Here is a 72,089-nt window from a genome sequence, read left to right as displayed (position 1 = left end):
GACATGGACTGAGGACCGGTTATTATCTTGAAGACATACTCAAGAACACTACCCCAACAAGAAGCACTTACTGCAGTAAAAATCTAGTCAGCGCTTTTGTTTGGGAAGTATTGGTGAACAATTCAGAGCATTAAACACAAGGGCAAATGTTTTGTAAGAGTCCACACCCGAAACAACCCCAAAGAGAAGCACTTATGGACTGCCCAAGCATCAGCGTCTCTATTTGAGGTGATTTCAAGGGAATATTTCGAAAAAATTTTCATTACATTTATCGAAAATGTATCCCTTTGAAAGTATTACATTAGTGGTCATGTAGATTGTGTCTGTACGACTGCCCCAACAAGAAGCACTTACTGTTTCTGAACATCAAGTCAATGCTCAGGTTGAGTCAATGAAACAGACGTGGACTGTGGATTGGGATTTTCTTGACAAAGTACTCAAAAACACTACCCCAACAAAAAGCACTTACTGCAGTAAAAATTAAGTCAGCGCTTTTGTTTGGGAAGTATTGGTGAACAATTCAGATTATTAAACACAAGGGCATAAGTTTTGTGAGAGTCCACACCCGAAACAACCCCAAAGAGAAGCACTTATGGACTGCCCAAGCATCAGCGTCTCTATTTGAGGTGATTTCAAGGTGACGTTTCCAAAAATTTTCAAATACAAGTATCGACATTTTGTCCCTTTGAAAGTTTTACATTAGTGGTCATGTAGATTGTGTCTGTACGACTGCCCCAACAAGAAGCACTTACTGTTTCTGAACATCAAGTCAATGCTCAGGTTGGGTCAATGAAACAGACGTGGACTGTGGGTTATTTTCTTGATGAGGTACTCAAGAACACTACACCAACAAAAAAGCACTTACTGCAGTAAAAATCAAGTCAGCGCTTTTGTTTGGGAAGTATTGGTGAACAATTCAGATTATTAAACACAATTGCATAAGTTGTAAGAGTCCAAACCCGAAACAACCCCAAAGAGAAGCACTTATGGACTGCCCAAGCATCAGCGTCTCTATTTGAGGTGATTTCAAGGGGAAGTTTCCAACAATTTTTTATTACAATTATCGACAATTTGTCACTTTGAAAGTATTACATGAGTGGTCATGTAGATTGTGTCTGTACGACTGCCCCAACAAGAAGCACTTACTGTTTCTGAACATCAAGTCAATGCTCAGGTTGGGTAAATGAAACAGACGCGGACTGAGGACCGGTTATTATCTTGATGACATACTCAAGAACACTACCCCAACAAAAAGCACTTACTGCAGTAAAAATCAAGTCAGCACTTTTGTTTGGGAAGTATTGGTGAACAATTCAGATTATTAAACACAAGGGCATACGTTTTGTGAGAGTCCACACCCGAAACAACCCCAAAGAGAAGCACTTATGGACTGCCCAAGCATCAGCGTCTCTGTTTGAGGTGATTTCAAGGTGATGTTTCCAACAATTTTCAATTACAAGTATCGACATTTTGTCACTTTGAAAGTTTTACATTAGTGGTCATGTAGAATATGTCTGTACGACTGCCCCAACAAGAAGCACTTACCGTTTCTGAACATCAAGTCAATGCTCAGGTTGGGTCAATGAAACAGACGTGGACTGTGGGTTATTTTCTTGATGAGGTACTCAAGAACACTACCCCAACAAGAAGCACTTACTGCAGTAAAAAACAAGTCAGCACTTTTGTTTGGGAAGTATTGGTGAACAATTCAGATTATTAAACACAAGGGCAAATGTTTTGTGAGATTCCACACCCGAAACAACCCCAAAGAGAAGCACTTATGAACTGCCCAAGCATCAGCGTCTCTGTTTGAGGTGATTTCAAGGTGACGTTTCCAACAATTTTCAATTACAAGTATCGACAATTTGTCACTTTGAAAGTATTACATTAGTGGTCATGTAGATTGTGTCTGTACGACTGCCCCAACAAGAAGCACTTACTGTTTCTGAACATCAAGTCAATGCTCAGGTTGGGTCAATGAAACAGACGTGGACTGAGGACTGGTTATTTTCTTGATGAGGTACTCAAGAACACTACCCCAACAAAAAGCACTTACTGCAGTAAAAATCTAGTCGGCGCCTTTGTTTGGGAAGTATTGGTCATGTAGAGCATTAAACACAAGGGCATATAACTTATGTGAGTCCACAACAGAAACTACCCCGAAGAGAAACACTTATGAACTACCAAAGTATCAGTGTCTCTAGGGGGCTTTTAATGTGATGTTCAAAACAAAGTTAATAGGAATTTATTAATTCAACAAGGTTACCCCAACAATTAGTACTTACTCTATACAAAGACAAGTCAGTGCTGATGTTTAGGTGGTCTGACTGGCAAACCATCACATTTTGCTTGTCTGAAATCAAGACGGATCAAAAATAATTTCAGGTATCAATACATTTTCTCTAAAGTTTTTCAGCAGTCAGTTGAAAAACATCAGTGTTCATGCAAAATATGCATGTACAAATACCCCAACAAGAAGCACTTACCGTTGCTGAACATCAAGTCGATGCTCAGGTTGGGTCAATGAAACAGACGAGGACTGGGAGTCGTCCATTTATTTCCCATAAGCGCATGGATGAGTCCTCCCTCTTACTTCTGTCTTGTGAGACGGCGAAGTGCTACCGAGTGGAACAAATCTCCTTTTAAATATGTTTTTTTCATTTAAACTTGACTCCACCTTCTTTGTCAAGTAGTTTCAATTGGTTTGGAATGGTCTAAAATTTTCTACATCCCCCTTCTCCATTTTTGGACAACAACCATCAATTCTATAGGTAATTCCCGGGTGTTAACGACCGATGAAAATGTGGTTGTTTTCCTATGAATAGACACATTTCCACCGAGCTGCTCTGGCTAGATTCGCATAAGCAGTATCATTTTGAAAGTATTACATTAGTGGTCATGTAGAAAATGTCTGTACCCCAACAAGAAGCACTTACTGTTTCTGAACAACAAGTCAATGCAGAGGTTGGGTCAATGAAACAGACGTGGACTGTGGATTGTAATTTTCTTGACAAAGTACTCAAAAACACTACCCCAACAAGAAGTACTTACTGCAGTAAAAAACAAGTCAGCGCCTTTGTTTGGGAAGTATTGGTGAACAATCCAGAGCATTAAACACAATCGCATAAGTTGTGAGAGTCCACACCCGAAACAACCCCAAAGAGAAGCACTTATGGACTGCCCAAGCATCAGCGTCTCTATTTGAGGTGATTTCAAGGGGATATTTCCAACAATTTTTTATTGTAATTATCGACAATTTGTCCCTTTGAAAGTATTACATTAGTGGTCAAGAACACTACCCCAACAAAAAGCACTTACTGCAGTAAAAAACAAGTCAGCGCTTTTGTTTGGGAAGTATTTGTGAACAATTCAGAGCATTAAACACGAGTGCAAATGTTTTGTGAGAGTCCACACCCGAAACAACCCCAAAGAGAAGCACTTATGAACTGCCCAATTATCAGCGTCTCTGTTTGAGGTGATTTCAAGGTGACGTTTCCAACAATTTTCAATTACAAGTATCAACAATTTGTCACTTTGAAGGTATTACATTATTGGTCATGTAGATTGTGTCTGTACGACTGCCCCAACAAGAAGCACTTACTGTTTCTGAACATCAAGTCAATGCTCAGGTTGGGTCAATGAAACAGACATGGACTGAGGACCGGTTATTTTCTTGATGATGTACTCAAGAACACTACCCCAACAAGAAGCACTTACTGCAGTAAAAATCTAGTCGGCGCCTTTGTTTGGGAAGTATTTGTGAACAATCCAGAGCATTAAACACAATGGCATAAGTTGTGGGAGTCCACACCCGAAACAACCCCAAAGAGAAGCACTTATGAACTGCCCAAGCATCAGCGTCTCTGTTTGAGGTGATTTCAAGGTGACGTTTCTAACAATTTTCAATTACAAGTATCAACAATTTGTCACTTTGAAGGTATTACATTATTGGTCAGGTAGATTGTGTCTGTACGACTGCCCCAACAAGAAGCACTTACTGTTTCTGAACATCAAGTCAATGCTCAGGTTGGGTCAATGAAACGGACGCGGACTGAGGACTGGTTATTTTCTTGATGAGGTACTCAACAACACTACCCCAACAAGAAGCACTTACTGCAGTAAAAATCTAGTCAGCGCTTTTGTTTGGGAAGTATTGGTGAACAATTCAGAGCATTAAACACAAGGGCAAATGTTTTGTGAGAGTCCACACCCGAAACAACCCCAAAGAGAAGCACTTATGGACTGCCCAAGCATCAGCGTCTCTATTTGAGGTGATTTCAAGGGGCTATTTCCAACAATTTTTTATTACAATTATCGACAATTTGTCACTTTGAAAGTATTACATTATTGGTCATGTAGATTGTGTCTGTACGACTGCCCCAACAAGAAGCACTTACTGTTTCTGAACATCAAGTCAATGCTCATGTCGGGTAAATGAAACAGACATGGACTGAGGACCGGTTATTATCTTGATGACATACTCAAGAACACTACCCCAACAAGAAGCACTTACTGCAATAAAAATCAAGTCAGCACTTTTGTTTGGGAAGTATTGGTGAACAATTGAGATTATTAAACACAAGGGCATGAGTTTTGTGAGAGTCCACACCCGAAACAACCCCAAAGAGAAGCACTTATGAACTGCCCAAGCATCAGCGTCTCTGTTTGAGGTGATTTCAAGGTGACGTTTCCAACAATTTTCAATTACAAGTATCGACATTTTGTCACTTTGAAAGTATTACATTAGTGGTCATGTAGATTGTGTCTGTACGACTGCCCCAACAAGAAGCACTTACTGTTTCTGAAAATAAAGTCAATGCTCAGGTTGGGTCAATGAAACAGACGTGGACTGAGGACTGGTTATTTTCTTGATGAGGTACTCAAGAACACTACCCCAACAAGAAGCACTTACTGCAGTAAAAAACAAGTCAGCGCCTTTGTTTGGGAAGTATTGGTGAACAATCCAGAGCATTAAACACAATCGCATAAGTTTTGAGAGTCCACACCCGAAACAACCCCAAAGAGAAGCACTTACGGACTGCCCAAGCATCAGCGTCTCTATTTGAGGTGATTTAAAGGGGATATTTCCAACAATTTTTTATTATAATTATCGACAATTTGTCCCTTTGAAAGTATTACATTAGTGGTCAAGAACACTACCCCAACAAGAAGCACTTACTGCAGTAAAAATCAAGTCAGCGCTTTTGTTTGGGAAGTATTGGTGAACAATTCAGAGCATTAAATGTTTTAAATGCATTAAATGCAAATGTTTTGTGAGAGTCCATACCCGAAACAACCCCAAAGAGAAGCACTTATGAACTGCCCAAGCATCAGCGTCTCTGTTTGAGGTGATTTCAAGGTGACGTTTCTAACAATTTTCAATTACAACTATCAACAATTTGTCACTTTGAAGGTATTACATTAGTGGTCATGTAGATTGTGTCTGTACGACTGCCCCAACAAGAAGCACTTACCGTTTCTGAACATCAAGTCAATGCTCAGGTTGGGTCAATGAAACAGACGTGGACTGAGGACCGGTTATTTTTTTGATGAGGTACTCAAGAACACTACCCCAACAAGAAGCACTTACTGCAGTAAAAAACAAGTCAGCACTTTTGTTTGGGAAGTATTGGTCATGGAGAGCATTAAACACAAGGGCATATAACTTATGTTAGTTCACAACAGAAACTACCCTGAAGAGAAACACTTATGAACTACCAAAGTATCAGTGTCTCTAGGGGGATTTTAATGTGATGTTCAAAACAAAGGAATTTATTAATTCAACAAGATTACCCCAACAATTAGTACTTACTCTATACAAAGACAAGTCAGTGCTGATGTATAGGTAGTCTGACTGGCAAACCATCACATTTTGCTTGTCTGAAATCAAGACAGATCAAAAATAATTTCAGGTATCAATACATTTTCTCTAAAGTTTTTCAGCAGTCAGTTGAAAAACATCAGTGTTCATGCAAAATATGCATGTACTAATACCCCAACAAGAAGAACTTACCGTTGCTGAACATCAAGTCAATGCTCAGGTTGAGTCAATGAAACAGACGAGGACTGGGAGTCGTCCATTTATTTCCCATAAGCGCATGGATGAGTCCTCCCTCTTACTTCTGTCTTGTGAGACGGCGAAGTGCTACCGAGTGGAACAAATCTCCTTTTAAATGTTTTTTTCATTTAAACTTGACTCCACCTTCTTTGTCGAGTAGTTTCAATTGGTTTGGAATGGTCTAAAATTTTCCTACATCCCCCTTTTCCATTTTTGGACAACAACCATAAATTCTATAGGTAATTCCCGGGTGTTAACGACCGATGAAAATGTCGTTGTTTTCCTATGAATAGACACATTTCCACCGAGCTGCTCTGGCCAGATTTACATAAGCAGTATCATTTTGAAAGTATTACATTAGTGGTCATGTAGAAAATGTCTGTACGACTACCAGAAGCACTTACTGTTTATGAACAACAAGTCAATGCACAGGTTGGGTCAATGAAACAGATGTGGACTGTGGATTTTGATTTTCTTGACTAAGTACTCAAAAACACTACCCCAACAAAAAGCACTTACTGCAGGAAAAATCAAGTCAGCGCTTTTGTTTGGGAAGTATTGGTGAACAATTCAGAGCATTAAACACAATGGCAAATGTTTTGTGAGAGTCCACACCCGAAACAACCCCAAAGAGAAGCACTTATGAACTGCCCAAGCATCAGCGTCTCTGTTTGAGGTGATTTCAAGGTGACGTTTCTAACAATTTTCAATTACAAGTATCAACAATTTGTCACTTTGAAGGTATTACATTAGTGGTCATGTAGATTGTGTCTGTACGACTGCCCCAACAAGAAGCACTTACTGTTTCTGAACATCAAGTCAATGCTCAGGTTGGGTCAATGAAACAGACGTGGACTGAGGACTGGTTATTTTCTTAAAGAGGTACTCAAGAACACTACCCCAACAAGAAGCACTTACTGCAGTAAAAATCTAGTCAGCGCTTTTGTTTGGGAAGTATTGGTGAACAATTCAGAGCATTAAACACAAGGGCAAATGTTTTGTGAGAGTCCACACCCGAAACAACCCCAAAGAGAAGCACTTATGGACTGCCCAAGCATCAGCGTCTCTGTTTGAGGTGATTTCAAGGTGACGTTTCCAACAATTTTCAATTACAAGTATCGACATTTTGTCCCTTTGAAAGTATTACATTAGTGGTCATGTAGATTGTGTCTGTACGACTGCCCCAACAAGAAGCACTTACTGTTTCTGAACATCAAGTCAATGCTCAGGTTGGGTCAATGAAACAGACGCGGACTGAGGACTGGTTATTTTCTTGATGAGGTACTCAAGAACACTACCCCAACAAGAAGCACTTACTGCAGTAAAAATCAAGTCAGGACTTTTGTTTGGGAAGTATTGGTGAACAATTGAGATTATTAAACACAAGGGCATAAGTTTTGTGAGAGTCCACACCCGAAACAACCCCAAAGAGAAGCACTTATGGACTGCCCAAGCATCAGCGTCTCTGTTTGAGGTGATTTCAAGGTGACGTTTCCAACAAGTATCGACATTTTGTCACTTTGAAAGTATTACATTAGTGGTCATGTAGATTGTGTCTGTACGACTGCCCCAACAAGAAGCACTTACTGTTTCTGAACATCAAGTCAATGCTCAGGTTGGATCAATGAAACAGACGTGGACTGTGGGTTATTTTCCTTATGAGGTACTCAAGAACACTACCCCAACAAGAAGCACTTACTGCAGTAAAAAACAAGTCAGCACTTTTGTTTGGGAAGTATTGGTGAACAATTCAGATTATTAAACACAATTGCATTAGTTGTAAGAGTCCACACCCGAAACAACCCCAAAGAGAAGCACTTATGGACTGCCCAAGCATCTGCGTCTCTATTTGAGGTGATTTCAAGGTGACGTTTCCAACCATTTTCAATTACAAGTATCGACATTTTGTCCCTTTGAAAGTATTACATTAGTGGTCATGTAGATTGTGTCTGTACGACTGCCCCAACAAGAAGCACTTACTGTTTCTGAACATCAAGTCAATGCTCAGGTTGGGTCAATGAAACGGACGCAGACTGGTTATTTTCTTGATGAGGTACTAAAGAACACTACCCCAATAAAAAGCACTTACTGCAGTAAAAATCAAGTCAGCACTTTTGTTTGGGAAGTATTGGTGAACAATTCAGATTATTAAACACAAGGGCATACGTTTTGTGAGAGTCCACACCCGAAACAACCCCAAAGAGAAGCACTTATGAACTGCCCAAGCATCAGCGTCTCTGTTTGAGGTGATTTCAAGGTGACTTTTCCAAAAATGTTCAATTACAAGTATCAACATTTTGTCCCTTTGAAAGTATTACAAGTATCGACAATTTGTCACTTTGAAAGTATTACATTAGTGGTCATGTAGATTGTGTCAGTACGACTGCCCCAACAAGAAGCACTTACTGTTCCTGAACATCAAGTCAATGCTCAGGTTGGGTCAATGAAACAGACGTGGACTGAGGACCGGTTATTTTCTTGATGAGGTACTCAAAAACCCTACCCCAACAAGAAGCACTTACTGCAGTAAAAATCTAGTCGGCGCCTTTGTTTGGGAAGTATTGGTCATGTAGAGCATTAAACACAAGGGCATATAACTTATGTGAGTTCACAAAAGAAACTACCCCGAAGAGAAACACTTATGAACTGCCCAATTATCAGCGTCTCTGTTTGAGGTGATTTCAAGGTGACGTTTCTAACAATTTTCAATTACAAGTATCGACAATTGGTCACTTTGAAGGTTGTGTCTGTACGACTGCCCCAACAAGAAGCACTTACTGTTTCTGAACATCAAGTCAATGCTCAGGTTGGGTCAATGAAACAGACGCGGACTGAGGACTGGTTATTTTCTTGATGAGGTACTCAAGATCACTACCCCAACAAGAAGCACTTACTGCAGTAAAAATCAAGTCAGCACTTTTGTTTGGGAAGTATTGGTGAACAATTCAGAGCATTAAACACAAGGGCAAATGTTTTGTGAGAGTCCACACCCGAAACAACCCCAAAGAGAAGCACTTATGAACTGCCCAAGCATCAGCGTCTCTGTTTGAGGTGATTTCAAGGTGACGTTTCCAACAATTTTCAATTACAAGTATCGACAATTTGTCACTTTGAAAGTTTTACATTAGTGGTCATGTAGATTGTGTCTGTACGACTGCCCCAACAAGAAGCACTTACCGTTGCTGAACATAAAGTCGATGCTCAGGTTGGGTCAATGAAACAGACAAGGACTGGGAGTCGTCCATTTATTTCCCATAAGCGCATGGATGAGTCCTCCCTCTTACTTCTGTCTTGTGAGACGGCGAAGTGCTACCGAGTGGAACAAATCTCCTTTTAAAAATGTTTTTTTCATTTAAACTTGACTCCACCTTCTTTCTCAAGTAGTTTCAATTGGTTTGGAATGGTCTAAAATTTTCTACATCCCCCTTCTCCATTTTTGGACAAAAACCATCAATTCTATAGGTAATTCCCGGGTGTTAACGACCGATGAAAATGTGGTTGTTTTCCTATGAATAGACACATCTCCACTGAGCTGCTCTGGCCAGAGTTGCATAAGCAGTATCATTTTGAAAGTATTACATCAGTGGTCATGTAGATTGTGTCTGTACGACTGCCCCAACAAGAAGCACTTACTGTTTCTGAACAACAAGTCAATGCACAGGTTGGGTCAATGAAACAGACGTGGACTGTGGATTGTGATTTTCTTGACAAAGTACCGGTACTCAAAAACACTACCCCAACAAGAAGCACTTACTGCAGTAAAAATCAAGTCAGCGCTTTTGTTTGGGAAGTATTGGTGAACAATTCAGATTATTAAATACAAATGCATAAATTGTAAGAGTCCACACCCGAAACAACCCCAAAGAGAAGCACTTATGGACTGCCCAAGCATCAGCGTCTCTATTTGAGGTGATTTCAAGGTGACGTTTCCAACAATTTTCAATTACAAGTATCGACAATTGGTCACTTTGAAAGTATTACATTAGTGGTCATGTAGATTGTGTCTGTACGACTGCCCCAACAAGAAGCACTTACTGTTCCTGAACATCAAGTCAATGCTCAGGTTGGGTCAATGAAACAGACGTGGACTGAGGACCGGTTATTTTCTTGATGAGGTACTCAAGAACACTACCCCAACAAGAATCACTTACTGCAGTAAAAATCAAGTCAGCGCTTTTGTGTGGGAAGTATTGGTGAACAATTCAGAGCATTAAACACAAGGGCAAATGTTTTGTGAGAGTCCACACCCGAAACAACCCCAAAGAGAAGCACTTATGGACTGCCCAAGCATCAGCTTCTCTGTTTGAGGTGATTTCAAGGTGACGTTTCCAACAATTTTCAATTACAAGTATCGACAATTTGTCACTTTGAAAGTATTACATTAGTGGTCATGTAGATTGTGTCTGTACGACTGCCCCAACAAGAAGCACTTACTGTTTCTGAACATCAAGTCAATGCTCAGGTTGGGTCAATGAAACAGACGTGGACTGACGACTGGTTATTTTCTTGATGAGGTACTCAAGAACACTACCCCAACAAGAAGCACTTACTGCAGTAAAAATCAAGTCAGCATTTTTTGGGAAGTATTAGTGAACAATTCAGAATATTAAACACAAGGGCATAAGTTTTGTGAGAGTCCACACCCAAAACAACCCCAAAGAGAAGCACTTATGAACTGCCCAAGCATCAGCGTCTCTGTTTGAGGTGATTTCAAGGTGACGTTTCCAACAATTTTCAATTACAAGTAGGGATGTCCGATAATGGCTTTTTGCCGATGTCCGATATTGTCCAACTCTTTAATTACAGATACCGATATCAACCGATACTGATATCAACCGATGTATGCAGTCGTGGAATTAACACATTATTATGCCTAATTTGGACAACCATGTATGGTGAAGATAAGGTACTTTTTAAAAATAATAATAAAATAAGATAACTAAATTAAAAACATTTTCTTGAATAAAAAAGAAAGTAAAACAATATAAAAACAGTTACATAGAAACTAGTAATTAATGAAAATGAGTCAAATTAACTGTTAAAGGTTAGTACTATTAGTGGACCAGCAGCACGCACAATCATGTGTGCTTACGGACTGTATCCCTTGCAGACTGTATTGATATACATTGATATACAATGTAGGAACCAGAATATTGATAACAGAAAGAAATGTGGGGAGGAAGGTTTTTTGGGTTGGTGCACTAATTGTAAGTGTATCTTGTGATTTTTATATTGATTTAATTAAAAAAAACAAAAAAACGATACAGATGATAAAAAAACGATACCGATAATTTCCGATATTACATTTTAACGCATTTATCGGCCGATAATATCAGCAGGCCGATATTATCGGACATCCCTAATTACAAGTATCGACATTTTGATACTTTGACATTATTACATTAGTGGTCATGTAGATTGTGTCTGTACGACTGCCCCAACAAGAAGCACTTACTGTTTCTGAATATAAAGTCAATGCTCAGGTTGGGTCAGTGAAACAGACGTGGACTGAGGACCGGTTATTATCTTGAAGACATACTCAAGAACACTACCCCAACAAGAAGCACTTACTGCAGTAAAAATCTAGTCAGCGCTTTTGTTTGGGAAGTATTGGTGAACAATTCAGAGCATTAAACACAAGGGCAAATGTTTTGTGGGAGTCCACACTCGAAACAACCCCAAAGAGAAGCACTTATGAACTGCCCAAGCATCAGCGTCTCTATTTGAGGTGATTTCAAGGGAATATTTCGAAAAAATGTTCATTACATTTATCGAAAATGTATCCCTTTGAAAGTATTACATTAGTGGTCATGTAGATTGTGTCTGTACGACTGCCCCAACAAGAAGCACTTACTGTTTCTGAACATCAAGTCAATGCTCAGGTTGGGTCAATGAAACAGACGTGGACTGTGGGTTATTTTCTTGATGAGGTACTCAAGAACACTACCCCAACAAGAAGCACTTACTGCAAAATCAATTCAGCGCTTTTGTTTGGGAAGTATTGGTGAACAATTCAGAGCATTAAACACAAGGGCAAATGTTTTGTGAGAGTCCATACCCGAAACAACCCCAAAGAGAAGTGCTCATGTTTAGGTAGTCTGACTGGCAAACCATCACATTTTGCTTGTCTGAAATCAAGACGGATCAATAATAATTTCAGGTATCAATACATTTTCTCTAAAGTTTTTCAGCAGTCAGTTGAAAAACATCAGTGTTCATGCAAAATATGCATGTACAAATACCCCAACAAGAAGCACTTACCGTTGCTGAACATCAAGTCGATGCTCAGGTTGAGTCAATGAAACAGAGTCGTCCATTTATTTCCCATAAGCGCATGGATGAGTCCTCCCTCTTACTTCTGTCTTGTGAGACGGCGAAATGCTACAGAGTGGAACAAATCTCCTTTTAAATATGTTTTTTTCATTTAAACTTGACTCCACCTTCTTTGTCGAGTAGTTTCAATTGGTTTGGAATCGTCAAAAATGTTCTACATCCCCCTTCACCATTTTTGGACAACAACCATCAATTCTATAGGTAATTCCCAGGTGTTAACGACCGATGAAAATGTGGTTGTTTTCCTATGAATAGACACATTTCCACCGAGCTGCTCTGGCCAGATTTGCATAAGCAGTATCATTTTGAAAGTATTACATTAGTGGTCATGTAGATTGTGTCTGTACGACTACCCCAACAAGAAGCACTTACTGTTTATGAACAACAAGTCAATGCACAGGTTGGGTCAATGAAACAGACGTGGACTGTGGATTGTTTTTTTCTTGATGTTTCCAACAATTTTCAATTACAAGTATCGACACTTACAATGAAACAGACGTGGACTGAGGACCGGTTATTATCTTGATGACATACTCAAGAACACTACCCCAACAAGAAGCACTTACTGCACATTACCCCTTTACTGGCTTCCCTTCACTGGCTCCCAGTTACTTTTAGAGTTCATTTCAGAATTGTACTTATTGTTTTTAAATGCTTACACCAAGAAGCCCCGCCCTATCTTAATGAGCTACTGCAGCCTTATTGTCCCAGCAGGACTCTGAAGTCTTCAGACCAGCTCCTCCTGGCTGTCCCAAAAACTAGGCTAAAAACCAGAGGAGATGGAGCCTTCTCAGTGGCAGGGCCCAGACTGTGGAACAACTTTCCACTATCTATTAGATCCTCCCAGTCTCTGAGACAATTTGAATCTAGGCTAAAAACATCCATCCATCCATCCATCTTTTTATCCTTTTTTATTTATTGCATTTTAGTATTTTAGGTGATATATTCTGCACTTATTTTAAGATATATTTTACTATTGTATTTTATTCATCCTACTGTGTTACCATGTAAATGTGACACTATGTGCCCCTTATGTCTTATGTCTGTACAGCACTTTGGCCAACTGAGGTTGTTTTTAAATGTGCGATATAAATAAATAAACTGAACTGAACTGAACACATCATTGAGTGGCATTTTTTTTTTTTTTTACACTGGGGCGGACCGGACAAGCTCTGCTTCTTCCCACTCATTTTGGACGGTTGATCACTTGAGCAAAAGCTGTGGTTGTAAAGTTTTGAGGTGTTCCAAATAAATACATTGAAAGTGAACATTAATAATAACATTTTAAAGTATTTTTTGGTTGTATGCCAATTTTGCGGAGCAGCTCTTCACAGCATCACCTCGCTAGTTAGTTTAACGTTAGCATCTTTCATGTTACATCATAACAATGTTGAATAAATGTGTTTGTTTTCCTTACAGACGGACTTGTTATTGGGAAACATATATACACATCATTTTTGGTAAATGTTTTTAGTTTATTAGTACATTAACCTCCAGTCTTCACACAGTGAGCGTAGAAATGAGTTTAACATTGGGGGGACATCAATTTCTATCCCAAAAATATTTTATGATGAATAAATGAGTACACAGTATCAGTATCAGTCTATGTTAAGGATTTTATGTAGCATTCCCATTTTCCACTTCTTAGTGAACTATTTTGAAATATCCACTGTCATGTTACTCTTTATAGTTAATTAATTAGTAAATTAATAAAATATTTACTGAGTCCTGCTGCTGTTTCACTTTTATTGTGGTGTAATTTTTCTACCTGTTAAGAGAAGTATTTGATCTTAAATATATATATAATCCTCCATATTGGCAGCCACAGTGATTAATTTATTCAGCAGAGCATTTAAACTTGGATCTGACAAAAACTAAAAACAAATTATGTCTTCCTCGCTGATAAAACATGATAGCAACATGCATCTGCTAGCTCATGATCACCCCCACTTCTCACAGTGTGGCGAGTTGGAGTACTACAAGAGGCACTCTAATACAGTGCTTAAAGGCCTACTGAAATGAATTTTTTTTATTTAAAAGGGAATAGCAGATCCATTCTATGTGTCATACTTGATCATTTCGCGATATTGCCATATTTTTGCTGAAAGGATTTAGTAGAGAAAATCGACGATAAAGTTTGCAACTTTTGCTCGCTGATAAAAAAAGACTTGCCTGTACCGGAAGTAGCGTGACATCACAGGAGCTAGTATTCCTCACAATTCCCCATTGTTTACAATAGAGCGAGAGAGATTCGGACCGAGAAAGCGACGATTACCCCATTAATTTGAGCGAGGATGAAAGATTCGTAGATGAGGAACGTTACAGTGAAGGACTTGAGAGGCAGTGATGGACATATCTTTTTTCGCTCTGACCGTAACTTAGGTACAAGCTGGCTCATTGGATTCCACACTCTCTCCTTTTTTTATTGTGGATCACAGATTTGTATTTTAAACCACCTCAGATACTATATACTCTTGAAAATGACAGTCGAGAACGCAAAATGGACATTCACAGTGACTGAACATGTAAATACACGATTAATAATATTCAGCTTTGCGAAGCTAAAAAAATAGAAGCTAACCTAGCTACGTAGCCAACGTGATAGCATCAGTCTCAAATGCAGATAGAAACTAAATTAAAAAAAAACCCTGACTGGATGGATAGACAGAAGATAAACAATACTATTAAACCATGAACATGTAAATACACCATTAATAATATTCAGCTTGGCGAAGCTAAACAAACAGAAGCTAACTTAGATGCGGCGGCGGGCGTTGTACACTTTTGACGACACCCCGGCCGCCATCAGAGTCGGCAAGAAACATATATTTCCCCAAAGTTACTACGTGACATGCACATATCGACACGCACGTACGGGCAAGCGATCAAATGTTTGGAAGCCAAAGCTGTACTCACCGTAGTGCGTCTGTTATCCTGCTCAAAACACAACACAACCTCCTGGTGTTGTTGTTGCTACAGCCAGCCGCTAATACACCGATCCCACCTACAACTTTCTTATTTGCAGTCTCCATTGTCCATTAAACAAATTGCAAAATATTCACCAACACAGATGTCCAGAATACTGTGGAATTTTGTCGAAGAAAACAGAGGTATTTGAATTGGGTCCAAACACTTCCCTTGACCTCGTGACGTCACACGCATACGTCATCATACCGCAACGTTTTCAAGCGGAAGTTTCCTGGCAAGTTTAAAATTGCACTTTATAAGTTAACCCGGCCGTATTGGCATGTGTTGCAATGTTAAGATTTCATCATTAATATATAAACTATCAGACTGCGTGGTCGGTAGTAGTGGCTTTCAGTAGGCCTTTAAATATGTATTTGTAGTCTTATTATCAAGGAATAATGAGGTCACACTTATATTAAAACATTAATGCTAAGGTTTCGTACAGTAGCGGACCGGTGACGTCTGATGATGATGATGATGATGATGATGATGATGATGATGATGATGATGAATATGTGCAAGTGAACAAATGGATCCACAAGGGACAACAACCCTTTCCACAGACTACACACACATCAGAAACATTAATCTCAGAAGCCTACAACAATATATTTGAAGAAGACTTTAGGATTAAAAGTGAAGATGTGTGGTGAAATAAGTACAAATGCAGCAACGAAAAAAAACAACTCCACTCGCGATGGCTCTAAAGTTCAGTGATGTGTTGCTAACTTCAGCATTTTTCTTCTTTGGTTGATGTTTTGCAGTAGTTAACATCCACGATGTAACAATGCTGCTAATCTACCAGAGTCCACATTTTGTTAACAATTTTATTAGTTCATATTTTTAAATTTGATTAAAAACATCAACAAAATTCAGTGGAAAGAATGTGTGATTTTATAAGACACACAAAAAAAATTAACATTTAGCAAATAAAATAAAATAATAGCTACAAAAATCATATTAAATAAATGCACGCGACTTAAAAAGTAATTACAGGACAACATATAACACTAGAAGATGAGAAGCACTACATACAACATAAAATATACATTCATATTAAACATGCTGTGTTTTTAAAGTACATTTAGCACAATCACTGTTTAAGTGTTTTTAAATCCCTGCAGCTTCCATGACTGTTACACACTTGTGTTGACTGACCTGCTGCTTAAACCTGAACGTTTTAACACACACAGTGCAATTAAACGGTTTCTCTCCAGTGTGTATTCTCATGTGTGTGGTCATGACATGCTTTCTGGAGAAACTCTTCTTACAAACAGAGCAAGTAAAAGGTTTCTCACCTGTGTGTGTTCTCATGTGTCTAATCATGTCATTCTTGCTGTTGAATCTTTTACCACAAGTTGAGCAAGTAAAAGGTTTCTCACCAGTATGTATTCTCATGTGTGTGGTCATGACATGCTTTTGGGAGAAACTCTTCTTACAAACAGAGCAATTAAAAGGTTTCTCGCCAGTATGTGTTCTCATGTGTCTTGTAAAATGACTCTTCTGTCTAAATGATTTTCCACAAACAGATTAAGTAAAAGGTTTCTCTCCAGTATGTGTTCTCATGTGTTCTGTAAAATGACTCTTCTGTCTAAATGATTTTCCACATTCAGAGCAGTCAAAGTGTTTGTTGTTAGTGTGATGTCTCGTATCACCTTTAGAGTCATTTTTACTCTCCAAAGGTTTTTGGATGTGGTCACTGTGATCAGAAGAGTCTGACATCATGTCGTCCATGTCTGACAGTGGAGCAAAGATGCTGTCTGGTTGTGAGTTTATATCTTCACAATGCTCTCCATCAGCTTCTGTGATGTGTTGAGTTACAAGCTCCGCCCCTCTGTTCTCCTCACTTTGACTGTGATGAAGCTGTAAGGACTGAGCTTCATCTTCATCATGAAGCTGCTCCCAGGGCTGCTCCTCTTCAATGTGGGAGGGGGCCTGTAGCTCCTTCTGTCCCACACTGGTGTGCCACTCCTCTTCATGACTCCCCGCTGACACCCGCTGGACGTCTGCAGAACATAGAACACAAATGAGGCGTTACTGTATTTTAGTTTGCAGCTCTTATGCCAACGATCCACATTATGTGAGGTTGGCCTAATCAAATATATGCATACAAACTATAATATCTAAATCATTTATAGCTCTTATTAGACATCTTACTGGAAGTCTTTTATGGTTGTGGACTTTTATTAACCAACAACAGGACAAACATGAAATATGGTGATGATTGAATAATAGTTAGTTAGTTAAATGGATATGCAGTCACGGGTGGCAGCTGTCGGGTCCTAGTCGTTGTTTGTTTACATGGACGCGTCCTCGCAAGACACAAAGTTGAATGATAAAATCCAACCTTACCCGAACAAAAACCATGCATGATTTATCCGTGAGAGTCTTGATACTATTTTACTTGACCCAGCCACACACAAATAAATTGTAGCCATCCATGCCTTTTTAAGCTTTCATCTCCTTTGTCGTGTAGAATGACATCTGGAACTCAAGATAGTTCCACATGTCTGGGAATGCGACCGACGGATAATCCTTGATATTACTCAACAAATCTTTAGGGATCTATTCCGTTTCAAAGTTAGATTTTTTTTTCGTATCTGCTTTTCGCAGGAAGATCCAGGCCAGGGGTGTCAAACTAATTTTAGATGGGGGGCCACATGCATAAAAATCTACTCCCAAGTGGGCCGGACTGGTAAAATCACGACAAGATAACTTAAAAATAAAGACAACTGCAGATTGTTTTCTTTGTTTAAAAATAGAACAAACACATTCTGAAATTGTCCAAATCACAATGTTTTTTTTACACTTATATGTTGCAGTTAATAGTATCCTATCTTTATTTGTCTTTTTTACACTTTCAGAATCAATTATGTGGTAATGTTCATCAGTCAACTCATTGGTGTTAATTTTCACTCTATCAAGATAAAAAAAATAATATTTTTAAGATTAAAGATTAAAGTACCAATGATTGTCACACACACACTAGATGTGGTGAAATTTGTCCTCTGCATTTGACCCATCTCCTTGGGGAGCAGTGGGCAGCAGCGGCGCCGCGCCCGGGAATCATTTTGGTGATTTAACCCCCAACTCCAACCCTTGATGCTGAGTGCCAAGCAGGGAGGTAATGGGTCCCATTTTTATAGTCTTTGGTATGACTCGGCTGGGATTTGAACTCCAACCTACCGTCTCAGGGCGGACACTCTAACCACTAGGCCACTGAGATGGATCAAAATCAAATTACAGGATGTCATTTATGTAGTTTGCTCATTTTCCCCGACTGGTACACTATATACATCATGTGTTTTTTTTACATATGTAGCATCATCTGCAAAGATGCAAAGAATTGCTATTGTGACATCTAGAGGACACATTTAGAACAGCAGTTTCTTTCATTCAAAAATGTTGACTCATTTTTGTACTTAGCAAACTCATCCCGTGGGCCGGATAAAACCTGTTGGAGGGCCTGATCCGGCCCGTGGACCGTATGTTTGACACCCCTGATCTAGGCCCTTTGTGTACTCAGAGATTTCGCGCACAGGTTGCTGCACAACAGCCATCTTGGCTTGGTTGACCACCACGTTTTTCACTTCCCGGAAGAAGTCACGTGACTGAATACAAATATATATTATTGAAGAGTTTCAAACAGGAGGGAACAAATCTGAGTATGTAACTGAGTTAAAATAGAAACTTCTCCCCTCATGTCATGTTTAAAATACACAAAATATAATTTTTCATTTTAAACAAAGCTCCAGATATACACATCAAAGCCATTCATACATTCTAACCTTGCAACTTGTTTCTATATCTAAATTCATGCAGAGGGTTTCAACAGAATGATTGTTATGTCAAATAGAAACTAGATAAATCACTCATTTTAAAAAGGTGTCATCTCTCAATTGTTCTGGACTGAAGTTTTCTTTTCTGACTGTTATAAAACACAAACAAATCTAAAAGAAACAATCTTGTTTCTACAGGATAATCATCATGAAGACAATGTCAAATAAACAAACCTGCTCTGTGTAGCACAACTTGAGGTTTGAAAACAGCATCCAGTAGTTCTTGTAGACGTTTGTTCTCCTCCTTTGTCCTAGAAAGTTCCTCCTCGTACTCTGCTATGGTTCTTTCCAACACTCCAAATATTTCTTCAGCAGTAACATTTAGTCGCTCCTCCATCAACTTTCTCACCTTTTGGAATTCGCACATTTCTTCCTGCGTGTTGCTAACTTCCGGCTTTATGTCTTGGCTCATGTTTTAAATGTAAGACGCGGACTGAAAAGCTGATTTTAAAAGTAAGTAAGTAAGTAATTAGTTGGAGTGCAAAAAGAGATGAGATAAGACGTTGTTACCATTTGCTGCCAACACCGAGTGATGGGTCGTTCGCGAACGATCCGGCTTTAAAAGATCCTGCTCTTTGAAGTAGCAGCTCTTTGATATCAAAGAACCTTTGACTAATTCTTCCTTTAGTTTAACGGCAGCTTGCAGCAATGACATGAAAGGTGCATACTGCCATCTGCTGCACAGGAGTATGTCACATGGGCTATATTCATGTACTTACACTGTAAAAACTAATACTGTATGGAATTAAAAGCAATGCCTTGTCCTTACTTCATTTTTGTGGAATTGTAACTCTATCAAAACAAATGCCAGTAATTTTGGGCTTATTTTTGTATTTAAATCACTCTTTCTGAGCTGCCCTAATTTAGAGAAATACAATTTTTATCACATTTAAATGTTGTCTCTAAATATTATATCTAAATGTTGAATCTAAACATAAATCTTAAATGTTGATCTATATGTTAAATCTAAACCTAAATCTTAAATCTTAACCTAAATCTAAAGTCTAAATCTGAGCACTAAATGTTCAAACTAAACCTAAATCTTAAATCTAAATTTAAATGTGAGTGCTAAACGTTAAATCTAAACCTACATCTTAAATCTAAATGTTAATCTAAACCTATGTCTTAAATAGAAATCTAAATCTAGATGTGAGCGCCAAATGTTAAAACTAAACCTAAATCTTAAATTCAAACCTACATGTTAAATCTAAATGTATATCTAAATGTGAGTGCTAAATCTTCAATATAAATGTAAATCTTAAATCTAAATCTATATCTAAATGTGAATGCTAAATATACAATCTAAATCTTAATTTCAAATCTAAATCTTGAATCTAAATCTATATCTAAATGTGAGTGCTAAATTTTCAATGTAAATCTATATTTAAATGTGAGCGCTAAATGTTTAATTTAAACCTATATCTGGAATCTAGACCTAAATCTTAAATCTAAATCTATATGTAAATGTGAGTGCTAAATCTTCAATCTAAATCTAAATGTTCAATCTAAATCTTAAATGTAAATCTATATCTAAATTTGAATGCTAAATCTTCAATCTAAATCTAAATTTTCAATCTAAATCTTAAATGTAAATCTATATCTAAATGTGAGTGCTAAATTTTAAATCTGATTCTAAATTTTGAATCTAAATCTTAAATCTATATCTAAACGTGAGTGCTAAATTTCAAATCTAAATCTAAATTTTAAATCTAAATCTTAAATGTAAATCTAAATCTAAATTTTAAATCTAAATCTTAAATGTAAATCTATATCTAAATGTGAATGCTAAATCTTCAATCTAATTCTAAATTTTCAATATAAATCTTAAATGTAAATCTATATCTAAATGTGAGTGCTAAATTTCAAATCTAAATCTAAATTTTATATCTAAATCTTAAATGTAAATCTAAATCTAAATTTTAAATCTAAATCTTAAATGTAAATCTATATCTAAATGTGAGTGCTAAATTTTCAATCTAAATGTATTTTTAAATGTGAGCGCTAAATGTTAAATCTAAGTCTTGAATCTAATTTTGAGCGTTAAATTTAAAACTACATTTTAAATCTAAAACTAAATCTTAAATGTAAATCTAAATGCAAATCTTAAATGTAAATATATATCTGGCCGAGTGTCAAGATGAATATACAAATAAAGCACACCTCTGGTGCCGCTGCTGCTGCTAATGCTGCTGCTGTATGAAGGACATTGAAATAGGAACATCCCCATGTAGGGGAAGTTATGCTTAATGGACATTTGCGTGCCAGACACATGTTGGTGCAAAGGCGTCGTCTCAGAGACTCTATAAAAAAGGTTGATGGTGCCGCACCCAGGAGTATGACAATACAAAGACGAGTATACACTGTGCCTTGTCCTAACTATATATGGCCCATTGATGGCAATCACAAATTAATTAGATGGAAATTAGTGCAAGCCACGTGTTACAACAGCGTGGCTTCATAGTAAAAGAGTGCGGGTACTAGACTGGCCTGCCTGTAGTCCAGCCCTGTCTCCCATTGAAAATGTGGGGCGCATTATGAAGTCTAAAATACCACAATGGAGACCCCCGGACTGTTGAACAACTTAAGCTGTACATCAAGCAAGAATGGGAAAGAATTCCACCTGAAAAGCTTCAAAAATGTGTCTCCTCAGTTCCCAAACGTTTACTGAGTGTTGTTAAAAGGAAAGGCCATGTAACACAGTGGTAAAAATGCCCCTGTGCCAACTTTTTTGCACTGTGTTGCTGCCATTAAATTCTAAGTTAATAATTATTTGCAAAAAAAAAAAAAAGGTTCTTAAATCAAACATGAAATATTTTGTCTTTGCAGTCTATTCAATTGAATATAAGTTGAAAAGAATTTGCAAATCATTGTATTCTGTTTTTATTTACGAATTACACAACGTGCCAACTTCACTGGTTTTGGGTTTTGTACATTGTGCAATGGATGGTTCCAGCAGAATGTTGACATTCTTACAGTGTGCCAGCAACAAAAGGGCAGAGACTGTCAGGGATCTCTTTAGTCCAGCAATCATTGAGCTTGGCTGGCCAATTCATATCAGAACTGATCATGGAGGGGAACATGTACAGATTTGGGAGGACATGAGAGCATGTAGAGGTGAAACTTCTGTGTTGACTGGAAGTTGTGTACATAATCAGCGAATCGAACCATTCAACCGGGACTTGAACAAAAACTGTTGTGATATGTTTGCACCTATTTTCTATGAGTTGGAGTCAATGGGAATCTTAGATGTCGACAATGAGTCTGATTTATTTTGTTTTCATTTTGTGTGCATTCCCAGGATCAACCACACGTTAGGTCAGTTCAAAGCTGCCTTTAACAATCATGCAATCTCTTCTGAAGGAAATAGAACTCCACTTCAGACTTTCACACTAGACACATCTTCTTTTATTAAACTATGCTGAAGCCGTAACTGAGGAAAGAACAGTGCACTCAGTCTCAACGCCTCTTGCGCCTTACTTATTTTGCCCTCTTAACCAACAGGAACTGCAAGAATTGGTTATTACTGTAAACCAGGGGTCACCAACCTTTTTGAAAGCAAGAGCTACTTCTTGGGTAGTGATTAATGCGAAGGGCTACCAGTTTGATACACACTTAAATAAATTGCCAGAAATAGCCAATTTGCTCAATTTACCTTTAACTCTATGTTATTATTAATAATTAATGATATTTACACTTAATTGAACGGTTTAAAAGAGGAGAAAACACACAAAAAATTACAATTACATTTTGAAACATAGTTTATCTTCAATTTCGACTCTTTAAAATTCAAAATTCAACCGAAAAAAAGAAGAGAAAAACTAGCTAATTCGAATCTTTTTGAAAAAATTAAAAAAATAATTTATGGTACATCATTAGTAATTTTTCCTGATTAAGATTAATTTTAGAATTTTGATGACATGTTTTAAATAGGTTAAAATCCAATCTGCACTTTGTTAGAATATATAACAAATTGGACCAAGCTATATTTATAACAAAGACAAATCATTATTTCTTCCAGAACAAACATTTTTTTAAAAATTCAAAAGACCTTGAAATAAGATTTAAATTTGATTCTACAGATTTTCTAGATTTGCCAGAATAAATTTTTTGAATTTTAATCATAATAAGTTTGAAGAAATATTTCACAAATATTCTTTGTCGAAAAAACAGAAGCTAAAATGAAGAATTCAATTAAAATGTATTTATTATTCTTTACAATAAAAACAATAAATTTACTTGAACATTGATTTAAATTGTCAGGAAAGAAGAGGAAGGAATTTAAAAGGTAAAAAGGTATATGTGTTTAAAAATCCTAAAATCATTTTTAAGGTTGTATTTTTTCTCTAAAATTGTCTTTCTGAAAGTTATAAGAAGCAAAGTAAAAAAATTAATGAATTTATTTAAACAAGTGAAGACCAAGTCTTTAAAATATTTTCTTGGATTTTCTAATTCTATTTGAGTTTTGTCTCTCTTAGAATTAAAAAATGTCGGGCAAAGCGAGACCAGCTTGCTAGTAAATAAATACAATTAAAAAAATAGAGGCAGCTCACTGGTAAGTGCTGCTATTTGAGCTATTTTTAGAACAGGCCAGCGGGCTACTCATCTGGTCCTTACGGGCTACCTGGTGCCCGCGGGCACCGCGTTGGTGACCCCTGCTGTAAACCCTCTCCAAAATGATGGCAACAAGGGAAAAACATTATGCCGCACAGTACAAGTTTGTATACTACAAAATTGTAAATGTCTTACCATAACCTCAGTACGTTTAATGGATCACAACCGGCCTGCGCAGATTGTATTTAAAGACATTTTGTCTCTCATTCGAGCAGACTTAAGCAATTCGTGCTCAAGACTAGGTAGTCTGAGAAGCTGTCCAATCTAGTCTTGAGCATGAACTGATGAAGTCTGCTCGGATGAGAGACGAAACGTCTTTAAACACAATCTGAGCAGTGCAGTTGCGATCCAGGGAAAATGTCCTGGATGCATGAACATATTCAGACATGTTTGTAACTCTTGAAATCATGCTAATAAAGGCAGTGAACAAGAACGTTGTAATGTCAAAAAGTAATGTTGTACATTTAACACATGCCGTTCTGTTAATACCGTCAGACAACACTGGCTTTAATGCACTGAACATGGACCCATTCATGAGAGCTACCAGACAATGGTAGTCAAAGTCATCATCATCTGCCAGATTCTTAGGCTTTACAAAAATCTGGAGCTCATTGGAGCATGTGTGAGCAATTGGAATGTGTTTTGTCTCATCATGGACAAAAGTTAGTTTAGGACTAGAAAGAAGTCCAACTGCAGGAACTCTGCTAGGATGTGTCCAGGATTCAGTGTCCGAATAAATGCCTGCTCTTCCTCAGTGAGGGTCCGAGCATGAAGACCTTCACCAACTTCTTTCTCTACAACAGGGGCGTCAAACGTACGGCCCGAGGGCCGGATAAGGCCTGCGAACAGGTTTTATCCGGCCCGCGGGATGAGTTTGCTAAGTATAAAAAAAATAACCTGAAATATTTTAATGGAAGAAACAGCTGTTCTAAATATGTCCACTGGATGTCGCAATAACAATTATTTGTATCTTTGTAGATTATGCTACGTACGTACAAAATAAATCACATGATGTTAGTACATCAGTCGAGGAAAATGAGCAAACTACATAAATAATATCCTGTAATTTCATTTTTATATAATTTTTTTATCTTGATAGATTGAAAATTAACACCAATGAGTTGACTGATGAACATTATCACATAATTGATTCTGAAAGTGTAAAAAAGGACAAATAAAGATAGAGTACTATTAACCGCAACATATAAGTGTAAAAAACAAAAAACAAAACGTTATGATTTGTACATTTTCAGAATGTGCTTGTTCTATTTTTAAACAAACAAAACAATCTCAAGTTGTCTTTATTTTTAAGTTATCCTGCCGTGATTTTACCAGTCCGGCCCACTTGGGAGTAGATTTTTCTCCATGTGGCCCCTGATCTAAAAAGAGTTGGACACCCCTGCTCTACGATGAAAAAGATCCAAAACACAGAAAATATAGACATTACAAATATATGTGCTAAACCAAATAATCTCTTAATATCGTCAAAATGTATCAGTTACAGACTAAAAAAAACCAAAAAAGTCTCATATATATTAGGGATGCACTGATCCACATTTGTTCACTTCCAATCTGGATACCTGAATTTGGATTTGACCAATATTGATAATATTTCAATACTAGATTTCAGTTTGCTTCATTATTTTACCATTATTGAGTTTAAATGAGGCTGTGATAAACTGTCCACAGGCAGTATCATGTACAGATGTATGTATCATACTTTTATGTCCCAAAAGGCAACGTGAGGTAAGTATGAAGTCAGAAAAACAGGAAAAATTTTAACAGAAAAAAAAAGTAATTTTACAAATATTCCACTATAAGGGTTTCAAATAGGCTGTAAAAGTGTCAATAATTACTAATTTCAAAACTGATTTCTCTTTACTTTACACTTCTATAACACAACCTCTTTCAAAATAATAAATACAAAGTGATGCTTTATCTGTTCTCTACAAATGAAGTATACTGGCGGTTAGAGACAAAATTGTATTGGTTTTCATTTGTACTGATTTTGTTTGGTCAGTAGGGGGTGCTGTGGGTACACTGATTATTTGGGCTAATAAAAAAAGGACCATGTGGTTTAGGCCCTGGATGAGTAACCCCTGGCTGCAGCCCGCAGATCGAGGAGGGGCTTATTTTCCCTCAATGTGGGCGGGACTCAACGTTGAGCCCGCGGGCTCCATCTGGTGGCGGAGATCCGACCCGCCCACATTGAGGGAAAATAAGCCCCTCCTCGATCTGCGGGCTGCAGCCAGGGGCACTTGGCTAAAAGAGCCCATGAAGAAGATGAAGAAGTAGAAAAAAGGAAAAAGACTATGGAAGATAATTACAGGATTATATATACATTTAAATCAAGTCAAGACATGAATGATATAAGTTTAATGACACTGGTTAAGGGGTTAAAGAAGGACATCGGAGAGGTGGAGATAGTGAAGGTGCTTAGGGACGGACGACTTTTGATTAAATGCAAAAATGGAGAGCAAAAAAGTTCAGCAATGCGGTTGCAAAAACTGTGCAATAAGATAGTTAAGGAAAAAATGGAAGTGGGAGAACGAAAGGGGGCAAGAGGAGTAGTGACAGGAATTCCAAGAGGTGAAAATTTAGAAGAATTGAAAAGACAAATAAAAGGGGGAACTGTCAAGATGTTGACAAGAATGATGGCATATAGAAATGGAGAAAAGACGGAGAGCGAATCAGTATTAGTACAGTTTGTCGAGGAAGTCCTCCTGCAAAGAATTATGATTGGGTTTTTAAGCTTTTATGTTAGAGCTTACGTCCCACCCCCAGTACGCTGCTTCAAGTGCCAACGCTATGGGCACATAGCCAGTGTGTGTCATGCTAAGTTGAGATGTGGAAGGTGTGGAGGGGAGCATGAATATGGACAATGTGGAGATAATGATCTGGTCAAGTGTTGTAACTGTGGTGGGAATCACACAGCAGCGTATGGGGGATGTGTCATTAGGAAACAGGGAACAGAAGTACAGCAAATCAGAGTAGAAAGAAATATTACATACGCAGAGGCAGTTAAAGTAAGACATCAAGAAAGTGCAGAACAAGATAGAAGTGAGAATAGTTCAGAACGAGACAGAAGTGGCAATAGTTCAAGTAATAAAAAAGAAGAGGCAGCAAATACAGGACTTTCTATGGACAAGCTAGTTGTGTTCCTGGCATATGTCATAAACTGTACAGAACAGGCAAGAAATAAAACTGAGAAGATCAAAATAATTGTCAAAGCAGCAGCAAAGTTCTTAAATTTAAAAGAACTATCTTGGGAACAGGTACAAGGTGAACTACAGAGAGTAGACGAGACAGAGTCATGTTACCACAATCCAACACCATGTTAATTGTTCAGTGGAATGCCAGAAGTTTAGTAGCAAACGGACAGGAACTAAAGGGATATATTAATAATATGAAAAATAAACCACATATAATATGTATTCAAGAAACCTGGCTGAAGCCAAAATTGAGCTTTATAATAAAAGGATACGTAACAATACGTAAAGATAGGAATGATGGGCAAGGAGGAGGATGTGCCATATTTATTAAAGAAGACATGCATTATACAATATTAAAAGAAAAACAAGAACTACAAATAGTAGGGGTAGAAGTATGGAATAATAAAGAAAGATACAAAGTGCTAAACTTCTGTAATCCGTGCAAGAAATTACAAATTCATCAACTAGAAAAAATAGTCGAGCACTGGAGTGGCAATATCCTTTGGTGTGGTGACTTTAATGCACATAGCACAATGTGGGGTGAAAGGGATGACTGGAATGGGGAAACATTGGAAGCATTTTTGGAGGAAAAAGAACTGGTGTGTGTGAATGATGGGTCGGGAACAAGATTAGATGTAGTTACGGGTAAAGAAACAGCAATAGATTTAACACTGGTGTCACAAGGGTTAGCAGGAAAGGTAGAGTGGGAAGTAAATAAAGACAGCACTATAGGAAGTGATCACTACCCAATCTTCATTCACATAAACATAAACCAAAGGACAGAAAGCACTAAAAAAGAAGGAAGATGGAAGTATAATCACGGTGATTGGGGACAATTTAGGGAAAGTACCAACATGACATTAAAGGAAGTGGATATAAATCAAGATATTGAACAACTGAATACAGATATTACAAAGTGCATAATAGAAGCAGCCAAAAAGAGCATACCAAGGAGTAGTATAGGGAAAAGAAGGAAGATAGTGCCGTGGTGGACACAAGCGTGCACAGACGCAATAAAAGAACGGAATAGAGCATTTAGAATATTGAGAAGAACACATAATTTCCAAGATATGATCCAATATAAAAGGCATCAACCTAAAGTAAGGTACGTTATTAAAAAGACAAAAAAACACTATTGGAGAACGTTTTGTGAATCATTAAATAGAACTACTCCTTTAGGCCAAGTGTGGGGAATGATCAAGAAAATGTCAGGGATCAGAAGTGAACATACAAATCATGTGATGAAAGATGGGACACGGTGTGTGGTAGAAAATAAAGAAAAAGCAGAACTTTTAGCAAAGACATTTGTTAAAGTGCACAGTAATGATAATTTGAGAAATGTAGAAAAACAAAAGAGAGAAGAAACAATTAGTTTAAATATTGGGGAAATGGTGGAAGACAATGATAATAGTTTAACCAACACTATAGATAGGACATTTTCTTTGAATGAAATGGTTCGAATATTGAAAAAGGTTAAAAATACAAGATCAGGAAACGACCAGGTGAGTTATCAGATGATCAAAAACTTAAGCAGCATTGGCAAAGAAGTGGTCTTGAAATTATATAATAGGATATATGAAGAAGGGAAATTACCAGCAGAGTGGAAAGAACCTGTAATAATTCCGATATGCAAACCAGGGAAAGACCCGGAAGAGGCAGGTAATTATAGGCCGATTGCATTGACCTCAAATTTGGGTAAAGTAATGGAAAAAATGATTAATGAAAGACTAGTATATTATTTAGAGTCAAAAGAAATAATAAAAAAACTACCAAAGTGGATTTCGCAAAGCAAGAAACACAAACGACCCAGCAGTGCAGCTGGAAGAGGAAATTAGAAAGGGACAAATAAATAAAGAAAGTATAATTGCAGTATTTTTTGATATAGAGAAAGCTTATGATATGTTGTGGAAACAGGGGTTGCTGATAAAACTAAATATAATTGTGATTAGAGGGAAAATGTATAGATGGATAAAAGACTTCTTAACAAGTAGAAAAATATTAGTAATGAATGAATACAGCAGAGTGTATGAAGTGGAAAATGGGACCCCGCAAGGGAGTATAATAAGTCCAGTATTATTTTCAATAATGATAAATGAAGTTTTTAGTGAAGTGGAAGGATTAGTGGATGTGGCACTGTTTGTGATGATGGAGTGATGTGGAAGAGAGGTAGAAATACTAATCATATAGAAAAGAAGATTCAAAAAGCGGTAAATAAAGTTCAAGAATGGGGAACGGCTTGGAGTTTAAGATTCTCTGTTGGAAAGACAAAAGTCATACATTTTACAAAGAGGAAAGTACAAAACAAGATCCAAATTAAACTCTATGGAGAAAATATAGAAGAGGTACAAGTATTTAAATATTTGGGTATATGGTTTGATAAAAATATTAACTGGTCAACCCACATCAGCAAAATAGTGGAGAAAAGTAAAAAGGTGTTAAATATAAAGAGGGCTTTGAGGGGTAAAGACTGGGGGGCTGATAGGCAGACATTGAAAGCAATATACATCAGTTTAATTAGATCTGTTATTGATTATGGATGCATTATTTATCAATCTGCTGCAAAAACATGACTTGGGAAAATAGACAGGATCCAATCACAGGCTTTAAGATTATGTTGTGGAGCTACTAAATCAACCCCAGTTGCAGCATTACAAGTAGAGATGAATGAAAAACCTTTAGATATGAGGAGAGATCAACTGTCAGTAGTTTATTGGGCAAACTTAAAAGGGTCCAAGCAAGGACATCCAACCCATCAAGTACTATTAAACTGCCAAGAAAAAGAGAAGAAAAAAAGGAATAGTTTTGGGTGGATAATAGGAGACAGATGTAATAAAGTTCAAATTGATAATATTAAAGTTAGCCCTACAGTACCAATCCCCGCAATACCACCGTGGATGTATGAAAACCCAAATGTAAACATGCAATTACTAAAGAATAGAAATTTAAATAGTTACCAGATAGAACAATGGATTGAGGAAACTTTTTTAGACAACATCATGGTGTACACAGATGCATCAAAAACTATAGGAGCAGCAGCTGTTATTCCACAAGGAAACATAGTATTAAATAAAATAATTAGTGATAAATTATCTGTTTTTACGGGAGAATTGGTAGCAATTTATATGGCAATTAATTGGATAGAAGAAAATAAAGCAAGAAAAGCAGTCGTGTGCTCGGACTCCAGCAGTGCATTGACTAGCATAAAAAACATAGCGTCAGAAACAAGACAAGATTTAGTTGATGAAATAGTTCAGGCAGTCTACAGAATAAATAAAGCGAGAGTTGTGGTAACATTTCTTTGGGTTCCTGCTCATGTAGGAGTTGAGGGGAACGAATTAGCTGATAAGTACGCAAAACAAGCAACCACTAAAACAGAAGTAAACATGGAGATTAAGCACAGTAAAGAAGAAGTGAAGAACATCATTAAGATAGAACACAATAAAAAGTGGCAGGATAATTGGAATAAGGAAACAAAAGGTAGAGAGTATTACAAAGTCCAGAGGAGAGTTGGTGTAATGAGAGGAGGCAATAGAAATAGGAAGGAAGAAGACATTATTACTAGAATGAGATTAGGACATACATGTCTAAATAGTTCATTGACATTGATGGGGAAACATGCTACAGGACTGTGTGATTCTTGCCAACAGATAGAAAATGTAAGACATGTTTTAATACATTGTAGAAAATATAATAGAGAAAGGGAAATACTGGGAAATAAGTTAGCGAAAGAGAATATTAGGTTAGCAGTGGAAGATATATTAGGATTGCACTCAGAACACACAGGTTATAAAGCAATACACAAATTATTTAAAAACACTGGGTTAAATAAAATAATTTAGAGTAGGAATCCACCTCGATCCACACTCCATTACAGTAGGTGGCGGTAATGCTCACCACAAGGTTGTTTGCCAACCGCCATAAAAATCACAAGAAGAAGAAGAAGAAGGGAAGACAATGGCGGTTCACTCCTTCTTCTCTGAGACAGTCCTTCTCTTAGCAGCAATTGATACAGACTAAGTTATGTTAGGTTTCTGAAACTTGTATCAAGCATGTTCCTACTGCGGTTCGAAATAGTGGTATAGTATTTATACCAGTGTGACGTCACGTAACATTATCAGGTAATGAGAAGGGACTTTTATTTTGAAGGCGAGTTGCTCCCTCCTCTAGTTTCCGGTAGTCTCCACGTGACAGTCAGACGCTCACTCGTTTACACACGAGACAGATTGACGTGTTTCAGCGCTCCAAGTTTGTTGTTTCTTCCCACGAAGTGTCTTGGAAACATTGTCTGTAAGTCCTGGCTCTGTTTTATGACTGACATGAAGACGTTGTGTGAATGTAGAAATAGTACTGATAGCTTGTTCTCCTCTTTTAGCTTGTTGCTACTTAGCATGTAGCTTCTCTGCTCGCCAGCTCACTGCTCTAAGGGAGGGTGCAATGTTTGTGTCTCTCCTCCTCACTATATCATCTATATTATCCCCTGTTTGCAACCATTCTGTGACGTTATGAGCTAGGCCAGGGTTTTTCAACCACTGTGCCGCGGCACTAGTGTGCCGTGGGAGATTATCTAATTTCACCTATTTGGGTTAAAAATATATTTTGCAAAGCAGTAATTATAATCTGCAAATGATGTGTTGTTGTTGAGTGTCGGTGCTGTCTAGAGCTTGGCAGAGTAACCGTGTAATACTCTTCCATATCAGTAGGTGGCAGCCAGTAGCTAATTGCTTTGTAGATGTCGGAAACAGCGGGAGGCAGTGTGCAGGTAAAAAGGTGTCTAATGCTTAAACCAAAAATAAACAAAAGGTGAGTGCCCCTAAGAAAAGGCATTGAAGCCTAGGGAAGGAAGTGCATAACGAAACTAAAACTGAACTGGCTACAAAGTAAACAAAAACAGAATGCTGGACGACAGCAAAGACTTACAGTGGAACAAAGACGGCGTCCACAAAGTACATCCGAACATGACATGACAATCAACAATGTCCCCACAGAGAAGGATAAAAACAACTGAAATATTCTTGACTGCTAAAACAAAGTAGATGCGGGAAATATCGCTCAAAGGAAGACATGAAACTGCTACAGGAAAATACCAAAAAAAGAGAAAAAGACACCAAAATAGGAGCGCAAGACAAGAACTAAAACACTACACATAGGAAAACAGCAATAAACTCCAAATAAGTCAGGGTGTGATGTGACATGTGGTGACAGTACACCTACTTTGAGACAAGAGCTATAGTGATGCATGCTTGGTTATGCTTTGAATTCATATCCAACACTTGCGACAACGACTTTTTACTGTCAGCTGAGTTTCGTTTTTTAATGATTTCTGCTGGTGGTGTGCATCCGCATTTTTTCAACGCAAAAAATGTGCCTTGGCTCAAAAAAGGTTGAAAAACACTGAACTAGGCAATATAAGAACTACACTACCCAGCATGCAACAGTAGTGACGAGCATGCGCGGTAGCCCGGAAAGGTTGTATGTCGCCATGCCTACATATGTAAATCTTATTCATGTGTGGATTTGAGTGTTACACGGGCTATGTGCGGCTATTTACATAAGTTAATGTTTACATGCTATTGTATGGGCTGTGTGTGTATGTGTGAAAACATGTTATGCCGCACACATTTATGGAAATGTGCTTACTTAGTAGTGTTTATTTCACATATATTTTGTGTCTCTTTATACAGTTTCACAGTTTTAGTGGGATGCGGAGGGGGTTGGGTTGCTATCAGCATCATACTTGCCAACCCTCCCGATTTTTCCGGTGCCCCTCCCGAAATTCTCCCTGGGCAACCATTCTCCCGATTTTCTCCCGATTTTCACCCGGACAACATTATTAAGGGCGTGCCGTGATGACACTGCCTTTAGTGTCCTCTACAAACTGTCCACTTTTACACCATACAATCAGCATGCCGGCCCAGTCACATGTTGTATGCAGCTTCTGCATACACACGAAAGTGACTGCAAAACATACTTGATCAACAGCCATACAGGTCTTCACTGACGGTATAAACAACTTTAAAACTGTTACAAATATGCGCCACACTGTAAACCCACACCAAACAAGAATGACAAACACATTTCGGGAGAACATCCGCACCGTAACACAACATAAACACAACAGAACAAATACCCAGAATCCCTTGCATCCCTAACTCTTCCGGGCTACAATATACACCCCCGCTACCACCAACCCCCCCCCCAATTTCCCGAATTATAAGGTCTCAAGGTTGGCAAGTATGATCAGCATACTTCAGTCATCAACAATTAAAACATCTGAGAAATGGACATTAAAACAGTGTAGGTCTCACTTCGTAGGATATGTACAGCGAGCGGTGAACATAGTGAGCTCAGAAAGTATAAGAACAAGCATATACATTTGATTATTTACAATCCGGGGAGGTGGGATGTGGTGGGGGGAGGAGGTTAGGCTAGGGGTGTAGCTGCCTGGAGGTGTTGTTTTAGTGCGGTTTTGAAGGAGGATAGAGATGCACTTTCTTTTACACCTGTTGGGAGTGCATTTCTTTCCGTTGTTGACAGGAAGGAAGCGTTCGAGTATTGCCGGGAAAAGAGGGGAGACGTACATTGGAGTTGTTGTGTGGTTGAATCGCATCTTGTACAATAAAGACAAGACAAACTAAAGAAGTTGTATGAGCCTACATTCCTGGATTACTACAGTATTGTGTGTGTGTAACCGCCATTCTCTGTGTTGATGTCCTCACTCTTTATTTTGATTTCCGAGGTATCTGAACATGTATTGTATGACTGCTAATGTTAAGGAAAGCAATGTCTACTGTTTACAACTTAAAGAGACTGCTGAAGTTTTAAAGGAGGAGTTATTTTGTCCGGTCTGAGTTGAAAATGTCCTATAAGCTAAACCGTTCTCCCTATGTGTGTTGTGTTTCATGTTTGAAGCCCAAAGTCATTCCAGTATTGATTTAAAACCAGAGTGGTTATGATTTACATTATTGCACTGATTTAATGGTGAATTGATTGTATTAAAAACAAATGCATATATCTCTAAAAACATAGTCTATTTAATAGACAGGATTGCACTTAAAAGAGTGATGTTTATGTGTCTAAATACATGATTTCTGTGAATATGTGGTTGTGATATGTTGCTCATTGATGTGTGGAAAGAAGAGTTAACCATTGTGCTTGAATTTAAACCAACAAATGGACATTGAAACTGAAACATTATTTCACTGGGGGAATGTTATTGATTTGTGTGCTCATTTTGAAAATTTGTAATAAATCACACCGAGATTCGGGGTAGAAAATGGCGGTTCACTCCTTCATTCATTTTTTCCGTTATTCTGTTTTCCAGGAGTTCACACAGGAGAGTGAAGACAGTGGAACCCGACAAAAATCATTTGTTTCTCCAGTTAATCACTTTTGAAACTCGTAACACACTCAATTGGAAAAATGTGCAAATTCCAAAAAGTGAGAATGCTGATGGAGCAGCGACTAAATGTTACTGTTAAAGAAATATTTGGAGTGTTGGAAAGAACCATAGCAGAGTACGAGGAGGAACTTTCTAAGACAAAGGAGGAGAACAAACGTCTACAAAAACTACTGGATGCTGTTTTCAAACCTCAAGTTGTGCTACACAGAGCAGGTTTGTTTACATCTTTTTACCTTATCATGTAACGTAAAAGTCCATTCAAAAAGATTACACCGAATCAACAGCTTGTGTATTGCTCACTCAATTATTGTACTACACTTTTGATTTGTGAATTTTATTTGACATTGTCTTAATGATGATAACCCTGTAGAAACAAGATTGTTTCTTTTAGATTTGTTTGTGTTTTATAACAGTCAGAAAAGAAAACTTCAGTCCAGAACAATTTTGAGATGACATCATTTTAAAATGAGTGATTTATCTATTTTCTATTTGTTATAAAAATCATTCTGTTGAAACCCTCTGCATGAATTTAGTTATAGAAACCCGTTGCAAGATTATAATGTATGAATGGCTTTGATGTGTATATCTTGAGCTCTGTTTAAAATGAAAAAGTATATTTTGTATATTTTAAACATGACATGAGAGAAGAAGATTCTACTTTAACTCCGTTACATACTCAGTTTTTTTTCCCTCCCACCTGCTATATATATATATATATATATATATATATATATATATATATATATATATATATATATATATATATATATATATGTATGTATATATATATATATGTATGTATATATATGTGTATGTATATATATGTGTATGTATATATATGTATATGTATATATATGTATATGTATATATATGTATATGTATGTATATGTATATATATGTATATATATATATATATATATGTGTATATATATATATATATATGTATATATATATGTATATATATATGTATATATATATATATGTATATATATATATATATGTATATATATATATATATATATATGTATATATATATATATGTATATATATATGTATATATATATGTATATATATATATATATATATATGTATATATATATATATATACATATATATATATATATATATATATACATATATATATATATATATATGTATATATATATTTGGCTGTTGTGCAGCAAGGTGTGTGCAAACTCTCTGAGTACAGAAAGGGCCTAGATCTTCCTGCGAAAAACAGATATGAGCATAAAATCTAACTGAAACGGAATATATCCCTAAAGATTTGTTGAGTAATATCAAGGATTATCCGTCGGTCGCGTTCCCAGACATGTGGAACTATCTTGAGTTCCAGACGTCATTCTACACGACAAAAGAGATCAATCAATCAATCAATGTTTATTTATATAGCCCTAAATCACAAGTGTCTCAAAGGGCTGCACAAACCACAACGATATCCTCAGTACAGATCCCACATAAGGGCAAGGAAAACTCACCCCAGTGGGACGTCGATGTGAATGACTATGAGAAACCTTGGCGAGGACCGCATATGCTGGTACACCCCCCCCCTCTAGGGGAGACCGAATGCAATGGATGTCGAGTGGGTCTGACATAATATTGTGAGAGTCCAGTCCATAGTGGATCCAACATAATAGTGAGAGTCCAGTCCATAGTGGGGCCAGCAGGAAACCTTTCCGAGCGGAGACGGGTCAGCAGCGCAGAGATGTTCCCAACCGATACACAGGCGAGTGGTCCACCCCGGGTCCCGACTCTGGACAGCCAGCACTTCATCCATGGCCACCGGACCTGTGTGTCCCCCCCTCCTCCACAAGGAAGAGGGGGGAGCAGAGGAGAAAAGAAAAGAAACGGCAGATCAACTGGTCTGAAAAAGGGGGGATATTTAAAGGCTAGAGTATACAAATGAGTTTTAAGATGGGACTTAAATACTTCTACTGAGGTAGCATCTCTAACTGTCACCGGGAGGGCATTCCAGAGTACTGGAGCCCGAATAGAAAACGCTCTGTAGCCCGCAGATTTTTTGGGGCTCTGGGAATCACTAATAAGCCGGAGTTATTTGAACGCAGATTTCTTGCCGGGACATATGGTACAATACAATCAGCAAGATAGGCTGGAGCTAAACCGTGTAGTATTTTATACGTAAGTAGTAAAACTTTAAAGTCACATCTTAAGTGCACAGGAAGCCAGTGCAGGTGAGCCAGTATAGGCGTAATATGATCAAACTTTCTTGTTCTTGTCAAAAGTCTAGCAGCCGCATTTTGTACCAACTGTAATCTTTTAATGCTAGACATAGGGAGACCCGAAAATAATACGTTACAGTAATCGAGACGAGACGTAACGATACATGAATAATAATCTCAGCGTTGCTAGTGGACAAAATGGAACGAATTTTAGCGATATTACGGAGATGAAAGAAGGCCGTTTTAGTAACACTCTCAATGTGTGACTCAAACGAGAGAGTTGGGTCGAAGATAATACCCAGATTCTTTACCTAGTCGCCTTGTGTAATTGTTTGGTTGTCAAATGTTAAGGTGGTATTATTAAATAAATGTCGATGTTGAGCAGGACCGATAATCAGCATTTCCGTTTTCTTAGCGTTGAGTTGCAAAAGGTTAGTGGACATCCACTGTTTAATTTCATTAAGACACGCCTCCAGCTGACTACAATCCGGCGTGTTGGTCAGCTTTAGAGGCATGTAGAGTTGGGTGTCATCAGCATAACAGTGAAAGCTAACACCGTATTTGCGTATGATGTCACCTAGCGGCAGCATGTAAATACTAAAGAGTGCAGGGCCAAGAACCGAACCCTGGGGAACTCTGCACGTTACCTTAACATAGTCCGAGGTCACATTGTTATGGGAGACGCACTGCATCCTGTCAGTAAGATAAGAGTTAAACCAAGACAAGGCTAAGTCTGACATACCAACACGTGTTTTAATACGCTCTAATAAAATATTATGATTGACGGTATCGAAAGCGGCGCTAAGATCAAGAAGCAGCAACATAGATGACGCATCAGAATCCATCGTTAGCAATAGATCATTAGTCATTTTTGCGAGGGCTGTCTCCGTAGAGTGATTTGCACTGAAACCGGATTGAAAAGGTTCACAGAGATTGTTAGTCACTAAGTGTTCATTTAGCTGCTGTGCAACAATTTTTTTCGAGGATTTTCGAAATAAACGGAAGGTGGGACACCGGCCGGTAGTTTACCATGAGGTCAGGATCGAGGTTAGGTCTTTTGAGCAGAGGATGAATAACCGCTTTTTTGAATGCTAGGGGAACAGTGCCAGAGGAAAGTGATAAGTTTATCACATTTAGCACTGATGGACCTAATAATACAAAAAGCTCCTTGATAAGTTTCCCAGGAAGTGTGTCAAGTAAACATTTTGTTTGTTTTATCCCACTTGCACGCCGTAATAATTCCTCTAATGTTATTTCATCAAAAAGAGAGAGACTATTTTGGAGGGCGGTATCCGTCGTATATACAGTCGTATCTGTGTTAATATAACCCAGTTGTAGCTGAGATGCGTTGTCTTTAATCTCTTTTCTAATGAGTTCAATTTTCTTATTAAAGAAATTCATAAAGTCATCTGCCAAGTAGGTGGAGCTATTGGGAGAAGTCCCTTGTTGGGTTAGCGATGCTACTGTGCTAATTAAAAATGTAGGGTCGTTTTTGTTGAGGCGGATGATATTTGAGTAATATTTAGCTTTAGCTGAGGTAAGCATGCGTTTATAAGTTATTAAACTATCACTCCATGCTTGATGGAAAACCTCAAGCTTAGTCACGCGCCATTTGCGTTCCAGCTTTCTACATGATAATTTATGAGCTCTAGTTTCTTCTGTAAACCATGGGGTGCGCCTTTTAGGGGCCCTTTTTTTGCTTTAGCGGTGCTATACTAATTAGCGAGGTGATGCTGTGAAGAGCTGCTCGGCAAAGTTGGCATACAACCAAAAAATACTTTAAAATGTTATTATTAATGTTCACTTTCAATGTCTCCTCTCTGAGCTGCCACCTTATCGTGGTAGAGGAGTTTGCGTGTCCCAATGATCCTAGGAGCTATGTTGTCCGGGGGCTTCCATGCCCCCTGGTAGGGTCTCCCAAGACAAACAGGTTCTAGGTGAGGGATCAGACAAAGAGCAGCTCGAAGATTTATATGGAATTACAAAACCGAGACTCAGATTTCCCTCGCCCGGACGCGGGTCACCGGGGCCCCCCTCTGGAGCCAGGCCCGGAGTTGGGGCACGATGGCAACCGCTTGGTGGCCGGGCCTGTCCCCATGGGGCCCTGCCGGGCACAGCCCGAAGAGGCAACGTGGGTCCCCCCTCCAATGGGCTCACCACTCATGGGAGGGGCCATAGAGGTCGGGTGCGTTGTGAGCTGGACGGCAGCCGAAGGCAGGGCACTTAGCGGTCCGATCCTCGGCTACATAAGCTAGCTCTTGGGACATGGAATGTCACCTCGCTGGGGGGGAAGGAGCCTGAGCTAGTGTGCGAGGTGGAGAAGTTCCTGCTGGATATAGTCGGACTCACTTCAACGCACAGCAAAAGCTCTGGAACCAGTTCTCTCGAGAGGGGCTGGACTCTCTTCCACACTGGCGGCGTTGCACATGTCGTGAGGGAGGTGCTGGACATCAAGTCTGAGTGGACCATGTTCCGTGCCTCTATTGTCGAGGCGGCTGATTGGAGCTGTGGCCGCAAGGTAGTTGGTGCCTGTCGTGGCGGTAATCCTAGAACCCGTTGGTGGACACCGGCGGTGAGGGATGCCGTCAAGCTGAAGAAAGAGTCCTATTGGGTTCTTTTGGCTCACAGGACTCCGGAGGCAGCGGACAGGTACCGACAGGCCAAGCGGTGTGCGGCTTCAGCGGTCATGGAGGCAAAAACTCAGACAAGGGAGGAGTTCGGGGAAGCCATGGAAAACGACTTCCGGACGGCTTCGAAGCGATTCTGGACCACCGTCCGCCGCCTCAGGAAGGGGAAGCAGTGCACCGTCAACACCGTGTATGGTGAGGATGGTGTTCTGCCGACCTCGACTGCGGATGTTGTGGATCGGTGGAGGGAATACTTCGAAGACCTCCTCAGTCCCACCAACACGTCTTCCTCTGAGGAAGCAGTGCCTGGGGAATCTGTGGTGGGCTCTCCTATTTCTGGGGCTGAGGTTGCTGAGGTAGTTAAAAATGGGGTGGATGAGATTTGCCCGGAGTTCTTAAGGCTCTGGATGCTGTTGGGCTGTCTTGGTTGGCAAGACTGTGCAGCATCGCGTGGACATCAGGGGCGGTGCCTCTGGATTGGCAGGCGGGGTGGTGGTTCCTCTCTTTAAGAAGGGGAACCGGAGGGTGTTTTCCAACTATCGTGGGATTTTTAAGATGCAGACGTTTGAGGTGGCACCGTGCAGTAAAAAAAAAGTATATTTATTGATAAACAAACAAAAAAAATTATGAAACGTACGTTTTTCAGTTTTCGGATACGATTGCAGGGCAATTTATTCCCATTCTCTAAATTTTATTCATCAATAAATACAATTGTGAAAACAGAAAAAGTACTTTAGAGTTTCAATGCATACAGAGATGACATGTGCCATTTTGTGTTTTTCACTACAGCATCTATTCAGACAGCAAGCAGCAGCAGCACATTTACTGCTGAGAGACAGACTCAACATGTAGATCCAGGTGAGTGTTTATTTGTAACAGACTCTAAAAACAATGATTTTTCAATTAAAAAGTATACAACATATATGTTCAACTGTAATACATCTAAATCAATATCAGACTAATTTTTCTCATAATCCTTTTTAAATACTCTCAAGACATCCTGGCCTATTCATCAGAAAGCGTTGTCTTATTTTGGCTGCATTAAAATGAGTGCCTAAATGTATTTTCTTACCAATAATATCATGCTGCAAGACAAAATAATGGATATTAATCGTACATATTGGCTTGCATGGGCAGCACGGTGGATATGGTTTAGTGCTGGTGCCTCACAAAAAGATGATCCTGGGTTTGGTACCGGTACCAAAATTATTTCGATACTTTTCTAAATAAAGGGGACCAAAAAATATTGCATTATTGGCTTTATTTTAACAAAAAATCTTATGGTACATTAAACATATGTCTCTTATTTCAAGTTTGTCCTTAAATAAAATAGAGAAAATACAAGACAACTTGTCTTTTATTAGTAAGTAAGCAAACAAAGGCTCCTAATTAGTCTGCTGATGTATGCAGTAACATATCGTGTCATCTTCCATTCTATTATTTTGTCAATATTATTAAGGACAAGTGGTAACAAATTAATTATTAATCTACTTGTTCATTTACTGTTAATATCTGCTTACTTTCTCGTTTAACATGTTCTGTCTACACTTCTGTTAAAATGTAATAATCACTTTTTCTTTTGTTTGGATGCTTTACATTTGCTTTGGATGATACCACAAATTTGGGTATCGATCCAATACCAAGTCGTTGTTCATATTCAAAGTCCTCAGGTGTCAAGGGACATATTTCCTGAGTTTATAAACATAATATGGATTTTTTTTTAAACGAAAGAAGATGTTGTGATGCCAAAAAATATCAACGTAATCACAGTAGTATCGACTTGATAGGCTATTGTACTTGGTATCATTACAGTGGATGTCAGGTGTAGATCCACCAATGGCGTTTGTTTACATTTTGACGCCGGTGAAGCATGTTTAGCTATTCTTCGTCCTGCAGTGATAATAATACTTGTAAGAAACTTACTTTATTTGTCGCCATGGAGGCGAGGATTAGTGAATTAGAAGTAGCTAAAACACTGCTGACAGCGGATGGACGTTAGCCGCTAGCTAGCTAGTCATGTCGTAAAGCACCTCTTCCTGAGGGCATTTCAGTGTTATAACTTCACCTTTATTGTTAGTTTTTAAGCCAAAAAGCATCAGTTCTCCCTTTTCTGTCTACACACTGTGTCTGCTTGTAAGTACTCCGTGATTGTGCGCTGCCGAACATGCTTGTCTGCTCATAAAACCAGCAATGTCACGACGTGACGACGACGGGGGAGCTGTGGGGTGCGGGACCGGTACTTTTCAGAGGCGGTATCGTATGGAATATGGTTAATTAGTATCGCGATACTGTACTAATAGCGGTATACCGTACAACCCTAGTCTACATATGTCTATTTTACATTCTACTCCATTGAATTAACAATCCCCTGGTGCTGCATTGCACTGTTTTTGTACTTGTTTTAATTGTCCTTGTTCATATGTTTATGTTTGTAAATGTTGAACTTTATAAATAAAGGTATATGGGGGGAAAAAAAAAAGTGTACATTTGGCGAATTCTTCAGATGCAGCACCTCCAGTCAGAGGGGGATGGCCTAAAGATATGCAAAAATGGGCTAATCACAAACAAACAAAGGAACTCATCACCCCCAGACGACACACCCACCACAGACATAAATCTGCAAACTGCACCAAAACATTTAGAACAGAAGAACTCTTTGGCAATCGAGGCGAAACGCAACAAACAGGAAAAAGAAGTCATCTAGCTGTTCAAAGTGGGGACCCGAGGTGGACCACTCCTCTGTGCATCAGTTGCCATGGGGACGTCTCTGCACTGCTGACTTGTCTCCACTCAAGATGATCCCCTGCTGGCCCCACTATGGACTGGACTCTCACATTATTAACTAGATCCACTCCACATCCATTGCACGGGTCGCCCAGGTCCGAGGTTTCTCATTGTGCCCATTGGGTTGAGTTTTTACTTGCCCTGATGTGGAATGTCGTTGTGGCTTGTGCAGCCCTTTGAGACACTCGTGATTAAGGGCTATATAAGTCAACTTTGATTGATTGATAGATCTTAATTCAACTTTTAAAATCAGCTTTAAGTCTGCGCGTTTGATTGTAAAGAAGAAAAAAAGCCGGAAGTTAGCAACACGCAGGTTTTGTTTTGTTTAAAAAATGTGTCCAGTCAGAAAGCTGAGAATGTTGATGGAACAACGACTAAATTCTGTCGTTGAAGAAATATTTGGACTGTTTGAAAGAACCATAGCAGAGTACGAGGAGGAACTTTCTCGGACGAAAGAGGAAAAAGACCGACAACAAGAACTATTAGATGCTGTTTTCAAACCTCAAGTTGTGCTACACAGAGCAGGTTTGTTTACATCTTTTTACCTCATCATGTAATTTAAAAGTAACTTTAAATATGTGCACTGAATTAACATTTTGCATTTTGTTTGGTAAATGCATAGATGGGGTCCAGTTGGTTATACTACAACTCTTGTTTTGAAAAAATGCTATTTTGCAGATTTTTAAGAAATATGTGTGGGATATCATACGTAGCATAACTTTTATAACGAGCTATGATTAAACATTTTACCAACTAAAAAACACATTGCACATATATGGTCTTCATTCTGCCAGTCTGTTATGGTACAAGTCTTATTTTGAAAATACAATATTTTGCTGAGTTTTGAGTAATTGTAGTTATTAATTTTTTAATAACGTCATGATAATACTTCATAACAACTCAAATAACACTAGTTGGTTGTTATTATCATATATAGCATATATTATAATTATTTAGGGAAAACTATGCAAAAAATGTTTTAGAAATATATTACTCATTCATTTTTAAAACCTTTATTATAAATATCATATCTAAAAACACACACACATAGATGGTACCTACCTTGATAATGTAGTTGTATAATTCCCGGTTGCTAGGGGATTGGTAGGCGGAAGTGACGTAGGTCCGCCCTCACCCATTAGATATATAACAACGGGCGGGTGGCGGGCGGGTGTGGTTTTGATAAAATGTTGTTTCGGGTGGATGGCGGGTGGATGACGACTTTTGTGATGCGGTTGCGGATGAAATAATTGCCTATCCGCGCATCTGTAATACCAACACATCCCCAAAAAAATCCCTCACTCATAAACAAATATAACGGTGTCGGAAAAGGAGTAGGAAGAAGCAGAACTTATTTATTCTACCCATTTTCATATCATAGCAGTTTAATCATTTGTTTTTCTCTGTTTTTTAACAGAACAGTGAACAAGTAAATACATTATTTTTACAATAAGTACGTAAATTACTTAGTCCGTCCTCTGCGCTGGATGGACGCTTTTCTGCTTGCTCTCGCTTCTGCTTGCATTTTTTGCTACTATCTGCTGCTATTTTCTTACACAAAGAGCAACAGCTCTTGGATACTTACCAAACCAGTGGGACTATATTTTCTTTTAGATAACAGAGGCATTTTTCAATATTTTTACGACGTCCTCAACACTACGCGAGGAGGCCTACCATTCAAGATAAGCCTGAGCCCGAGCCTGTGCTACAGTGCTAAAGGTAATCAGCATAAGATGCCTCCTTTCTCTACGGAAGATTACCACAAACTGCTAAAGAAGATTTTACTGTTGGAAATAAAAATGAATCGGTTGGAAGTGAATTTAGAAGTGAATGGACAATGTGGCTACAACACCACTCTAGCACTCCTGTCGACTGAAAACACTGGACAGCACCATGCTACAACCCAGCTAACTAGCAACAATGAAGCTACGAAGAAACGGGAGGTCCCTGTAGAGGGTAATAAATCTACCAGTGAAAATCCTCCCTGGAACACACTTGGTGCAAAGCCAAAGAGAAGACCACCTCCCTGCGACAAGGGAGAATGGATATCTGGCAGGACCCAGCGCCCCGATATCTCTGATCTGACCGGCTGGCCTGCGCTACCATCTTCAGCCAGGCATACTGCGTCATCAACTCCACTGCCACGTAGGACACAGCAGCGGACAGCTGAGAAGAGGAGAACTACCAATAAACCTCCCCAGCAAGCAAGTGTCCAACTAAAGAACAGGTTTGCCCCACTGTTGATGGACAATGGATCCCCCTCTGATTGCCTGAATAACCCACCATCACCACGCAGAAGGGTAAGACCTGCTAACTTTACACCACAGAGAAAGCTAACGAGAGCTCCTGAAAATCTGATTGTGGGGGACTTTTCTGTAAAAGATATGAAAAGCAATAATAACACCAAAGTACTCTGCTTTCCGAAGGATATGGTATCTGACATGGAAAAAAGAATCCTGGAAATTGTCGCTGCACACCCAAATGTGAAAAATATCATCCTGCACATTGGTTTTAATGACATTGTAAAACAACAATCAAGAGAGCTGAAAGAGCACTTCAATAAACTCTTTGAAACAGTCAGCGCTGTGAATGCTGACGTTTTTATCAGTGGTCCTCTACCCCCAATCAGGAGAGGAGCTGAGAGATTCAGTAGACTTTACTCGCTGAATGAGTGGCTATCAAGTGCACTTCTTGCTCGTTCAATGCATTTTATTGACAATTTTAGCTTTTTCTGGGACCGCAGGCATCTTTTTAAGGCAGACGGACTTTGCCTGAATAAGATGGGAGTAAAGCTATTCATGAACAACATGTTTCACTTCCTGCATCTTGCATCTATCATCACTGCCAAGGACAAGAGACAAGAGGAGCCACCGAGGAAGGAAGACACAACACAGCCTATCAGGAACGTCGAAGGAGGACCGCCACTGCAAAAGGAGAACGTCGACCATGAGATACACCAGAGCAAAGAGGAGAGGTGTCTATCCTCCTCTACCGCCCCTCCCTCCATTCTGAATGCATGTGAAGATCCCTCCCCCACATCCCCCAAGCCATCCACGTCTCCATCTTTCTCCCTCCCTCAAGTAGACCTTTCTCCCCCCTTCTCCCCCTTGGAGTTCCGGGAGCTACCCCCACTCACGCCCCACCCTACTCAGATTTTTACCCCCCTAGATCATCGCTCACCTCCACCACCCCCTCCACGAAGGCGTGCTCCACAACCCCCCAGCCATACTTCACCTTTCTCACGCCAACCCCTTACACGCCCTCAACGTCCACCTTCAGTAGTTCGTCCCAGCTCTGACGCTGCTCACTCCCCCTCCCCCTTACGGCAAACCCCGCCTCGCCCTGACAGCAGTCCTGAATATTTCTGATACAGAAAAGGGTTCAGCAGTAGACCACATTATCAGCTGGGCCCAAGGTTGCCTACATCAAATCATGGCACCTTCTACATCCCTGTTGTGACTACCAAGAGAGTAAACATTGGGAAACTTAGCCACCCTGCTAACCTAAACAATCTCATTCCTATTATCTCCAAATCAAAGCCAACATCGAAGCCTGTCAATAACACCATCAGGATGGGTCTGCTCAATGTCAGGTCTCTGAATAGCAAATCATTTTTAGTCAATGATTTTATTAGCACTTCTAAACTTGACTTTATGTTTTTAACTGAAACATGGCTGGAACAAAATAACAGTGCAAGCATTCTGATCGAGACAGCACCCCCCAACTATAACTTCATTGATATATGTAGATCGGGGAAAAGAGGTGGAGGGGTTGCTGCTATATTTAAAAACATGTTTCAGGGGAAACAGATGTCACTCGGTGAGTTTACATCATTTGAATACCTGTGTGCTGTGTTGAAATGCTCTCCCAAAATTCTCTTGTTAATTATCTACAGGCCACCTAAATATTCTGCAAATTTTTTTTGATGATTTTACTGAACTATTGTCTAGCATCTCCACTGACTTTGACTGCCTGGTTATAACTGGTGATTTTAATTTTCATATTGACGATTTAAATGACAAGGGCGCAAAAGAACTTTTTACTATTTTAGACACATTTGAACTGTCTCAACATGTGAAAGAGGCTACACATTATAAGGGACACACCCTGGACCTGATTATCACAAAAGGTCTCAATGTTTCTGATGTTCTTGTGATTGATCCTTCATTGTCTGATCATTTCTGTGTTTTCTTTAATATTTCTGTAATTCCGGACACACAAACAGAATCAAAGAATGTCAAAAAGCGGTACATAAATGAACATGCTAATGTCCTCTTTAAAAACGCCATCTCCTCACTACCACCTCTAAACCCATGTCATGCTGATGATCTTGTAAGCAACTTTAATTCCAAAATTGTGAATATCATAGATATCATTGCACCTGTTACAGTTAAAACGATTTCTGGCAAGCAAAAGGCACCCTGGAGAAAATCTGCTGCTGTAACAGCCCAGAGAAGAGAGTGCAGGAAGGCTGAACGAATCTGGCGGAATACAAAACTTCATATTCACCATGACATCTATAAAGAGAGCCTCCAGGCCTACAATTTAGTCTTAAAAAGTGCTAGAGAAACATTCTTCTCCAATATCATAAACAGCAACACAAATAAGGCCAAAACCCTATTCACAATCGTTGACAGACTGACTAAACCCCCAACACAAATACCAGCCGAACTCCATTCCACGCAGAAATGCAATGACTTTGCATTCTTTTATACTGATAAAATTGAAGGCATCAGACGCACCATCAATATCTCAAGTAAAAAAGTTGGATCACCACCCCATTTAGGCAAAAGTAACACAGCAATGATGGCAAGCTTTAATGCCATAGACTCTAAAACTCTAGTGGAAACGGTGACAGCTCTAAAGTCATCCACCTGCTGCCTTGATGTTTTACCTACCAACTTCTTTAAGAATGTTTTTGACTGCCTATCAACAGACATCTTGCAAATAGTTAATAATTCTATTAAATCGGGCAATTTCCCGAAGGCTTTCAAAACTGCAGTCATTAAACCTCTTCTAAAAAAGCAGAGCCTAGATGCCTCTGTTATCAACAACTACAGACCAATTTCAAATCTACCATTCATAAGTAAAATAATTGAGAAAGTTGTCCTCCAACAACTAAATCACTTCTTGGCTTCTACTGGCTGCCACAACAACTTCCAGTCAGGATTTCGACCTCTTCATAGCACAGAGACGGCCCTTCTTAAAGTTATAAATGACATCCGTCTAAACACAGACTCTGGCAAAACTTCAGTATTAATGCTTTTGGACCTCAGTGCTGCATTTGACACTGTCGACCACTCAATACTTTTGGACAGGTTGGAAAACTGGGTGGGGATCTCAGGCACAGTTTTAAGCTGGTTCAAGTCATATCTACAAGATAGGAACTATTTTGTTTCCATTGGTGACTTTGTATCAGAACCAACCAACGTAACGTGTGGAGTCCCCCAAGGTTCAATCTTGGGGCCGACTTTATTTAACATCTATATGCTCCCACTAGGACAAATCATGCAAAATAATAACATTGACCATCATTGCTATGCCGATGACACCCAAATCTATGTAGCGCTATCACCAAATGACTATCGCCCCATAGATCTTCTGTGCCAGTGCATTGAGCAAGTCAAACACTGGATGTGCCAAAATTTCCTACAACTAAATGAAGATAAAACTGAGATAATTGTTTTTGGTGCTAAAAAAGAAAGGTTTAAAGTCATCCAACACCTTCAATCACTGTCCCTGAAAACCTCAAATAAAGCCAGAAATCTTGGGGTTATTTTAGATTCTGATTTACATTTCGACAGTCACATCAAATCAGTAACAAAATCGGCCTACTATCACCTCAAAAATGTAAAAAGACTTAGAGGGCTCATGTCAGCTCAAGACTTAGAAAAACTTGTACATGCCTTTATTACCAGTAGGCTAGACTATTGTAATGGTCTCCTTGCAGGTCTTCCCAAAAAAACTGTCAGGCAGCTACAGCTTGTTCAGAACGCTGCTGCTAGAGTTCTAACAAAGACCAAAAAATGTGAGCACATTACACCAATTCTTAAATCCTTACATTGGCTCCCTGTACATCAGAGAATAGATTTCAAAATCCTCCTGCTCACATATAAATCACTACATGGTCTAGGGCCCAAGTATATCACTGATATGCTCCCACTATATACGCCCTCTAGATCACTAAGATCTTCTGAGACCAATCTGTTAGCGGTTCCAAGAGTAAACTCAAATCAAGGGAGATCATCATTCAGTCACTATGCAACACATAGCTGGAATAAACTTCCTGAAGATGTCAGACTCTCCCCAACTCTCACTACTTTTAAAACTAGACTGAAGACTTTTATGTTCACCTTAGCTTTCAGCTAAATCTTTTAATCTTTTAACTTTTAACGTCTGCACTGTTTTTATTTTTATTGTCTGCATTTTAATTTTGCTTTTATTTTCTTTCATTTCACTTTGTTGTCTGTGAAGCACTTTGAGTCTGCCTTGTGTATGAAAAGCGCTATACAAATAAAGTTGCCTTGCCTTGCCTTGCCTAAACAAATAATAAATACTTAAATATTAGACACGTGAACATCTACACAACAATAATAATAATAAAGAAAAGGTTGAAGATGTTTATCATAATTCTTATTCTTTGTACTTAGTGAACACTTGTAGCCTCCTGAAATGATTTTTTTTTATTTAAACGGGAATAGCAGATCCATTCTGTGTCATACTTGATCATTTCGCGATGTTGCCATATTTTTTAGTTAGTGAATGAAGCGCACATTTGTAGTTGTTTCCCCATATTTCTACACAATAACTCATATGTAACACTAGTGAGCAGTAAAGAATATGGAGTGATTATTGGTCTAGAACATATTTCTATTATGTTGTTAAACATTTTTTAATAATTTCAGAAAATTGTAGAAGTAAAGAAACAGGTCTGTAGTTTGTAAACTGGTCTTGAGTCTTATAAATTGGTACGACTTTTGCTATTTTCATTTTGTTCGGGAATTTGCCTGTTTGAAATGATAGGTTGCTGATATATGTTAAAGGTTCTGAAATCTCTTCTATAATCTCTTCAATGTAATGTAGTATTTAGTAGATAGATACCACACTGTCCTTTCAACCATTCCTAAAAGACTACAATTTAGCCTCCAACAAATAACAGGACTTAGAAATGTTCCGGTCTCAGATGCTGCTTTTGTGCCATTTTTTGCAACTGAATGGAATGCTAACGTGGGTGATTCCAGACTAACAATTGATTTTGGTCTGGTAGTGGTCGTTCCACTGCCATCGTTCTATCATACAATACCTCAATGCTGACGAGGCAAAATTCCATTCTAACGACTATTGTGCGCATTGACAGAATTTTTTTTTTCTCACTACAATAGATTGGCACCAGCTACTAGACTAGATCTGACAAATCTAAGGCTATGACGTGAATTGATAAAGCCTACTTGAATGAGAGGTGGAAGGTTTTCATAGGTATCGTTATAGACTACTGACATTCTGGTCTTGTGACAACCCTTGTAGAGTGTATCTTTTACAAAACAGGACCCCCACTACCCAGCTAGTGGTGCATATTTGACCACACTTTTTATTGACGACCATTTTACAACAACTCCTTTCTTTGCCAACATGTTCTCATTTGCAATGACAGCTATAGTGTGTTTTTTCTGTAAAACACACACACACACACACATTCTTGTATGTGTTACCTTCTTGAGACCTCTGAAAAAGGCCTACCTCTTTAGGACCACCCTTTCTAGATATACTAGGATTTGTATTTACAACATTAATAATACAGTCGTGGTCAAAAGTTTACATACACTTGTAAAGAACATAATGTCATGGCTGTCTTGAGTTTCCAATAATTTCTACAACTCTTATTTTTTTGTGATGGCGTGATTGGAGCACATACTTGTTGGTCACAAAAAACATTCATGAAGTTTGGTTCTTTTGGGAATTTATTATGGGTCTACTGAAAATGTGACCAAATGTGCTGGGTCAAAAGTATACATACAGCAATGTTAATATTTGCTTACATGTCCCTTGGCAAGTTTCACTGCAATAAGGCGCTTTTGGTAGCCATCCACAAGCTTCTGGTAAGTTTCTGGGTGCATTTCTGACCACTCCTCTTGACAAAATTGGTGCAGTTCAGTTAAATTTGTTGGTTTTCTGACATTGACTTGTTTCTTCAGCATTGTCCACACGTTTAAGTCAGGACTTTGGGAAGGCCATTCTAAAACCTTCATTCTAGCCTGATTTAGCCATTCCTTTACCACTTTTGACGCGTGTTTGGGGTCATTGTCCTGTTGGAACACCCAACTGCGTCCAAGACCCAACATCCGGGCTGATGATTTTAGGTTGTCTTGAAGAATTTGGAGGTAATCCTCCTTTTGCATTGTCCCATTTACTCTCTGTAAAGCACCAGTTCCATTGGCAGCAAAACAGGCCCAGAGCATAATTCTACCACCACCATGTTTGACGGTAAGTCTGGTGTTCCTGGTATTAAAGGCCTCACCTTTTCTCCTCCAAACATATTGCTGGGTATTGTGGCCAAACAGCTCAATTTTTGATTCATCTGACCACAGAACTTTCCTCCAGAAGGTCTTATCTTTGTCCATGTGATGTCAGATTAAACAAAAATTATTTATTTTTTTACTACATTTTCCAGATAGCTTGCTTATTTGGCCTACTTCACTTGTGAATAGTTTGAATACTGCAAACTAAAATACAGTAACACCTCATTTTTGTTTTATGTTCTGCAGACGTCCAGCAGGTGTCAGCAGAGAGTCAAGAAGAGATTCCCTCCAAGCAGCAGGAGTGGCACACCAGTGTGGGACAAAAGGAGCTCCAGCCCCCACACATTAAAAAGGAAGAGGAGGAACTGTGGGGGCAGCTTCAAATGTTGGTGGAGGCTAATGATGAAGATGGAGCTCAGTCCTTACAGCTTCATCACAGTCAAAGTGAGGAGAACAGAGGGGCGGAGCTTGTAACTCAACACATCACAGAAGCTGATGGAGAGCATTGTGAAGATATAAAGTCAGAACCAGACAGCATCGTTGCTCCACTGTCAGACATGGACCACATGATGTCAGACTCTTCTGATCACAGTGACAACATCCAAAAACCTTTGGAGAGTAAACATGACCCTAAAGGTGATACGAGACATCACACTAACAACAAACACTTTGCCTGCTCTGAATGTGGAAAATCATTGAGACAGAAGAGTCATTTTACAAGACATATGAGAATACATACTGGAGAGAAACCTTTTATTTGCTCTGTTTGTAAGAAGAGTTTCTCCAGAAAGCATCACATGATCACACACATGAAAACACACACTGGGGAGAAACCTTTTTCTTGCTCAGCTTGTGCTAAACGATTCAACACTAAGAATGAAATTATATTACACATGAGAATACATACTGGAGAGAAACCTTTTACTTGCTCTGTTTGTAAGAAGAGTTTCTCCAGAAAGCATCACATGATCACACACATGAGAACACACACAGGAGAGAAACCGTTTAGTTGCACTGTGTGTGTTAAAAGGTTCATGTATAAGCAGCTTGTCAGTCAACACAAGTGTGTAACAGTCATGGAAGCTGCAGGGATTTAAAAACACTTAAACAGTGATTGTGCTAAATGTACTTTTAAACACAGCATGTTTAATATGAATGTATATTTTATGTTGTATGTAATGCTTCTCATCTTCTAGTGTTGGCCTGCAGTTACTTTTTAAAGGCCTACTGAAACCCACTACTACCAACCATGCAGTCTGATAGTTTATATGTCAATGATGAAATCTTAACATTGCAACACATGCCAATACGGCCGGGTTAACTTATAAAGTGCAATTTTAAAATTCCCGCCACACTTCTGGTTGAAAAACTCCTTTGGATATGATTTATGCGCGTGACGTCACAAAAGCAACGGAAGTGTTTGGACCCCACCGGACCCGATAGAAAAGCCTCTTGTTTTCTTCGACAAAATTCCACAGTATTCTGGACATCTGTGTTGGTGAATCTTTTGCAATTTGTTTAATGAACAATGGAGGCTGCAAAGAAGAACGTTGTAGGTGGGATCGATCGGTGTCTTAGCGGCTAAGTACAATACTGTAATATCTGTGATATTTGCATTAGTGTACTGTGTCTTTAAGGGTTTGGGGGAACGCGCATGCGCGATGAGTTGGCGGAGAACTCGAGTGTGTGTGAGCTCGTGTATGTGTGTGCGTTACTTTTTGAACTACAACCAGTTACCGCTAGTTAATAAAGCGATTGAGCAATTTGTTTAATGGACAATGGAGACTGCAAATAAGAAAGTTGTAGGTGCGATCGGTGGAGTGGCGGACTACAGCAACACAAACACCAGGAGGTTGTGTTGTGTTTTGAGCAGGATAGCAGACGCACTACGGTGAGTACAGCTTTGACTTCCAAACATTTGATCGCTTGCCCGTACGTGCGTGTCGATATGTGCATGTGACGTACGTAACTTTGGGGAAATATATGTTTCTTGCCGACTCTGATGGCGGCCGGGGTGTCGTCAAAAGCGTACAACGCCCGCCGCCGCATCTAAGTTAGCTACGCAGCTAGGTTAGCTTCTGTTTTTTTAGCTTCGCCAAGCGGAATATTATTAATCGTGTATTTACATGTTCTTGGTTTAATAGTATTATTGATCTTCTGTCTATCCATCCAGTCAGGGTTTTTTTTTTTTTAGTTTCTCTCTACATTTGAGACTGCTATGCTATCGCGTTGGCTACGCAGCTAGGTTAGCTTCTGTTTTTTTAGCTTCGCCAAGCGGAATATTATTAATCGTGTATTTACATGTTCATGGTTTAATAGTATTCTTGATCTTCTGTCTATCCTTCCAGTCAGGGTTTTTTTAAAATTTAGTTTCTATCTGCATTTGAGACTGCTGCTATCACGTTGGCTACGTAGCTAGGTTAGCTTCTGTTTTTTTTAGCTTCGCAAAGCTGAATTATTAATCGTGTATTGACATGTTCAGTCACTGTGAATGTCCATTTCGCGTTCTCGACTCTCATTTTCAAGAGGATATAGTATCTGAGGTGGTTTAAAATACAAATCTGTGATCCACAATAGAAAAAGGAGAGAGTGTGGAATCCAATGAGCCAGCTTGTACCTAAGTTACGGTCAGAGTGAAAAAAGATACGTCCATCACTGCCTCTCAAGTCCTTCACTGTAACGTTCCTCATCTACGAATCTTTCATCCTCGCTCAAATTAATGGGGTAATCGTCACTTTCTCGGTCCGAATCTCTCTCGCTCCATTGTAAACAATGGGGAATTGTGAGCAGCACTACCGCTTGTGACGTCACGCTACTTCCAGTACAGGCAAGGCTTTTTTTTATCAGCGAGCAAAAGTTGCGAACTTTATCGTCGATTTTCTCTACTAAATCCTTTCAGCAAAAATATGGCAATATCGCGAAATGGTCAAGTATGACACATAGAATGGATCTGTTAAATAAAAAAAGTTCATTTCAGTAGGCCTTTAAGTTGTGTGCATTAATAAAATATTATATATGTGGCTAATGTTTTATTTAATTTTCTCATTGTTAAAGAGAGTAAATCTTAGTATTTTCATTTTTTTTGTGTCTCTTATAAAATCACAGATTTTTTCCATTGGATTTTGTTGATGTTATCCAATTAAAAGTCTGAATTAATAAAATTGTCAACAAAATGTGGACTCTGGTAGATTAGCAGCATTGTTACATCATGAATGTTAACTACTGCAAAACTTTAACCAAAGAAGAAAAAGGCTGAAGTTAGCAACACATCACGGAACTTTAGAGCCATCGCGAGTGGAGATGGTTGTTTTTATTAAAGATTAAGATTAAAGATTAAAGTACCAATGATTGTCACACACACACTAGATGTGGTGAAATTTGTCCTCTGCATTTGTCTCATCCCCTTGGGGAGCAGTGGGCAGCAGCGGCGCCGCGCCCGGGAATCATTTTGGTGATTTAACCCCCAACTCGCTGCATTTGTACTTATTTCACCACACATCTTCACTTTTAATCTTAAAGTCTTCTTCAAATATATTGTTGTAGGCTTCTAAGATTTGTGTTTCTGGTGTGTGTAGTCTGTGGAAAGGGTTGTTGTCCCTTGTGGATCCAATTGTTCACTTGCACATATACATCATCATCATCATCATCATCATCATCATCATCATCATCATCATCATCATCATCAGAGGTCACCGGTCCACTACTGGATGAAACTTTAGCATTAATATTTTAATATAAGTGAGACCTAATTATTCCTTGATAATAAGACTAAAAATACAGATTTAAGCACTGTATTAGAATGCCTCTTGTAGTACTCCAACTCGCCACACTGTGAGAAGTGGGGGCGATCGTGAGCTAGCAAATGCATGTTGCTATCATGTTTTATCAGCGAGGAAGACAGCATTTGTGTTTTGTTTTTGTCAGATCCAAGTTTTAATGCTCTGCTGAATAAATGAATCACTACGACAATATCCATCCATCCATCCATCTTCTTCCGCTTATCCGAGGTCGGGTCACGGGCGCAGCAGCCTAAGCAGGGAAGCCCAGACTTCCCTCTCCCCAGTCACTTCGTCCAGCTCTTCCCGAGGGATCCCGAGGCGTTCCCAGGCCAGCCGGGAGACATAGTCTTCCCAACGTGTCCTGGGTCTTCCCCGTGGCCTCTTACCGGTCGGACGTGCCCTAAACACCTCCCTAGGGAGGCGTTCGGGTGGCATCCTGACCAGATGCCCGAACCACCTCATCCGGCTCCTCTCGATGTGGAGGAGTAGCGGCTTTAGTTTGAGCTCCCCCCGGATGACAGAGCTTCTCACCCTATCTCTAAGGGAGAGACCCGCCACCTGGCGGAGGAAGCTCATTTCGGCCGCTTGTACCCGTGATCTTGTCCTTTCGGTCATAACCCAAAGCTCATGACCATAGGTGAGGATGGGAACGTACATCGACCGGTAAATTGAGAGCTTTGCCTTCCGGCTCAGCTCCTTCTTCACCACAACGGATCGATACAGCGGCCGCATTACTGAAGACGCCGCACCGATCCGCCTGTCGATCTCACGATCCACTCTTCCCTCACTCGTGAACAAGACTTTGAGGTACTTGAACTCCTCCACTTGGGTCAGGGTCTCCTCCCCAACCCGGAGATGGCACTCCACCCTTTTCCGGGCGAGAACCATGGAGTCGGACTTGGAGGTGCTGATTCTCATCCCAGTCGCTTCCCACTTGGCTGCGAACCAATCCAGTGAGAGCTGAAGATCCTGGCCAGATGAAGCCATCAGGACCACATCATCTATGGCCATTACAATTGATTAAATCACAATTATTGAAATTCAACGATTTGGTGCATTTGCAAACAGCTAAAATGATGTCTCAAGCAAACTATAACCTGCTACCCAATAATGTACAACACTTCTTCTCAACAAAAGAGGAGGAATATAACCTTACATACAAATCTAATTTAAAACATTTGTATGTTCATACAACACTTAAAACCTTTAGCATATCAGTATGTGGAATTAAATTATGGAATGGAATATCCAAATAAAGACAAAGACATCAAACAAAGCAGCAATATGATTCAGTTTAAAAGTGTTCACAAAGTACACAGAACAATAATTATGATGAACATCTTGAACCTTTTTTTATTTTTATTTTTTGTTGTTTTGTTTTTAGATACAATTGTTCATGTATTTAATATTTGTTTACTTACTATGGTATATTATTTAATTATTCACTGTTCTGTTACAGAGAACAAGGACAAGGGATAACATTGCTATGGTATGAAAAGGGGTAGGATTAAATAAGCTCAGCTTCTTCCTACTCCTTTCCGGGCGTGCTGTAATGAAACAACTGGACATATGTGATGCATTACATTGTATTAGTATTGTATGCATGTTCAAAATGAACTGAAACTGAACTGCACTAAACTGAACTGTTACTCTTTATAGTTAATTAATTAGTAAATTAATAACATATTTACTGAATACTGCTGCTGTTTCACTTTTTTGTGGTGTCATTTTTCTACCTGTTAAGAGAAGTATTTGAACTTAAATATATATATATATTCCTCCATATTGGCAGCCATAGTGATTCATTTATTCGGCAGAGCCTTAAAATTTGCATCTGACAAAAACTAAACACAAATGCTGTCCTCCTCGCTGATAAAACATGACAGCAACATGCATCTGCTAGCTCATGATCACCCCCACTTCTCACAGTGTGGCGAGTTGGAGTACTACAAGAGGCACTCTAATACAGTGCTTAAAGGCCTACTGAAAGCCACTACTACCGACCACGCAGTCTGATAGTTTATATATCAATGATGAAATCTTAACATTGCAACACATGCCAATACGGCCGGGTTAACTTATAAATTGCGATTTTAAATTTCCCGCCACACTTCCGGTTGAAAACGTCTAGATATGATGACGTATGCGCGTGACGTAAACGGTTGATAGAAGTATTGGTACCCAATTGAATACAATACAAAAAAGCTCTGTTTTCATCTCAAAATTCCACAGTATTCTGGACATCTGTGTTGGTGAATCTTTTGCAATTTGTTTAATGAACAATGGAGACTGCAAAGAAGAAAGTTGTAGGTGGGATCGGTGTATTAGCAGGGGACTACAGCAACACAGCCAGGAGGACAGAGATGGATAGCAGACGCGCTAGCCGGCTAACTCACCTTAACTTCCTCCGTCTCGCCGACCGCTTCTGTGATCGGGTGAAGTCCTTCATCGCACCGTCGATCGCTGGAACGCAGGTGAGCACGGGTGTTGATGAGCAGATGAGGGCTGGCTGGCGTAGGTGGATAGCTAATGTTTTTAGCATAGCTCTGTGAGGTCCGGTTGCTAAGTTAGCTTCAATGGTGTCGTTAGCAACAGCATTGTTAACCTTCGCCAGGCTGGAAAGCATTAACCGTGTATTTACATGTCCACGGTTTAATAGTATTGTTGATCTTCTGTCTATCCTTCCAGTCAGGGATTTATTTATTTTGTTTCTATATGCAGTTAAGCATGATGCTATCCCGCTAGCTCCGTAGCTAAAGTGTTTCGTCGATGTATTGTCGTGGAGATAAAAGTCACTGTGAATGTCCATTTCGCGTTCTGGACTCTCATTTTCAAGAGGATATAGTATCCGAGGTGGTTTGAAATACAAATCCGTGATCCACAATAGAAAAAGGAGAGAGTGTGGAATCCAATGAGCCAGCTTGTACCTAAGTTACGGTCAGAGCGAAAAAAGACATGTCTTGCACTGCATTCTAGTCCTTCACTCTAACGTTCCTCATCCACGAATCTTTCATCCTCGCTCAAATTAATGGGGTAATCGTCGCTTTCTTGGTCCGAATCGCTCCAGCTGCATTGAAAACAATAGGAAAATGTGAGGAGCCTGTCAACTGACTACGTCACGCTACTTCCAGTAGGGGCAAGGCTTTTTTTTAATCAGATACCAAAAGTTGCGATCTTTATCGTCGTTTTTCTCTACTAAATCCTTTCAGCAAAAATATGGCAATATCACGAAATGATCAAGTATGACACATAGAATGGATCTGCTATCCCCGTTTAAATAAAAAAAAAATCATTTCAGGAGGCCTTTAAATCTGTATTTGTAGTCTTATTATCAAGGAATAATGAGGTCACACGTATATTAAAACATTAATGCTAAGGTTTCGTCCAGTAGTGAACCGGTAACGTCTGATGATGATGATGATGATGATTATGATGTAGATGATGATGATGATGATGATGATCATATGTGCAAGTGAACAATTTCCACAGACTACACACATCAGAAACATCAATCTTAGAAGCCTACAACAATATATTTGAAGAATATTTTAGTATTAAAAGTAAAGATGTGTGGTGAAATAAGTACAAATGCAGCAATAAAAACAACCAACTCCACTCGCGATGGCTCTAAAGTTCAGTGATGTGTTGCTAACTTCAGCCTTTTTCTTCTTTGGTTGATGTTTTGCAGTAGTTAACATTCATGATGTAACAATGCTGCTAATCTACCAGAGTCCACATTTTGTTAACCATTTTATTAATTCATACTTTTAGTTGGATAATAACAATTTGATAATAACAATAACATGCAATGAAAAAAATGTGTGATTTTATAAGACACAAAAAAAACCCACATGAAAATAAGATGTCCTCTCTTTAATAATGATAAAATAAAATAAAATAGTAGCTACATATATAATATTCAATAAATGCACACAACTTAAAAAGTAATTACAGGCCAACATATAACACTAGAAGATGAGAAGCACTACATACAACATAAAATATACATTCATATTAAACATGCTGTGTTTTTAAAGTACATTTAGCACAATCACTGTTTAAGTGTTTTTAAATCCCTGCAGCTTCCATGACTGTTACACACTTGTGTTTACTGACATTCTGCCTAAACCTGAATGTTTTATCACACACAGTGCAACTAAATGGTTTCTCTCCAGTGTGTGTTCTCATGTGTGTGGTCATGACTTGCTTTCTGGAGAAACTCTTCTTACAAACAGAGCAAGTAAAAGGTTTCTCACCTGTGTGTGTTCTCATGTGTAACATCATTTCATACTTAGTTTTGAATCTTTTGGCACAAGTTGAGCAAGTAAAAGGTTTCTCGTCAGTATGTATTCTCATGTGTGTGGTCATGACATGCTTTCTAGAGAAACTCTTCTTACAAACAGAGCAAGTAAAAGGTTTCTCGCCAGTATGTGTTCTCATGTGTCTTGTAAAATGACTCTTCTGTCTAAATGATTTTCCACATTCAGAGCAGTCAAAGTGTTTGTTGTTAGTGTGATGTCTCGTATCACCTTTAGAGTCATGTTTACTCTCCAAAGGTTTTTGGATGTGGTCACTGTGATCAGAGGAGTCTGACATCATGTCGTCCATGTCTGACAGTGGAGCAAAGATGCTGTCTGGTTGTGAGTTTATATCTTCACAATGCTCTCCATCAGCTTCTGTGATGTGTTGAGTTACAAGCTCCGCCCCTCTGTTCTCCTCACTTTGACTGTGATGAAGCTGTAAGGACTGAGCTTCATCTTCATCATGAAGCTGCTCCCAGGGCTGCTCCTCTTTAATGTGGGAGGGGGCCTGTAGCTCCTTCTGTCCCACACTGGTGTGCCACTCCTCTTCATGACTCCCCGCTGACACCTGCTGGACGTCTGCAGAACATAGAACACAAATGAGGCGTTACTGTATTTTACTTTGCAGCTCTTATGCCAACGATCCACATTATGTGAGGTTGGCCTAATAAAATATATGCATAAAAACTATAATATCTAAATCATTTATAGCTCTTATTAGACATCTTACTGGAAGTATTTTATGGTTGTGGACTTTTATTAACCAACAACAGGACAAACATGAAATATGGTGATGATTGAATAATAGTTAGTTAGTTAAATGGATATGCAGTCACGGGTGGCAGCTGTCGGGTCCTAGTCGTTGTTTGTTTACATGGACGCGTCCTCGCAAGACACAAAGTTGAATGATAAAATCCAACCTTACCCGAACAAAAACCATGCATGATTTATCCGTGAGAGTCTTGATACTATTTTACTTGACCCAGCCACACACAAATAAATTGTAGCCATCCATGCCTTTTTAAGCTTTCATCTCCTTTGTCGTGTAGAATGACGTCTGGAACTCAAGATAGTTCCACATGTCTTGGAACGCGACCGACTTATAATCCTTGATAGTACTCAACAAATCTTTAGGGATCTATTCCGTTTCAAAGTTAGATTTTTTTCTCGTATCTGCTTTTCGCAGGAAGATCTAGGCCAGGGGTGTCAAACTAATTTTAGAAGGGGGGCCACATGCATAAAAATCTACTCCCAAGTGGGCCGGACTGGTAAAATCACGGCAGGATAACTTAAAAATAAAGACAACTGCAGATTGTTTTCTGTTTAAAAAAATAGAACAAACACATTCTGAAATTGTACAAATAATTACTGTTTTTTTTTTACACTTACATGTTGCAGTCAATAGTATTCTATCTTTATTTGTCTTTTTTACACTTTCAGAATCAATTATGTGGTAATGTTCATCAGTCAACTCATTGGTGTAAATTTCCAATCTATCAAGATAAAAAAATAATATCAAAATCAAATTACAGGATGTTATTTATGTAGTTTGCTCATTTTCCCCGACTGGTGCACTAACATCATGTTTTTTTTTGTTTTTTTTTTACATATGTAGCATCATCTACAAAGATACAAAATAATTGCTATTGTGACATCTAGAGGACACATTTAGAACAGCAGTTTCTTTCATTCAAAAATGACGACTCATTTTTGTACTTAGCAAACTCGTCCCGCGGGCCGGATAAAACCTGTTGGAGGGCCTGATCCGGCCCGTGGACCGTATGTTTGACAAACTTAAAGTACCAATGATAGGTGTGGTGAAATGTGTCCTCTGCATTTGACCCATCCCCTTGTTCACCCGCTGGGAGGTGAGGGGAGCAGTGGGCAGCAGCGGTGGCTGCGCCCGGGAATCATTTTGGTGATTTAACCAACAATTCCATCCCTTGATGCTGAGTGCCAAGCAGGGAGGTAATGGCTCCCATTTTTATAGTCTTTGGTATGACTCGGGCGGGGTTTGAACTCACGACTTACTGATTTCAGGGCGGACAATCTAACCACTAAGCCACTGAGTAGTGAAGATAACGTGACTGAATACAAATATATATTATTGAAGAGTGTCAAACAGGTGGGAATAAATCAGAGTATGTAACTGTGTTAAAATAGAAACTACTTCCCTCATCCATCCATCCATCCATTTTCTACCGCTTGTCCCTTTCGGGGTCACGGGAGTGCTGGAGCCTAAACCTAAAGGCGGGGTACACCCTGGACAAGTCGCCACCTCTTCCTCATGTCATGTTAATTAAAATATTTTTATTGAGCGAAATATAATTTTAAATTTCAAACAAAGCTCCAGATATACACATCAAAGCCATTCATACATTCTAATCTTGCAACTTGTTTCTATATCTAAATTCAAGCAGAGGCTTTCAACACAATGATTGTTATGTCAAATAGAAACTAGATAAATCACTCATTTTAAAAAGGTGTCATCTCCCAATAGCAAAATCTCAAAGAAACAATCTTGTTTCTACAGGATAATCATCATGAAGACAATGTCAAATAAACAAACCTGCTCTGTGTAGCACAACTTGAGGTTTGAAAACAGCATCCAGTAGTTCTTGTAGACGTTTGTTCTCCTCTTTTGTCCTAGAAAGTTCCTCCTCGTACTCTGCTATGGTTCTTTCCAACACTCCAAATATTTCTTCAGCAGTAACATTTAGTCGCTCCTCCATCAACTTTCTCACCTTTTGGAATTCGCACATTTCTTCCTGCGTGTTGCTAACTTCCGGCTTTATGTCTTGGCTCATGTTTTAAATGTAAGACGCGGACTGAAAAGCTGATTTTAAAAGTAAGTAAGTAAGTAATTAGTTGGAGTGCAAAAAGAGATGAGATGAAGACGTTGTTACCATTTGCTGCCAACATGAGTGATGGGTCGTTCGCGAACGATCCGGCTTTAAAAGATCCAGCTCTTTGAAGTAGCAGCTCTTTGATATCAAAGAACCTTTGACTAATTCTTCCTTTAGTTTAACGGCAGCTTGCAGCAATGACATGAAAGGTGCATACTGCCATCTACTGCACCGGAGTATGTCACATGGGCTATATTCATGTACTTACACTAATACTGTATGCAATTAAAAGCAATGCCATTTTGGGCTTAACTTTTTATTTAATTCACTCTTTCTGAGCTGCCCTAACTTAGAGAAATGTAATTTTAGAAGTTTAAAAAAAAGTTTCAAACTTTGCAAATGCACAGATTAGTACAACAAGGAACAGCTAAGTATGCTAAAGCTACACATGGAGGAGACAGGAAGTGATGATAACCGATAATTTAGCTAAAGTTGTAAAGTAGCACAACAAGATAAGATTACATTCTTAGTACATTTTCACACACAGGTTGGGCTATTATAAAGGTTTATATGTAAATATACAAGTCAAGTCAGAGATCATCCCCCCCAAAAAATAATGTGATGAAATACGTTTTTCCATGATTGAAAAGATGAAGTAGATGACTAAAGTGGACTATATCTGTTGATGGCACTTACTTTGACATGCACAAGCAATACAAGTACAAATGTATGGAGGTACATACTTCATTTGCATATGTGTGCTACGTGAATTGAGCATTAAGCCACGGAAGACAATGTTGGATTGAAAATGTGACTGTGGAGCAAAATGTATGCAAACTTTGCACCAAAACATGTTGAAATGGCGGCAGAGATATGGAGGAGTTAAACAAGCCAGCCTTTTATTTGCTGTTCACAAATATATTTACCATATGGCTAAAAGGCAACACAATGGCTCCTAGCAGTAACTGGGATTTGACAAATACCCGGGTCAAACATTGTTTGTGGAAGAGGAGCTCTGAAAGGTAAAATCCTGGTTATCCTAGCACCATATAACTAATATACACTATATTGCCAAAAGTATTTGGCCACCCATCCAAAATGATCAGAATCAGGTGTCCTAATCACTTGGCCCAGCCACAGGTGTATAAAATCAAGAACTTAGGCATGGAGACTGTTTCTACAAACATTTGTGAAAGAATGGGCCGCTCTCAGGAGCTCAGTGATTTCCAGCGTGGAACTGTCATAGGATGCCACCTGTGCAACAAATCCAATCGTGAAATTTCCTCGCTCCTAAATATTCCAAAGTCAACTTTTGGCTTTATCATAAGAAGTTTGGGAACAACAGCAACTCAGCCACAAAGTGGTAGGCCACGTAAATTGACAGAGAGAAGTCAGTGGAGGAATTATGGTGTGGGGTTGTTTTTCAGGAGTTGGGCTTAGCCCCTTAGCTCCAGTGAAAGGAACTTTGAATGTTCCAGGATACAAAAACATTTTGGACAATTCCATGCTCCCCAACTTTGTGGGAACAGTTTGGAGTGGGCCCCTTCCTCTTCCAACACCAGTGCACCAGTGCACAAAGCAAGGTCCATAAAGACATGGATGACAGAGTCTGGTGTGGATGAACTTGACTGGCCTGCACAGAGTCCTGACCTGAACCCTATAGAACACCTTTGGGATGAATTAGAACGGAGACTGCGAGCCAGGTCTTCTCGACCAACATCAGCGTGTGACCTCACCAATGCGCTTTTGGAAGAATGGTGGAAAATTCCTATAAACACACTCCGCAACCTTGTGGACAGCCTTCCCAGAAGAGTTGAAGGTGGACCGACATCATATTGAACCCTATGGGTTAGGAATGGGATGGCACTTCAAGTTCATATGTGAGTCAAGGCAGGTGGCCAAATACTTTTGACAATATAGTGTATGTATGATAATATATGATAATATGCTGAAGTTTAGCGAGTTAAACAATTTTAACATAATTTAAAAATGCATTTAAAAACTATACTAAAAGTTCTACCACAACTGGGATCCGAACCAAAGACCTTCTGCTTCACACATCAGTCAAAAGTCAATAAATCATTGAGATTTGTCGAAATGAAACGTGATTGGTGTGAACTTATTTTTAAGAAGACATTTTTCTTTAATGTATAACACTATTGTTTGTTTTGTCCCTTTCTCTTAGAATCTCCTAATGGCTTCATTCCAAGATTGAACATTTCCCATGTGCAGAATGGAGTATACTGCACTATTGGACAGATGATGTCTACCATCATAGTCCAGGGTGGGGAATCTCCAGCTCCTCTTGTAGTGGACTACATGATGACAGGAAACATCTCTCAGGTGAATGTCACTCCCAATGATGGAGCTGACATGGAACTACGAGAAGCCCTCAACAAAGTATGACATGGATGTGATGCTTACACCCAATATTTGAAGGTGTCCTCATTCTCATTTTCTCATGATGCACTTTGAGGTTGATCAAGCAGCAACCAAGGATGGACTGGCACAAGCAGTTGGTTGCTAAGAAATTCTGCAAATGTAAAAAAAAAAAGCCAGGTGTGACTAAATAAACCCTACACATTTAACCCCTTAATACAGGGTCTTCAACTTTTTTCAGGTCTTTTAGCTGAGAGAGAGGCAGCAATATGCATAAATTACAATACAAAAATATATATTTCAAAAATGTATTTGGACATCATGTTGAAGTCAGACCTAGACTTTAATTCACAACTTATCCCACTTTTTTCTTATCTTTTCAGACCCCTGGTGTTACTCAACTTAGTCGTCCCTCGCCACTTTGCGCTTCAAATAATGCCCATTCACTCAATCACTGCATGCGTGCGTCTATACATACTAGTGTTGTCCCGATAACCAATATTTTGGTACCGGTACCAAAATGTATTTCGATACGTTTCAGTACTTTTCGATACTTTTCTAAATAAAGGGGACCACAAAAATTGCATTATTGGCTTTATTTTAACAGAAAATCTTAGGGTACATTAAACATATGTTTCTTATTGCAAGTTTGTCCTTAAATAAAATAGTGAACACACAAGACAACTTGTCTTTTAGTTGTAAGTAAACAAACAAAAGTATTAATCTACTTGTTAATTTCCTGTTAATATCGGCTTACTTTCTCTTTTAACATGTTCTATCTACACTTCTGTTAAAATTTAAGAATCACTTATTTTTCTGTTATTTGGGTGATACCACAAATTTAGGTATCAATCTGATACCAAGTCGTTACATGATCATACATTGGTCATATTCAAAGTCCTCATGTGTCAAGGGACATATTTCCTGAGTTTATAAACGTAATATAAATAAATTTAAAAAAAAAACGAAAGATGTTGCAATGCCAAAAAATATCAATATAACCATAGTAGTATCGACAAGATACACTAACCTACTTGGTATCATTACACTGGATGTCAGGTGTAGATCCACCAATGGCATTTGTTTACATTGTGACGCCAGTGAGCTACGGTGTGTAGTGAAGCATGTTTAGCTATTCCTCGTCCTGCAGTGATAATAATACTTGTAAGAAACTTACTTTATTTGTCGCCATGGAGGCAAGGATTAGTGATTTGAAAGTAGCTAAAACACTGCCGACTGCGGCTGGACTTTAGCCGTTAGCTGGCTAGCCATGTCTTAAAGCACCTCTTTCGGTGGACATTTCAGTGTTATAACTTCACCTTTGTTGTTAGTTTTTAGGTCAAACTGCGTCTGTTCTCCCTTTTTAAGTACTCCGTATTTGTGTGTTACCAAACATTCTCGTCTGTTTGTGAACCAGCAATGACACGACGTGACGTAACGACGACGGGGGGGCGAGTGGTAGGGGGGCCGGTACTTTTTAGAGGCGGTATAGTACCGACTATGATTCATTAGTATCGCGTTACTTTACTAATAGCGGTATACCGTACAACCCTAAACCATACATACATGCACACACATCTATATACTGTGTGTGTGTGTAAGTTTGTAAGGTTTTAATTTTTGATGGCGTTTTTGGTGATGTCTTTATAGGTTCTGCCACTCCTGAAAGAAAATCCTTTAGGGTCGTCCTTGAGAAACCTGAAGAACCCAATGATATTACAGCAGCTGAACTGGCTGCCCTTCTAAAACCTTCTTATTGTGTTCTGGGAAGCACCAGAAGGCCTCGAGAGGAGTTGATAGTGGTGACATTCAGAGAATTTCTCCAGTGTATACATGTATGCATTTTTTGGCTAAATAAGCTTTCTTACACACAGGGAAAAGTCAGCATATTGCGGTTTGGACACTGCCCATACCAAATCAAACACAATCGGTTCAGTTTGAGGCAAGTTTCAACGACATGTGCAGTAAGTAAACAAGCCATCGTTCCGAAATTCTATTCCAAAGTTTGCAGCCAGCTACCAGGCAAGCATTTAGCAGCGCTTAAGTGAATTGTCCGCTGTGTGGAAGTAAGTATTTTACACAAGAAATGCAAGGAACAAGACAGCCATGTGCAATATATCTTTACAAATAAATTGAACCAGAGGCTCCATCAAAACTTACAATACAATGAACCTTCTGAAGTGAATTAATTAACTCATAGTATGTTTTACATATGGTGAATGTTTATATTCACCTTGGAGAAAGCAAACCAAGTAAATAGTGGGATTTCAGTTTGAGCACATAAATAGATAAGGGCCCTTAGTTTGATATTCGCAGGTGGATTGGATAACTTCTCGTCGGAAAAGAGGCTCTAATTGGAACTTCAGAATGCAAAAGTGATAACCATATCCTTGAGAAAAGACTACCTGTCTAGCTCAACGCCACCATTTGAGTAATGACTTAAAGCACTTGTTTTCCAGACACTTACACAAGAACATCTCCCATTATGGGCTCCTCCGGGTACTGCAGACCTGTTTAATGATGCTCGCTTGTAATAAAGCAACTTTTTGTTCAGCAAAGCATCTCCGACGTCTCTTTTGATCCAGCCGCACTGCCGTGTTGCCCTCCTGCCTGGGATGGCAACACGGCAACAAGAGCAGGCGTTTATTCGGACACTGAATCCTGGACACATCCTAGCAGAGTTCCTGCGATTGGACTTATTTCTAGCCCTAAACTAATTTTTGTCCTTGATGAGACAAAACTAGGGATGTCCGATAGTATCGGACTGCCGATATTATCGACCGATAAATGCTTTAAAATGTAATATCAGAAATTATCGGCATCGGTTTCAAAATTATCGGTATCGGTTTCAAAGAGTAAAATGTAAGACTTTTAAAAACGCCGCTGTGTACACGGACGTAGGTGTAATACAGGGCGCCAATAATCCTTCAAGGCACTGCCTTTGCGTGCCGGCCCAGTCACATAATATCTACGGCTTTTGACACACACAAGTGAATGCAAGCATACTTGGTCAACAGCCATACAGGTCACACTGAGGGTAGCGTATAAACAACTTTAACACTGTTACAAATATGCGCCACACTGTGAACCCACACCAAACAAGAATGACAAACACATTTTGGGAGAACATCTGCACCGTAACACAACATAAACACAACAGAACAAATACCCAGAACCCCTTGCAGGACTAACTCTTCCGGGACGCTACATTATACACCCCCCGCCCCCCGCCCACCCCGGTACATCACCGTACCCTGCATCCGTGTCGACAGAACAGAAATCGCACACATTGTGACCAGGGCCGGCCCGTGGCATAGGCCGTATAGGCAAATGCTAAGGGCACCGTCCATCAGGGGGCGCCACGCCAGTGCCACAAATGTTGGAGAAAAAAAAAAAAAAAAGTTGGTACTATTATTTCTAAATACAAAGGTGTGCCCCCTCCCTTTCCGTATCATGACTCTTTTTGGACGTCACCACCAAAAAATCAACACAATATGTCAAAATGGCCAAAACTGTCAGGTGCCCAAAAGAAGAGAAAAGAAGAGGAGAAATGAGAAAAAGACAGAGGTAGCAGGTAGGTAACGTTAGCCTACATGAAATTATTTGTCTGTTACAGAATGTGATAGTAACCTGGCTTTTTAGCATTAAGCTAATGTTACATGATTCGGCAATTGCTAATCAATAAATAGCTAGTTCTGTTTTAACGTCGGGTTAATATTGTGGAGGGGGCTAAATTATTATGGAAAATAATAATGTAACGTTAGGTAATTACAGTACGGGGGCGGCGTGGCGAAGTTGGTAGAGTGGCCGTGCCAAGAATCGGAGGGTTGCTGGTTACTGGGGTTCAATCCCCACCTTCTACCATCATAGTCACGTCCGTTGTGTCCTTGGGCAAGACACTTCACCCTTGCTCCTGATGGCTGCTGGTTAGCGCCTTGCATGGCAGCTCCCGCCATCATGTGTGAATGTGTGTGTGAATGGGTGAATGTGGAAATACTGTCAAAGCCCTTTGAGTACCTTGAAGGTAGAAAAGCGCTATACAAGTATAACCCATTTATCATTTATCATTTACTCCCACCTTACATTCCTCAGGGACATTTGTATTAGATCTTTTAAGCAGGTGTTTTTTGTTTACATTGTTATTGCCTTCTGGTTAGCTAATGTTTGCCCTGCAGGTAATAGTCACTTTTCCACCCCTTTATATATTAGGTATAGTTGTAAGCCTAGTTGTTAAAGTGCAAATCATTAATGTTAATTAAGCAATATCACATGAGAGGGAATGCTGTTTTTTAATTTGAGCACTGCTGTGATTCGGTTAAAGATAATCATAACATAACATTCTCATATAATATGTTTGAAAAAAGGTCAAAGACAAAGCTATTCGGTTTCTTGTGAGTATATACACTTCACTGCCGATGTGGGGGGGTGCCACCTAAAATCTTGCCTAGGTCGCCAGATTGGTTAGGGCCAAGCCTGATTGTGACAATGCTGAGATGCTTGTTTTCATTCAGAAACATCTACCTCTCACACGTCATGACAAGGAGAAAAAGAATTAGCCCACTCTTTGAGCTTCATCTGTTGCACAAATAGACTAATAGTCTGGACTGAGTGAAGCTGTTTTATTTATGTTTTGTGCCTTTTTTCCCCATGCACTTTAAAGGATGGCCGTGTTTTCTACTAGTCTAGACTGAAGCAGTTTTATTAATGTCCATGCACTTTAAAGGATGGCTGTGTTATCTACTAGTCTAGACTGAAGCAGTTTTTTATTTTTGTGCCTTTCTTGTTTATATTTGCATATTTTTGTTACTCATACGAATACGTTAAGAACAGGGCAGATTGAGCCCAGTTCATAGTATACTCTGGACTGAAGCTGTGTGCCTTCATTGTTTTTGTAGCTGTTGTTTTGAGGCATGTTTAAAAATATATATATATATATGCACTTTGTGAAAGTCAAAGTACAGTGTTTCCAATAGTTGTAGTGGGTATCAGGATTATTTCAGGGAGAGCATGTCCCAAATTCCAAGGTTCTGTTTTGAGGCATGTTAAAAAAAAGAATGCACTTTGTGACCATGTTGGCACTTTTTTCCATAACTTGAGTTGAAGTTGTTCTCTTATTTTGGAAAACCTTGTTACATTGTTTAATGCATCCAGCGGGGCATCACAACAAAATTAGGCATAATAATGTGTTAATTCCACAACTGTATATATCGTATCGGTTAGTATCGGTATCGGTAATTAAGAGTTGGACAATATCGGAATATCGGATATCGGCAAAGAAGCCATTATCGGACATCTCTAGACAAAACACATTCCAATTGCTCACACATGCTCAAATGAGCTCCAGATTTTTGTAAACCCTAAGAATCTGGCAGATGATGATGACTTTGACTACCATTGTCTGGTAGCTCTCATGAATGGGTCCATGTTCAGTGCATTAAAGCCAGTGTTGTCTGACGGTATTAACAGAACGGCATGTGTTAAATGTACAACATTACTTTTTGACATTACAACTTTCTTGTTCACTGCCTTTATTCAAGAGAAACAAACATGTCTGAATATGTTCATGCATCCAGGACATTTTCTCTGGATCGCAACCGCACTGCTCAGATTGTGTTTAAAGGCCTACTGAAAGCCACTACTACCGACCACGCAGTCTGATAGTTTATATATCAATGATGAAATCTTAACATTGCAACACATGCCAATACGGCCGGGTTAACTTATAAAGTGCAATTTTATATTTTCCGCTAAACTTCCGGTTGAAAACGTCTATGTATGATGACGTATGCGCGTGACGTCAATCGTTGAAACGGAAGTATTCGGACACCATTGAATCCAATACAAACAGCTCTGTTTTCATCTAAAAATTCCACAGTATTCTGGACATCTGTGTTGGTGAATCTTTTGCAATTTGTTTAATGAACAATGAAGACTGCAAAGAAGAAAGTTGTAGGTGGGATCGGTGTATTAGCGGCGGGCTGCAGCAACACAACCAGGAGGACTTTGACTTGGATAGCAGACGCGCTATCCGACGCTAGCCGCAGACCGCACGGATGATCGGGTGAAGTCCTTCGTCGCTCCGTCGATCGCTGGAACGCAGGTGAGCACGGGTGTTGATGAGCAGATGAGGGCTGGCTGGCGAAGGTGGATAGCTAATGTTTTTAGCATAGCTCTGTGAGGTCTAGATTCAAGATTTAGGTTTAAATTTAACATGAAGCGCTCACATTTAACATTTAGCGCTCACATTTAAATATAGATTTAGATTTAAGATTGAAATTTAAAATTAGATTGAAGATTTAGCACTCACCTTTAGATATATATTTAGATTTAACATGTAGGTTTGAGTTTAAGATTTAGGTTTAGTTTTAACATTTGGCACTCACATCTAGATTTAGATTTACATTTAAGATATGATTGATTGATTGATTGATTGATTTATTGATTGATATAGGTTTAGATTTATCGTTTAGCACTCAGATTTAAATTTAGATTTAAGATTTAGGTTTAGTTTGAACATTTAGTGCTCAGATTTAGATTTGAGAATTAGGTTAAGATTTAAGATTTAGGTTTAGATTTAACATATAGATTATTATTTAAGATTTATGTTTGGATTCAACATTTAGATATAATATTTAGAGTCAACATTTAAATGTGATAAAAATGGTATTTCTCTAAATTAGGGCAGCTCAGAAAGAGTGATCTAAATACAAAATAAGCCCAAAATTACTGGCATTTTGTTTTGATAGAGTTACAATTCCACAAAAATGAAGTAAGGACAAGGCATTGCTTTTAATTTCATACAGTATTAGTTTTTACAGTGTAAGTACATGAATATAGCCCATGTGACATACTCCGGTGCAGTAGATGGCAGTATGCACCTTTCATGTCATTGCTGCAAGCTGCCGTTAAACTAAAGGAAGAATTAGTCAAAGGTTCTTTGATATCAAAGAGCTGCTACTTCAAAGAGCAGGATCTTTTAAAGCCGGATCGTTCGCGAACGACCCATCACTCGGTGTTGGCAGCAAAAGGTAACAACGTCTTCATCTCATCTCTTTTTGCACTCCAACTAATTACTTACTTACTTACTTTTAAAATCAGATTTTCAGTCCGCGTCTTACATTTAAAACATGAGCCAAGACATAAAGCCGGAAGTTAGCAACACGCAGGAAGAAATGTGCGAATTCCAAAAGGTGAGAAAGTTGATGGAGGAGCGACTAAATGTTACTGCTGAAGAAATATTTGGAGTGTTGGAAAGAACCATAGCAGAGTACGAGGAGGAACTTTCTAGGACAAAGGAGGAGAACAAACGTCTACAAGAACTACTGGATGCTGTTTTCAAACCTCAAGTTGTGCTACACAGAGCAGGTTTGTTTATTTGACATTGTCTTCATGATGATTATCCTGTAGAAACAAGATTGTTTCTTTTAGATTTGTTTGTGTTTTATAACAGTCAGAAAAGAAAACTTCAGTCCAGAACAATTGGGAAATTAAATACCTTTTTAAAATTAGTGATTTATCTAGTTTCTATTTGACATAAAAATCATTGTGTTGAAACCCTCTGCATGAATTTAGATATAGAAACAAGTTGCAAGGTTATAAATGTATGAATGGCTTTGATGTGTATATCTGGAGCTTTGTTTAAAATGAAAAATTATATTTTGTGTATTTTAAACTTGACATGAGGGAAGAAGTTTCTATTTTAACTCAGTTACATACTCAGATTTGTTCCCTCCTGTTTGAAACTCTTCAATAATATATATTTGTATTCAGTCACGTGACTTCTTCCGGGAAGTGAAAAATGTGGTGGTCAACCAAGCCAAGATGGCTGTTGTGCAGCAACCTGTGCGCTAACTCTCTGAGTACACAAAGGGCCTAGATCAGGGGTGTCAAACATATGGCCCACGGGCCGGATCAGGCCCTCCAACAGGTTTTATCCGGCCCACGGGATGAGTTTGTTAAGTACAAAAATGAGTCAACATTTTTGAATGAAAGAAACTGCTGTTCTAAATGTGTCCTATGGATGTCACAATAGCAATTATTTGTATCTTTGTACATGATGCTACATATGTAAAAAAACCAAAAAAACACATGATGTTAGTGCACCAGTCAGGGAAAATGAGCAAACTACATAAATAACATCCTGTAATTTGATTTTGATATTATTTCTTTATCTTGATAGATTGAAAATTAAAGGCCTACTGAAAGCCACTACTAGCGACCACGCAGTCTGATAGTTTATA

General features: G+C 38.9%; 4 protein-coding genes across 7 annotated transcripts in view; 2 read left to right on the top strand and 2 right to left on the bottom strand.

Annotated features, from left to right (window-relative positions):
* Positions 1-16,237: 16,237 nt before the first annotated feature.
* On the bottom strand, positions 16,238-19,823 carry LOC133644702 (zinc finger protein 892-like). Of its 2 annotated transcripts, XM_062039400.1 has the most exons (3): positions 19,708-19,823; positions 19,372-19,638; positions 16,238-17,364 (listed from the first exon to the last, which is right to left on the bottom strand). In XM_062039400.1, the coding sequence occupies exons 2-3, from the start codon at positions 19,607-19,609 to the stop codon at positions 16,889-16,891; spliced, it is 714 nt and encodes a 237-aa protein (XP_061895384.1). In that variant the 5' UTR covers positions 19,610-19,638; positions 19,708-19,823; the 3' UTR covers positions 16,238-16,888. The 2 variants fall into 2 exon arrangements, with proteins under 2 accessions (XP_061895384.1, XP_061895383.1); XM_062039399.1 differs by having other exon boundaries at positions 19,372-19,739.
* Positions 19,824-30,954: 11,131 nt separating this feature from the next.
* Positions 30,955-64,336, top strand: LOC133644689 (zinc finger protein OZF-like). Of its 3 annotated transcripts, XM_062039384.1 has the most exons (5): positions 31,145-31,307; positions 34,342-34,632; positions 40,034-40,102; positions 63,656-63,870; positions 63,947-64,336. In XM_062039384.1, the coding sequence occupies exons 2-5, from the start codon at positions 34,440-34,442 to the stop codon at positions 63,995-63,997; spliced, it is 528 nt and encodes a 175-aa protein (XP_061895368.1). In that variant the 5' UTR covers positions 31,145-31,307; positions 34,342-34,439; the 3' UTR covers positions 63,998-64,336. The 3 variants fall into 3 exon arrangements, with proteins under 3 accessions (XP_061895367.1, XP_061895368.1, XP_061895366.1); XM_062039383.1 differs by lacking the exons at positions 31,145-31,307; positions 63,656-63,870; positions 63,947-64,336 and adding exons at positions 30,955-31,138; positions 50,791-53,651; XM_062039382.1 differs by lacking the exons at positions 63,656-63,870; positions 63,947-64,336 and adding an exon at positions 50,791-53,651.
* Positions 58,139-61,538, bottom strand: LOC133644695 (zinc finger and SCAN domain-containing protein 2-like). Its single transcript, XM_062039390.1, has 2 exons — positions 61,194-61,538; positions 58,139-59,203 (listed from the first exon to the last, which is right to left on the bottom strand). Exons 1-2 carry the CDS (start codon positions 61,429-61,431, stop codon positions 58,392-58,394), a joined length of 1,050 nt encoding a protein of 349 aa, XP_061895374.1. The 5' UTR covers positions 61,432-61,538; the 3' UTR covers positions 58,139-58,391.
* A 6,448-nt stretch (positions 64,337-70,784) lies between the features above and the next one.
* The window catches only part of LOC133644700 (zinc finger and SCAN domain-containing protein 2-like), a 4,980-nt gene continuing 3,675 nt past the window's right edge, over positions 70,785-72,089 (top strand). Inside the window, exons 1-2 of the mRNA XM_062039397.1 lie at positions 70,785-70,877; positions 70,948-71,214. Of these exons, the coding sequence (XP_061895381.1) occupies positions 70,977-71,214 (238 nt within the window). The 5' untranslated portion in view covers positions 70,785-70,877; positions 70,948-70,976. The remainder of the gene's footprint in view (positions 70,878-70,947; positions 71,215-72,089) is intronic.

The sequence above is a fragment of the Entelurus aequoreus genome, linkage group LG27, assembly GCF_033978785.1.
Source record: "Entelurus aequoreus isolate RoL-2023_Sb linkage group LG27, RoL_Eaeq_v1.1, whole genome shotgun sequence".
NCBI classification, from domain to species: domain Eukaryota; kingdom Metazoa; phylum Chordata; class Actinopteri; order Syngnathiformes; family Syngnathidae; genus Entelurus; species Entelurus aequoreus.
The sequence above is the reverse complement of the archived record's forward strand: the minus strand, read 5'-3'. Positions and strand labels throughout refer to the sequence as shown.

Bases quoted from the DNA above. Each gene is read 5' to 3' on its own strand.
- LOC133644695 (XM_062039390.1), bottom strand. From the start codon at position 61,431: ATGAGCCAAGACATAAAGCCGGAAGTTAGCAACACGCAGGAAGAAATG. The intron at 59,204-61,193 runs GTTTGTTTATTT...TATGTTCTGCAG, and splicing joins AGTTGTGCTACACAGAGCAG to ACGTCCAGCAGGTGTCAGCG.
- LOC133644689 (XM_062039383.1), top strand. From the start codon at position 34,440: ATGTGCAAATTCCAAAAAGTGAGAATGCTGATGGAGCAGCGACTAAAT. The intron at 34,633-40,033 runs GTTTGTTTACAT...TTTTCACTACAG, and splicing joins AGTTGTGCTACACAGAGCAG to CATCTATTCAGACAGCAAGC. The intron at 40,103-50,790 runs GTGAGTGTTTAT...TATGTTCTGCAG, and splicing joins GACTCAACATGTAGATCCAG to ACGTCCAGCAGGTGTCAGCA.
- LOC133644702 (XM_062039400.1), bottom strand. From the start codon at position 19,609: ATGAGCCAAGACATAAAGCCGGAAGTTAGCAACACGCAGGAAGAAATG. The intron at 17,365-19,371 runs GTTTGTTTATTT...TATGTTCTGCAG, and splicing joins AGTTGTGCTACACAGAGCAG to ACGTCCAGCGGGTGTCAGCG.